General features: G+C 37.9%; 1 non-coding gene across 1 annotated transcript; it reads right to left on the bottom strand.

Annotated features, from left to right (window-relative positions):
* Positions 1–41,257: 41,257 nt before the first annotated feature.
* Positions 41,258–41,360, bottom strand: LOC111912099 (U6 spliceosomal RNA). Its single transcript, XR_002857076.1, has one exon. It is a non-coding gene; the product is annotated as a U6 spliceosomal RNA (small nuclear RNA).
* Positions 41,361–72,089: the final 30,729 nt, after the last annotated feature.

The following is a 72,089-nucleotide window of genomic DNA, read 5'->3' as shown; positions in this document are numbered from 1 at the left end:
AGCTCCCCATGGTGAGAAGCTTGGCCTAATGAATCCCTTCTTGAAAAGTTCGTTAAGCTGATAGGAAAGTTCTTGCATCTCTGCTGGTGCCAGGCGATCAGGAGATTTGGCTACCAGCATAGCCCCTGGCACTAAGTCGATTCTGAACTCGACTTGGCATTGCAGTAGTAATCCCGGTAGTTCTTCTATAAAGATGTCGGGAAAGTCGCGTACTTCTGGGATGTTCTGAATTTCCTTTACTTCTTGACTCATATCTACGATGTGTGCAAGGAATGCATGATTTTCCTTTCGTAAGCACTTTTGAGCGTGAATACTCGAAATGATGTGAAGGTTCGTACTAGATTTTTCGCCATAGATAACTAAGGTTTCGTTGTTAGGGAGGTTAAGACGAACTGCTTTCTCAAAGCACATGATGTCGGCGTGAAGACGACTTAACCAATTTATACCGATTATGACATCGAAACTTTTAATCGAGACCGGCATGAGGTCTATTTGGAAAGAATGACCATCTAAAGTTAGAGTACAACCTACGTATATGTAGATTGTACTTTTCGTTTTCCCATTAGCCATTGATACAGTGAATGATTCCTCTAATGTATGTGGTTTTTGTTTAAGGAAGTGAACAAATTTCTGGCTTACGATGCTTGTCTCTACTCCGCTATCGAATATTGTGCATGCATATGAATTATCAAGGAGAAACGTACTGGTAACTATCGTAGGATCAGCTACGACTTCCTCGTGACCCACAGCCAGAACTCGTCTGACTCCGCCGGTATTTGCTGCCTTCGGTCAGTTCCTTTTGAAGTGACCCGCCTTGCCACAACCGTAGCAAGTTTGGCCCACACCAGGATTTGGAAGTTGAGTAGTTGGCTTTGCGGGAGCTTTGCAGAAACGTGCAGTATGCCCTTTTCTGTTGCAGTTGGAGCAATGCATTTCCCGGCTAGGTCCGGTGTGGTGGAAGTTGCATTTGTTGCACTTCGGAAGGTTACCCACATAAGGCTTTGATGGGTAGGTGTTAGTAGGTACAACAACAACATTTACTGTAACTAGCTGTTGTTTCTTTAAGGATTCTTGTGAAGACCCTCCTTTCCTTTTGTTCCAACCTTTCCTCCTCTTGTTGTTGCTTCCCTTTTGTTGATCAGGTGGTGCAGTTTCTGTGTTCTGGTAGTTTCCGTGATCGATAACAGATTGTGCCAGTTCTTTAGCACTGTCAAAAGTAGCAGGCCTTGAAGCTAGCACACTTGCTTGTATCTGAGGCGACAAACCCCAAATAAATCGCTCTATTTTCTTGCTCTCCGGAGCAACAATATCTAGGCAAAGAATTGTCAGATCACCAAATCTATTAGCATAGGCTGATACATCAGAATCAACCATTTTCAGACACCAGAGTTCCTGCTCGAGCTTTTGAATTTTCCCTCGAGGACAGTACTCTCTCATCAGCATGGCTTTCAGGTTCTCCCAGTTTATTGAGTTCGTCACAACCAGATCAGTCATTTAACGTGGCCATTCCACCAAGTTAAGGCCCTGTCAGAAAAGGTGCAAGTAGCAAACTTGACTTTATTGTTCTCCGGGCAGACGCATATTTCGAAGACTGCTTCAGTCTTTTCTATCCACTGCCTCAAAACCATCACCCCTCCCATTCCATTGAAAATTCGAGGTTTGGCATTCGTAAAATCCTTGTAGGTGCACTCTAGGGGGTGCCCATGACTTTCAGCATGGTTAGAAAGAGGTGTTCCAATTCCTGATCCACTAGGGACAGGAGTATTGATGTGTGACATGGCAGCCGCTACTACCGCAGTGACTATTGCTTGGAGCATAGCAGCGTCAAATTGAGGAGATGGAGGCGGTGGTAGTGTTGTCGGTGCGTCCTCACCATTGTTACGCCTGGAATTTCTGTAACGCCTGTGTTTCCGGGCATGCCATTTTTAGCAATGTAATGGTCTAGGTTAACCTTTGTAACCCATTTTGAAATAATAAGATTGTATTATTTGAGTATTGTGTGTTTTGTGCTTAATTGCTTAATTATGTGGTTTGATTAATTAAGAATAAAAATAAGCGTCAAAATTTAAGTGTAAAATAAACTTAATATCTTTGATCTATATTGTAGTAGTTGAAACGAGGTTTCCGAATATATATAGAACGCCCAAATCTGACTTCGTATGAGGAAGTTATGATTTATCGAAGTTTCGGCTTAGCGGTATGCAGCTTGTTTTACTCGATTTGAGATCGAGGGGTTTTTAGCCGAAGCAAACTAAATGAGAATCGATGATCTCATTGTTGGTATCGAAGCGATAAAAACTTAGGCGAGAACGGACATCAAACGAAGAAGTTATGAATTAGTAACGAAAGTTTCTGTCCCGGCCTATTAAAAAATAATTAATAAAAATAAAGTCAAAATTAGCCGACGGAGTCTAAACGAAAGTCGTAGAGCGTGGTCTCATCTTTCCGTGGATATAAAGAACGTCGAAAACGGAGTTCGTATGAAGAAGATATGAATTTCCGAAATTTATTAAATATTTTGTATTTATATTTAAATGGAAATTCGGATGCATTATCCGAAGACGAGTCAGCAGTCTGATCCGAGGTACGCCCTGCGTACTCGAGTACGCCCCGTGTACTCCGAAGGTGTCGACATCGTAGCAAGTGGCTTCGGATGACGCATGTGCTTACGAACATGGAGCAGTACGCCCCGCGTAATTGAGGCTTCCAGCCTCCTATAAATAGGATGCGAGGGTTCCGGGTTCATTTGCTAATTTCCTCTCGTTTTTGTGCCGAAGGTCTGCGCGTAAACCCCCGAAGCCCCGATAATATTCCCGACCCCCGAGGCAAGTCCCGAGATCCCGAAGATCTTGAGAATTGCGGTTCCTGAGCCGAAGCTCTGCCCGCGAGAAGTTCGATTCTTGTGAAGATCTTCCAGATCTGCTGTGGATTACTACTTCTGCAAGTCGTAGTGCTGTCCGATCATCTTCTGATCAAGTGAGTGTGTAGTTATTTTCTTCTATCACATAATTATGAAGTATTTTATACGAATACGTATTATGTGTATAATTTTGTGGTTATGTGTGTGAATGTGTATTCACTTTCTTCTACCTCATAGATATGATTTATTCTCTATGAGATACGTGTTATGTGTGTGTGCCTCATCTGTTATGTGATATATGTGTTGATTAAAGCATGCTATACAGGTTTTTAAACTATGTATACAAATGTATATTTTTATCTACTAATATGTTGGGTAGAACATGGGTAGATAGTTGGTGTGTAATAAACAGATGAAAGGCCTCGTTGTTGGTTGATCTAGTCATCTAGCGGAGTTTAGATGACGACCACATACTTTTCTAGATAGTCTTGTAGAAACATTAGCAGGTTCGCCACCTGTAGGTGTTAATGAACTTGGGTGTTCATTCACTGCACTCCATCCCCCTCATGGTTGCCTTATTTGACTTATATTGCTGAGGTACCCCCGAAGCATGTGTTGTCGCCCCGATGAAATATTCTTAGACTAGGTCCCTTATGTTAGTTGTTTTAGGGACATTAAAGTGAGAAAAACGGGAATGGGTAATTGGGTTATTGTTGGTTGATGAAAATTAAATATGATATTTATTGTGGGTTGAAAACCCTATATGCTCACCAGGCTCCCAAGCCTGACCCTCTCAGTTTTAAATTGTATTACAGGAAGTGGCGGAAGGGCATGAGATGGATGATCCATCAATTTGTTTTGTTTACAAGTTTGCATTTGTTTATATTTGATAAATGACTTGTAATGTATTCGTTTATTCTTATTGGTCTGTATCGGAACATGACACCCCGAGTTTTGATTATAATGAAAATACATTTCTTTTATGAAATGCTTCGGTAAACATTGTTTTATCATGTTTTGTTTTTGGAAACAAATTCCGCAACTCTTTCAAATCAAAGGATTTACTCTGAAAATATTTAAAAGCATAAATGAAAATTGGTCTTTTCTGGCCGAGATTTTGGGGATGTCACAGTTGGTATCAGAGCATTAGTTTAAGCGAACTAGGAATTTGTAGGATTTCTAGACTTAAACTTAGAATGGTAAGTGAAGTTTTGAGATGTGTGTCCGTTGAGTTTTAGACACGAGCACTAGTATATTTTAGGAAAGTCTCCTAAAATGCTTTATGTGCTAAATGTTATATGTTGCCATATATGATATTATTTGTTCGGATCTATGGTCTGTTGCCGACCGGATCTAGAAACCTTATGGGAGTACGAGGTGCCAGTACGTCAGGCACTTACTCTGGAAGCAGCTATCTGGGCTGCCAAGTTTGTTGAGAACATGATCAAGGGGAGGACCACCGACAAGGTTGATGTTGGTGAGAAAAGAAAGTCTGAAGGAACATCTGGTTCCGGTAAGAAAGGAAAATTTTCGAAATCTGATTCGAAAAAGTTTGGGGGAAAAGGAGGCGAGGCGAAGTGGTGTGATAAGTGTAAGAAGAAGCACTTTGGGAAATGTAGCGAGGATGTAACCTGCTACAAGTGTGGAAAGGTCGGACATTTTGCCAATGAATGTCCAAACAACAAAAGAATGTGTTTTGGGTGTAATGAAGAGGGGCACATTTTGAAGGACTGTTCGAAGAAGAAGGATGCAGCAAAGCCCAACATCCCACCAAAGCCGAAGGCGAGAGCCTTCCAGATGAGACTTGAGGCTGCAAAGGATGAAGCTGATGTCGCTTCAGGTACCTTTCTCGTAAACGAATTACCTGCTCATATATTGTTTGATTCTGGAGCCAACTACTCCTTTATTTCGCATGAGTTTGGTAGAAAGCAAGCTTTAGCTTTGCCTGTTGATAGACTAGATAATGCTTTATTAGTCGAAGTAGCTAGTGGCAAGTTTGTACCTGTTAGCCATCGTATGAAAGACATCTTAATCGACCTTAATGGGAATAATTTTCACAAGGCGTTATTGCCTATCGAACTTAATGGTTTCGACATCGTCTTGGGAATGGATTGGCTTAGCGCCAATGATGCCGAAATTTTATGCAAGAAAAAGATAGTTAAAGTAAACCCGCCTGGAAAAGATTCGTTTATGGTGTATGGGGACAAATGCCGAGTGAATTCTGGGATCATTTCTCTAATGAAAGCCAGAAAGTGTTTGACCAAGGGATGTACATCATATTTAGCATTTGTGATTGATGCTAAGAAAGAAAAGAAGGTGATGCAGAGCATTCCAGTGGTGTGTGATTATCCGGAAGTATTTCCCGAAGATCTTCCTGGATTACCACCTGATAGACAAGTGGAGTTCAGAATAGACTTGTTACCAGGAACCACGCCAATAGGAAAAGCACCTTATCGATTAGCACCGACGGAGATGAAGGAGCTGATGATGCAACTTCAGGAGTTATTGGACAAAGGTTTCATTAGACCTAGTTCATCGCCCTGGGGAGCTCCGGTGTTATTCGTGAAGAAGAAAGATGGAAGTATGAGAATGTGCATCGATTACAGAGAGCTGAACAAGGCAACAATAAAGAATAGATATCCGTTGCCAAGGATTCATGACCTGTTTGATCAATTGCAAGGTTCAAGCTATTTCTCGAAGATCGATCTTAGGTCAGGATATCATCAGCTGAAAGTAAGAGAGCAAGATATCGAGAAGACTGCATTCAGAACTAGATATGGACACTACGAGTTCTTGGTTATGTCGTTTGGACTAACCAATGCTCCGGCAGCGTTCATGGATTTGATGAATAGGGTTTGTAATCCTTTCCTTGATAAATCTGTGATAGTGTTCATAGACGACATTCTGATTTACTCGAAAAGCCAGGAGGAGCATGGCAGACACTTGCGAGAAGTGTTAGAAGTTTTGAAGAAGGAGAAGCTTTATGCAAAGTTCTCCAAATGTGATTTTTGGATTCGTGAGGTCCAATTCTTGGTTCACGTGGTCAACCAAGAAGGGATAATGGTTGATCCAACGAAGATCGAAGCTGTGACGAAGTGGGAACAACCGAAAAGTCCCACGGAGATTCGAAGCTTTTTAGGATTAGCCGGATATTACCGCAAGTTTATCCAAGGCTTTTCTTCGATCGCTACTCCATTGACAGCTTTGACCCACAAAGGAGCTACTTATGCTTGGAATGATAAGCATAAAGAAGCATTCGAGAAGTTAAAGAAGGAGCTATGCGAGGCACCGATACTTTCTCTACCCGATGGAGTTCAAGACTTCGCTGTCTATAGCGATGCGTCTGGGGTTGGATTGGGTTGTGTTTTGACCCAAAGAGAAAAGGTGATAGCATATGTGTCTCGACAGCTGAAGGAGCATGAAAAGAATTACCCGACTCATGATTTGGAGTTGGCAGCGGTAGTTTTCGCTCTGAAAATATGGAGGCATTACCTCTATGGCACGAAGTGCAAACTTTTTACTGATCATAAGAGTCTCCAATACCTCTTTAATCAGAAACAATTGAATATGAGGCAACGACGTTGGCTAGAATTACTTAAAGACTACGACTGCGAGATACTTTACCACCCCGGTAAAGCTAATGTTGTTGCTGATGCTCTTAGTCGGAAGGTAAATCTTGAAAGGAAGAGGCCAAGAGCGTTGAGAATTAAAGTTGTCTCGACCATTGTGGAAAGTATAAAGAAAGCTCAAGAGGAAGCTTCTGAGAAAAATGATTGAAAGGAGGAACGTTTGGGTAAAACGTTGGTGTTTGGTACTAACGGTCATGGACTGAAGGTATTCCAAGATCGTATTTGGGTACCTAAGTCAGGAGGAATTAGGGATCTTCTAATGGAAGAAGCTCACAAAACCATGTACTCAATTCATCCAGGTAGCACTAAAATGTATAGGGACCTGAAACCCTACTACTGGTGGCCGACGATGAAGCTTGATGTTGCAAAGTATGTGGCCGAGTGTGTGACTTGTGCGAGAGTCAAGACACAACATCAGAAACCTTATGGGAGTTTAGAACCATTGCCTGTGCCTATGGGTAAGTGGGAAGACATTGCTATGGATTTTGTCACTAAACTGCCCAGAACAAAGAATGGTCACAACACGATTTGGGTGGTCGTTGATCGATTCACTAAGAGTGCGCATTTCGTAGCAGCCAAGGAGAAATGGTCTATGGATAAGCTTGCGAATTCTTACGTGAAGGAAATTGTGAGGCTTCACGGTGTTCCGTTAACGATTGTATCGGATCGTGATAGCCGTTTCACCTCAAGGTTTTGGAAATGTCTACAAGAGGAAATGGGTACCAAGTTATGTTTAAGCACAGCTTACCATCCGCAGACTGATGGTCAGAGTGAAAGAACAATACAAACACTTGAAGACATGCTGAGAGCATATACCTTGGAATTCCTAGGTAATTGGGATGAACAGTTACCTTTAGTAGAATTTTCCTATAATAATAGTTTTCACTCGAGCATTAAGATGGCACCTTATCAAGCTTTGTATGGACAGAAGTGTCGTACGCCATCTTGTTGGCTTGAGGCTGGGGAAAAGCAGTTTATGGGACCGGAGATGGTTCATCAAACTGCTGAAAAGTTGAAAATAATTAGGGAAAGAATGTTAGCAGCTCAGGATCGTCAAAAGAGCTATGTTGACAAGAAGCGAAGACCGATGACTTTTGAGGTTGGAGATTCGGTTTTGCTTAAAGTCTCGCCGTGGAAGGGACTTATAAGATTTGGTAAAAGGGGAAAGTTGAGTCCAACGTTCATTGGACCGTTTAAAGTTCTTCAAAGGGTTGGGAACCAAGCTTACAAGCTCGAATTACCCCAAGAACTGAATGGAATTCACAACACTTTTCATGTGTGTTATTTAAGGAAGTTCACGGGAGAAGTTCCCGATATAATTCCAATTTCTGAATTGAGAATTGATGAGAACAAAAGGTTGATTGAAGAACCAGAGAAAATTGTTGACCGAAAGACTAAGAAGTTGCGACGCAAAATGGTTGGGTTAGTGCTTGTCCGATGGAAACACACGAATGGGCCGAATCTCACCTGGGAGACGGAGAGTGACATGTTGAGTCGCTATCCGCATTTGTTTGTCGATGTGTGATTCCGGGGACAGAATCATTCTAAGTTGGAGAGAATTGTAACGCCTGTGTTTCCGGGCTTGCCATTTTTAGCAATGTAATGGTCTAGGTTAACTTTTGTAACCCGTTTTGAAATAATAAGATTGTATTATTTGAGTATTGTGTGTTTTGTGCTTAATTGCTTAATTATGTGGTTTGATTAATTAAGAATAAAAATAAGCGTCAAAATTTAAGTGTAAAATAAACTTAATATCTTTGATCTATGTTGTAGTAGTTGAAACGAGGTTTCCGAATATATATAGAACGCCCAAATCTGACTTCGTATGAGGAAGTTATGATTTATCGAAGTTTTGGCTTAGCGGTATGCAGCCTGTTTTACTCGATTTGAGATCGAGGGGTTTTTAGCCGAAGCAATCTAAATGAGAATCGAAGATCTCATTGTTGGTATCGAAGCGATAAAAAGTTAGGCGAGAATGGACGTCAAACGAAGAAGTTATGAATTTGTAACGAAAGTTTCTGTCCCGGCCTATTAAAAAAATAATTAATAAAAATAAAGTCAAAATTAGCCGACGGAGTCTAAACGAAAGTCGTAGAGCGTGGTCTCACCTTTTCGTGGATATAAAGAACGTCGAAAACGGAGTTCGTATGAAGAAGATATGAATTTCCGAAGTTTATTAAATATTTTGTATTTATATTTAAATGGAAATTCGGATGCATTATCCGAAGAAGAGTCAGCAGTCTGATCCGAGGTACGCCCTGCGTACTCGAGTACGCCCCGCGTACTCCGAAGGTGTCAACATCGTAGCAAGTGGCTTCGGATGACGCATGTGCTTACGAACTTGGAGCATTACGCCCCACGTAATTGAGGCTTCCAGCCTCCTATAAATAGGATGCGAGGGTTCCGGGTTCATTTGCTAATTTCCTCTCGTTTTTGTGCCGAAGCTCTGCGCGTAAACCCCCGAAGCCCCGATAATATTCCCGAGCCCCAAGGCAAGTCCCGAGATCCCGAAGATCCCGAGAATTGCGGTTCCCGAGCCGAAGCTCTGCCCGCGAGAAGTTCGATTCTTGTGAAGATCTTCCAGATCTGCTGTGGATTACTACTTCTGCAAGTCGTAGTGCTGTCCGATCATCTTCTGATCAAGTGAGTGTGTAGTTATTTTCTTCTATCACATAATTATGAAGTATTTTATACGGAATACGTATTATGTGTATAATTTTGTGGTTATGTGTGTGAATGTGTATTCACTTTCTTCTAGCTCATAGATATGATTTATTCTCTATGAGATACGTGTTATGTGTGTGTGTGCCTCATCTGTTATGTGATATATGTGTTGATTAAAGCATGCTATACAGGTTCTTAAACTATGTATACAAATGTATATTTTTATCTACTAATATGTTGGGTAGAACATGGGTAGATAGTTGGTGTGTAATAAACAGATGAAAGGCCTCGTTGTTGGTTGATCTAGTCATCTAGCGGAGTTTAGATGACGACCACATACTTTTCTAGATAGTCTTGTAGAAACATTAGCAGGTTCGCCACCTGTAGGTGTTAATGAACTTGGGTGTTCATTCACTGCACTCCATCCCCCTCATGGTTGCCTTATTTGACTTATATTACTGAGGTACCCCCGAAGCATGTGTTGTCGCCCCGATGAAATATTCTTAGACTAGGTCCCTTATGTTAGTTGTTTTAGGGACATTAAAGTGAGAAAAACGGGAATGGGTAATTGGGTTATTGTTGGTTGGTGAAAATTAAATATGATATTTATTGTGGGTTGAAAACCCTATATGCTCACCAGGCTCCCAAGCCTGACCCTCTTAGTTTTAAATTGTATTACAGGAAGTGGCGGAAGGGCATGAGATGGATGATCCATCAAGTTGTTTTGTTTACAAGTCTGCATATGTTTATATTTGATAAATGACTTGTAATGTATTCGTTAATTCTTATTGGTCTGTATCGGAACATGACACCCCGAGTTTTGATTATAATGAAAATACATTTCTTTTATGAAATGCTTCGGTAAACATTGTTTTATCATGTTTTGTTTTTGGGAACAAATTCCGCAACTCTTTCAAATCAAAGGATTTACTCTGAAAATATTTAAAAGCATAAATGAAAATGTGTCTCATGAACTAAATCGCCATAGTTCAACAACAGGTGATAGTATGAGTTTATGAATAGATTAGATAACATGCCAAAATTACTGGTATTAATGACCTAACTGAAGGTCTTACATCATACCATATGGGAAAATATTGGCAGTTTAGAAGTCTAATAAAGTATTTGAAAGATAGGAATAATTTACAGGCAAATGCTTCATAGAGCACGGATAAGAAAGGCTATTCCTTAATCAAAAGAAAAGATGTGCTAGACATCTTCTAACGACGATGGGAATTCCTCGGGCAAACCCTCAGATCTTCCATCTGACGAACCACTTCTTGAAGGTGTCGTTCATGAGCTCTCTTGCGAACTCGAATTTCTATGACTTCAGCTCGAGAGGTAGATAGCTGTTCCTGCAGAGTCTCATTGGTCCTCATGGTTCTTTGCATTGCTTCTTCGAGATGGCTAATATGGACCGTGTTGACACCAGAATTAGCATCAATTTCCACTACTCGGACGATGGTTGCCCGACCATGTTTAACATTCCGAGCAATCATGTGGACCATGATAGGTAGGGCTCAGTCAGCCGAGCCACCCTCTCTTATGTTGTAAAAGCTTCGGTCCCCATTGTAAGGTAAGGGTTGACCCTGTTCATCACTCCAACGATTCAAGTTTGTTGCCCACAAGGGTGTAGGACCTTGAAACGTAGTGCGGGGGTTGTTATTCGGGGCTTGACCTACTTGGGGTAGGTTGTTGACTTTGGGCTCGAAGTCTGATCCATCTGCGAAGCCTTCTGCGTGATGATCATCCAAAGGGATTGGATGCTCATCATCGGACTCTGCTTCAAGCCATCCAGCATTGTCGTGGGGTGGAAAGTACGGGTCGTCGTGATGATGGAATCCAACCATGTTATCTATGCGAGAAGTAGGGGTAAAAGAATCAGTTTAAAAGATGTACTAAGATATTTATAGTAACACAAAATACTCTTATAATATTTTAAGTTATGTTTTGAAGAGGCCTTTAGATCAATCGAAATATCAAACAATGACTACAAATAAGAACAAGAGAAATTCACGAAGAAAACTTTCACTAAGAATGATAATCTCACAAAGAGATTATCGTGTGCACAAAGCGACGATTAGGGTTTGTGAAAGGCGTAACCATTCACAAACCTATACAAAACAATATATACTGCTATTCTAGACGATCCCTACAATTCAGGGATACGCCGGCTAATAAATCAAGATAACTAAGGAAACAGGATAAATACAAGATTTGTTACAACGTACTGAAAAGACTAAACTATTACAAACTGAGCTGCTGACGTGCTGGCGCTGATGTTGAGCTACGTGCTTACGCTGAGTCTGTTTTAAACATTATCATATTTAAAGGCTTGACCTTTCAATCTCCCCCAATATGATGATGTTCAAAACAAACTAAATTAAGACACCCCTTGAAAGGAATTCTTCATACTCAGTTTCAGCTTCAATTTTAACTGGCCAGTAAGGATTGTCCAGCAACTCCTGTCTTCTGTTCAGCAGCTCCATGGCGATAAGAATGTGAAACTCTCCTGATAAATCTTGATGACTCATGCACATTTGCCTTAAGCCAACAAGGTGAGTGGTTGGAGCTTTTGGGATCTTAGTAGTGCGCTGAAAGCACATCCTCCTGTTTTTATCAAGGTAGTACATCCCATGTTCAGGAGCTGAGATAAATTGATGCTGAACCGGATCAACACCGAGGGGAAGAGAATTATTAATCACACCAGCACCGATGTCTAGAACCAATACATCTTCGCCATCAACATGAAACTTGGTCCTTCGAGATCTAGGAACTGAAGACCTTTGGCCTGAATGCTGAGGTCGTTCTTTAGGGACAAGATCCAGACGCTGCACCTTTTTGATCAGCAGATGAAGAGCACAAGTCAGTTCGGAAGAATGAGCTGAGGTTTGCTTGGATGCTAGATCGAGCAATTCCATCCATTCCGAATACCCATATCTGATCAGCTCATCCCTTTTGACAACTTCAATATAAGAGTGCTGAGAACCTTGACGAGTGATCAGCAACGTAAGGATTTACTCGCTTCGAGGTTTAGAAGCCTTGACTTTGATGATCTTGTCTCCACATATTCGACGATTAAGAACATCTTCAAATCTCTTTCGATCAATCCGGTCAAGAACACTATCAGCCTTAGGCTTACTAGAGCCAGAAGGAGGTTGAGAAGACTAAGCCTTAGACTGAAACTCCAGGAACTTCTGCATTTGAGCTTCAAATGATCCCTTGGCCTGAAGTTTGTGCTGAATGAGAGATTCATCAGCTTGAGCAATATTCTTTAGAAGCTGAGCTTGATTGGCTTCATCAAGAATTTGCTTGACTTGGTTAGGGGACATGTTCCATTTAGAGGCCAGGTTTCAAATGCTGACAATGGATTTGGTTTCTTCACAGTGGAAGAATTATCAGTTTGAGACTGATCCAAGTCAGTATCTGCTGCCTTCCGCTTTCGAGACAGCGGATGAGATTCTTCACTTTCAACGTCTGAATCCTCTCCTTGGACCGGGATGATTGGATCAGCAACAAAATCGGTCAAGATAGGATGCGATTCTTCAAGGTCACCTGAGCTTTCTTGTTGAACTGGAATGAGAGGATCAATAAAGTTCATGTCAAGAATTTGACATTCATCATCAGCTTCATCATGCTCGTCATCATGCTCACTGTCTTCCACATACTTTTCAGTAGCTGCTGGACTATTAGGCCCTGCAAAATCAGAGTCACGAATGACAGGTTCTGTGTTTGGTTCACCATCAGCATGAGTGCTTGGTTCATCATCAGCATGATCATTTGGTTCACCATTAGCATGATCATCAGCGTCAGCATCATCATCAGTATCTCCCCCTTTTTGAGCATCATCAGATTTGGGACTAGAGGGAGGAGAAAGTAAGAGTACCTCCTTGATTTGTTTAACATCAGCCACAATTCGAAGCAGACGCTGACTGATGTCCCGAGTCAGTGACATCAGTTCTGAAAATGTTGAAGCTGGAAGTTGAACCATTGAGGAACCTGGGGCAACTGGAGAGCTAGGAGGCATCCTTGGAGAGAAGTGATGATCTGCTGGTGACGGATGCTCCCCCTGAGACTGATGCTCCCCTTGTGAGGGATGCTCCCCCTAAGAAGGATGCTCCCCCTGAGGTATGAAATCCTATGGTGCTGAGGGGACTTTGCCAGTGTCTGAGATGACATGGTGAGAAAGTTGAGGAGAGAAATGTTGACCGTCATGATGGTCCACCTCTTGATCAGCATGATCCAAATGATTACCATCAGCACCTCCTTTATTAGTGTCAACGGTGAGAGAGGGCACAATGTATGGATTCGCAATCCATTCTCTCATCCTATCCGAGATTCCAATGACAGTATCCAGAGGATCATCCTGATACATACGAACTGACATTCGAGGGCATTGAATTGGATTCCCAGAGTGAGAAAAGTATTCAGGAGCGAAGAATTTGTCGAACACCAAAGCAAGCCAGCGTGGAAAAGGAACATGATCAGCATGCACATTTGCACGTAAAAGCTGAACAAGCTGATAAAAGAAGAGTGCCCCATAATCCAGTCTCTTGTTGAGAAGAAGAGAGCAGACAACTTGCTGCTCATAATTGCTCAATTGGTCACCACTGCGAGACTTGTGTCCCACACATTTGCATAAAGCACCAGTGAAAAACTTCCAGCCTGGGGTCATGCACTGACGAAGAATAAGAGCTGATCGAGTGCCAGCTTTTGAATGATCATAGCCCAGTTGATCAAACATCCGTTTACATCTTTCAATAGTAGGAGGTTCAGAGAAGGGTTCGAAAATTGGTAACCTTAAGGCAGCACTGAGAAGTTCTGCGGTGATGAAGACGGAGTGTCTACCATGGCCAATGGTTCCGGTGATGGCATTGTTCTCTTCATTAACTGTTGCAGTATAGTAGAATTCACAAACTTGTTCAGGGAAGAACTCGGACGGAACATCACTTATTGCATATCGAAGGCGGCAAGAGGCCAAGAAATTTATGAAATCATCGAGTCCAAGACCTCGATGCACTTTTGGAATGTCAGGGTTAAAGACGACATTGGTGGCCTTGATGTGAATGGGAAGAGGAGGAGAGTTTGGAGCAGGAATGACCCTTCGAGAGGTTGAGGAGTATGTGAACAAAGATGCCGCCATTTGAGAGTATTTTGGAGTTCTAGGGTTTTGAGAGAGGTTCAAAGATTTTGGGAGAAAAAAAAGATAAACCAAAGGAGAGAGAGGTATAAATATGGAATGAAGAGGGTTTTAAAAGGGAATGATTATCTTGATTAAAAAGATGATGATTGTCTTGATTAAAAAGATGATGATTATCTTCATTAATTAGAACGGCGCATCGTAACAACCTGTCAGAGTGTAAAGTAGCCGTTGGATAAAAGAGCCGTTGTCTGAAGGTGAAGCGACAATCAGTGTTTGCGGAAGCGCTGAGCTCAGTGTCACGAATGTTACGTGCTGAAAATATTTCTCCGTCAATTCAAAGTACAGCTTGCTTATTCAGGGCTAGCAAGGTGATTGGTGCGTGTGATAGATACTAGTTACATTATCTAACCATCGGCACAGAGTGTTGTGACTTCATCAGTAAGTGTTTTATCTTACTGAATCATTAGACACTGAATAATAGGAGGGTAAAGAATGGATTGTTGCGTGTGATAAACCTTGGTGTTTTGGTCTAACCATCGGCAAAGATTTTTAGACTCTCATCAGCGTGTGTTTTTGCACACTGAATCACAGAATCAGTGTAAGAATGGTAAGAAGGGGTAGTTCCGTGTGATAGATCTTGGTGTTTTGATCTAACCATCGGCAAAGATTTTAGATTCTCATCAGTGTGTGTTTTGGCACACTGAATCACAGAGTCAGTGTTAGATTGGTAAGAAGGGGTAGTTGCGTGTGATAGATCTTGGTGCTTTGATCTAACCATCGGCAAAGAGTTTCAAGTCGTTATCAGTGTATGGTTTAATACAGTGAATCATTCAAATTTTATTTAGAAGACTTGAAGAAGAGATAAGGATAAGAAATCAAACCAAAGTGCTCAGTAACAAATATCATCAGTATGTTATCATCAGCACAATGTACATCAACTTATAAGACAAAATCAAACATTAGCACAATTAAACATCAAAATTAATTACAAGGAAATCATTCCTAGTTCTCCAATGATGTGAGCAGTTGATTGAGAATCCAGTGCCTTTGTGAAGATATCAGCAAGTTGCTCCGAAGTCTTGACATGTTCAAGAACGACCTTCCCTTTTCAACATTATCTCTGATGAAGTGATGTCTGATCTCGATATGCTTTGTCTTTGAGTGCTGAACAGGATTTTGTGTGATCTGAATGGCACTGGTGTTGTCACAATAGATGGGAGTCTTTAAGAACTTGAACCCATAGTCGAGAAGCTGATTTTGAATCCATAAGAGCTGAGCACAACATCTTCCAGCGGCAACATACTCAGCTTCTGCAGTTGAGATGGCAACTGATGTTTGCTTCTTGCTAGACCAGCTGATGAGACGGTTGCCAAGGAAGTGACATCCACCAGATGTACTCTTTTTGTCTAAATTGCATCCTGCATAATCTGAGTCAGTGTATCCATAAAGTTCAAATGCTGAGTCAGAGGATACCACAGTGCAAGGTTTTGAGTTCCCTTTAAGTATCGAAAGATACGTTTGATAGCCATGAGGTGAGATTCTTTGGGATTAGCTTGGAATCGAGCACAGAGAATGGTTCCAAACATGATATCAGGACGACTTGCTGTGAGATACAAGAGGGATCCAATCATTCGTCGATACAGAGAGTGATTGACATCAGTTCTAGTTGGATCAGCGTGTAGCTTATCAGTCTTAGATACCGGGGTAGATGCTGGTTTGCAGTCACTGAGAGAATACTTAACAAGCAGGTCAGAGATATATTTACTTTGGCAAATGGAAATACCTGTCTTTTGTTGCTGAACCTCAAGACCTAAGAAAAAGGTCATCTTTCCCATCATGCTCATTTCGAATCTTTTAGACATGATCTCAACAAACTCCTTGCTCAGTGTCTCATTTGGGGAGCCAAAAATAATGTCATCGACATAAATTTGAACAAGAACCATATCTGAGCCTTTGCCTTTGATGAAGAGAGTGTTGTCGATTGCTCCTCGTCTGTATCCATTTTCAAGCAGATACGATGTTAGCGTCTCATACCAAGCCCTTGGGGCTTGCTTCAGTCCATAAACAGCTTTGTCTAATCGGTACACGTAATCAGGATGATCTTTGTCCACAAATCCTGGGGGCTGATTTAGAAAAACTTCTTCTTCTAACACACCATGAAGGAATGTTGTTTTCACATCCATCTGATAGACAATGAAGTTCATATAGGATGCATATGCGAGAAAAAGTCTAATAGCTTCAATGCGAGCAACTGGGGCAAAAGTTTCCCCATAGTCGATGGATTCAATTTGAGTAAACCCTTGAGCCACAAGCCTTGCCTTGTTTCGAGTAATGATTCCATCTTTATCAACCTTGTTACGATAGACCCAGCGAGTTCCAGTGATAGTCTTTCCAGATGGTCTTGGGACAAGAGTCCAAACTTTGTGCCTTTCAAACTCATTCAGTTCTTCTTGCATGGCCTTGATCCAATCAGCATCTTGAAGAGCTGTGTGTACCTTATCAGGTAATATCATTGAAACAAAGTTAACATACATGCAAAAGTTATTAAGTACACTAGATCTGGTTCGGACACCATCATGAATATTCCCTATAATTCGATCAACAGGATGATCCCGATGTACAATGACTGATGCTGATTCCGGAGGGATAGACACTGACACATTATCAGTTTCAGGAGAATCTTCAGCTTCAAGGGAGTCATCAGCATCTAATGGGTTATCTGCTGATGTGGTTGCAGTATCTTGACTCAAGGAACATGGAACCGGAATAATAGGATCAGTAGAATCGGACTTCTCCTCAGCACAAGGTGATTCATCGAATGGACAAGAGAGAAGCTCTTGAAAGATAGAAGGAGAATGAGAGACTTTTTCATCAGTGTATGATTCCTCATCAAACTTCACATGAATGGATTCTTCAACACATTGCCTGTTCACATGAAAAACACGAAAAACCTTTGAAATAGATGAGTACCCAACAAAAATACCTTTATCAGCCTTAGGTTCAAACTTGGATCTTGGGTCACGTTGATTTAGAATATAGCAAATACATCCGAACACATGAAAAAAAGGATACGTCTGGTTTTCGATCTTTCAACATTTCATATGGAGTCTTCTTGTGAATCCTGTGAATTAAAGATCGATTCTGAGTAAAACATGCTGTATTGACAGCTTTAGCCCAAAACGACATAGCAAGACCAGCATGGATCATCAAAGTCCATCCTGCCTCAATCAGTGTTCTATTTCTTCGTTCAGCAACACCATTTTGCTGAGGAGTACGAGGAGCTGAGAAGTTTTGTCCAATACCTTTATGATCACAAAATTCTTCAAGAGTTGAGTTTCGGAACTCAGTACCATGATCACTTCTCAGTTGCTTGACTTTAAGACCTGTCAGTGTCTCATTTTTACGAATCAGTGAGATGATTTCCTGTGCAGCATGACTTTTCTTCTTCAAGAAAACTAACCAAGTAAATCGAGTGAACTCATCAACGACCACTAGAGTATACTTACTTCCACCTAGTGAACGAACAGGAATAGGTCCAAACAGATCCATGTGGAGTAGATGAAGAGGGACTGATATACTGGAACATGACTTGGGTTTGAAAGAGGACTTGGTTTGCTTTCCTTGTTCACACGCTGAACACATCTTGTCTTTTACAACGCTGAATTTTGGGAGCCCTCTGACTAGGTCTTGATTGGAAATCTTAGATAGATTCTTGAAGTTTAGATGAGAAAACCTTTTGTGCCAAATCCAGCTGAGATTCGTCTGAGACTTTGTAAAGAAACATTGCATCAGTGCCTTGTCACTTGAGAACATGTCAAGAACATATATATCATCTTTTCTACTTGCTGAGAGTACGATGTTCTTGTCAGTGTTTACAACTCTTCCTTCCTTCTTTGTAAAGTGAACTTAATAGTCAGCATCACACAATTGACTGATAGAGATAAGGTTGTGTTTGAGACCCTAAACATATGAAACATTTTGAAAAAACACATTATTGCATTTGATGTTTCCATATCCCTTAGTGAACCCCTTTCCATTGTCTCCATAAGTAACTGCAGGACCAGTTTTCTTAACATAATCTTCCAGGAGAGACTTTGATCCTGTCATATGCCTTGAGCAACCACTGTCTAAGTACCAAAGATGCTCCTGACCCTGCAGTGCTGAGAAACTAGTTAGAACACACTGACCCATTCGAAGATGGGTCATTCACAAAGTTATTTGAAAATAAATTATAACACTCCTTAGGAAGACAGTTTAAAGAGTTTGACTTAAGAGTCCATTTTTCATTCCTAACTTTAATATTTTCAGCTCTTGAGGAAGATTTATCAAACGAACATTCACTTATCTTGTGAGAGGAATCCCCACATCTGTAACAAATTCTAGTTCCAAAGTTCTTCTTGGTGAGCAAGTTTTTTGATTTAACACATTTTGATATGAAAGAATCACCAATAGAGCTTTGAGTCCTTTTGTTTATCACTGAGTCACGACTGAGATCAGTGTCAGAAAGAATTTGATCAGTGTTAGGAGATGAACTATCAGTATCTGATTCAGACTCATTCACAGATGGATTGCAATCAGGGAAGTGCTTGAGTTGTTCATGAACAGCAGGAAACACTCCATTAGAGATAGGAAAAGCAATAATATTCTCAGTTAGAGGGGTTGGTCTAACAAGATGTGCAGGATAAGATGTAGGATCAATTCCGGTAATTTCAACATTACACTCAGTAATACCATCAGAATTAATAGTACAATATTCATCAATTAAACTTTGATTAATAAAAGAATTACTGACAAACTTATTTTTGAAATTGTTTTTCATCTCATTCATGGAATAGACCTCAGATTCCTTTTCTTGTGATTTAAAAACCTTTTCAGCTTCGGCAAAATTACCCCCAAGAATTTTTTTACAAGAATGAGGAATTTGAGCTGAGATAATATCATTGGCATTCTTATGAGATTTTGCCCAAGTGTGGAGCACAGTTTGTTCTTTAATCAAGAGATTTTTAACATCGTCTATTTCAGCAGACAAGGATGAATTTGACAAACTGGTGATTCTAAGATTTTCCTGAGTGGACTCAATAATACTATTTTTTTTGTATATATCAGTTTCAAGAAGATCAATTTGATTTTGCAAATTTCTTATGGTTTGATTCTTCTTAGAATTAATGACACCCAAATACTCAAACATTTTGATTTTTTCATTCATTGAATAGGAAACAAAGTTTTTAACCTGGTACATTGAAGAAGAGTCAATGTTGTGCTTTCTGGAATTTTCAGCATCAGACATATCAGTGTCAAAAGTACTCTTGTCTTTATCGAGAATATTCGGGTCCTCTATTTTGACCATGAGACACTTGACTTCATCATCTGATGACTCTTCATCAGTTTTCCATTTTTCTTCCTCAGCTACAAGCACTTTATGTTCCAGATTTTCAGCTTTCAGCTTCTCAATCAGCTTGTTGTACTTCTGCTTCCAGTATTCATCTGTGCCTTGTTTCTTTTGTTTACACTCCTTTGCAAAATGATTAGTGCTCCCACAGTTAAAGCACTGAGCCTTCTCTTTCTTATCAGCACCATGCTTTTTATCAGCTCCTGACCCTTTTGAGAACTTTCCACCAATCTTCTTTTGAAACTTTGAGAAGTTTCGACCTGATTTTTCAAAGGTCTTCACAATCAAAGCTGCACTGGCTACAACCTTTTCAAGGTCATCAGTGTCATTCTTAGATGAATCAGTGTCTGAGTCATTTTCAGTGTCTGAGTCTGCCACAAGCTTTTTGTTGGAAAACAAGGCAACAGAAGATTCACGCTGAGAATCTTTCATCAGTTCCTTTCTTTGAAGCTTGGATTCTTCATAGTATCGAAGATTTCCATAGAGACTTTGTAAGTCCATAGAGTTGATCTTCTCGCTGTTTTTCAGCACATTAACATGATTCTCCCAACCTGCACCTAGAGAATCCAAAAACTTTTGCACTAGAACAGTTCTATGCTTCAACTGATCTAGTCTCCGAAGATCGTTAACAAGAGTATTAAATCTGTTAAAGGATTGAGTCAAGGTTTCACCTTTCTTAGCAAAAAAATGTTCATACCTTCGGTTAAGATCATTTATTTGAGTAGCCTTGACTTCTTCAGTTCCTTCAAAAGATACAGTCAGCGTATCCATCATCTCTTTTGCTGAGATACAGTTTTCAACCAGCCCAAAGATGGTGTATGGCAATGAGTAGCTAATAGCGGCACGCGCACGAACATCCAAACCATGTTTTCTCTTGTCGTCTGCCGTCCAGTTTTCTCTTGGAGTTTTCTTCATAGTGCCATCAGGAACATTGTTTTTAAGAGGCTGATACATCGGAACATAAGGACCTTTTTCAACGATGTCCAGCATGTCTTCATCAACGGATTCCAAGGCATATAGAGCCTTTATTTTCCACATAGCAAAGTTGGTTTCATCGAAAGGAGGGATTTTAGCAGAAGGATGATTTGATGAGTTTGATGAAGAAGAAGATGAAGCCATTTGTTTGATAAAAGAAACCTGCTCTGATACCAATTGAAGAGGCCTTTAGATCAATCGAAATATCAAACAATGACTACAAATAAGAACAAGAGAAATTCACAAAGAAAACTTTCACTAAGAATGATAATCTCACAAAGAGATTATCGTGTGCACAAAGCGACGATTAGGGTTTGTGAAAGGCGTAACCATTCACAAACCTATACAAAACAATATATACTGCTATTCTAGACGATCCCTACAATTCAGGGATACGCCGGCTAATAAATCAAGATAACTAAGGAAATAGGATAAATACAAGATTTGTTACAACGTACTGAAAAGACTAAACTATTACAAACTGAGTTGCTGACGTGCTGGCGCTGAGGCTGAGCTACGTGCTGACGCTGAGTCTGTTTTAAACATTATCATATTTAAAGGCTTGACCTTTCATGTTTTGTTCTAAATTTCTCATTGCAGTAGTGTTGATAATTTTTTAGACTTGTTGCCACATCACAACCATTCTTGGGCATATGCTAATCACTCCTCATACCAACATAGTTGATCAGGCTATGCCACTCCCAGGACTGACCATACATCCCCAAACTTACTTGTGATATTCAACAATCATAATACTTTTGTATTTGTCATCGTGACACTGATTTTAGTATGATTGCAGGTATGTATACTTAGTTAAATATTTTATTATTTAAAAGTATAAACTCTTGGTCAAAGTGTTTTAATCCCATTGTGTTTATATTTAGTATATCTTTTATGGTTTGATATACTTAATTCACTATAAACAATGCTCTAATACCAATCTGTCACACCCCAAAACCGAGAACGGCGGAAACGTTCTGGGGTGGAGGACGTCATGTATAGTATCACAACACAGTAACAATAAATAAGTAAACAAACATCATCAATTGCATTAAATATATAATTTTAATACATGTGTGTTCTTTGTAATGTAATACACACCAAAAATGAATGATAAAAGACGAGTCTTGACTTTGCTCCGTCTTCTCAAAAACCTGTCACCGGTACCTGTCTACTGATGACCTGTGAAAATACAAGTTATTTTGAAAGTGAGTATCAGCATTTAAGCTGGTGAATTCATAAGTGTTTTAATGTCTTGATTTGTAAAAACCGTAAGGAAAATACTGATAAATGTTTGATGATACAGTTCGTATAAGTGTGAAAACCCTAGGAAATCCTATATTTCCTACTAGTATAAAATGTACTCTTCTACCAAGACCCGACTATTTTGTATGTTTGTTTCTTGTAAAAGTGTGTAATTTTCCCATGTGTAACTATTATTATCAAAATATAGTCTACTTCATTGTTTACGTGAGTGTGTCACAAAGTAAAAGTAAAAGGGAACATTATATAAACATGTAAGTATTATCCTTTGGTACTAGGATAAACACAGCAGAGTAACTTGCCGAATAGTATTAACCGTAGACATCCGTCGATGTGCATTTTCCTTATGTAGCTAAGAGTTGGGTGTAGAATGGTTACTCCCGTACGTATAACAGTATCTACTCATATAATATGTAATAGTATCTCATCATATAGTATGTAATCGTATCTCTTCCTATAGTATGCAATGGTATCTCTCCATATAATATGTAATAGTATTTCGTCATATAGTACGTAATACAGTTATATAGACTCATGAATGAACTGACTCTTGTATGTTCCATTTGTACTAGGAATAGTAGGTAGTAATTCCCAAACTATACCTATTATAGTTTGCTAGTAATGTAGTATGAAGTGTGCATGTAAGTTTATACATGTTTGCTATGCAAGGTGTTGAAGCTGAAGTCATAGCCATCCTATCAAATACATATCTTTATACTTACTACATAAGTGTATAGACATGGTTTCTATGAATACATAAGTGAAAAGAGGTTTTGTAATACATTTAAAGGGTTTGAAACAATCAAATAATCATGACTTGATGTCAGTTTATAAAACGATTTAAAAGTAGTTTGTTTGATAAAACGGTTTGATAGTATAATAATTCCATATGTTTAGTAGTTATTAATCACATGTGATTGATATATAACTACGATATTCAACTTGTATTCCCCCCACCTAAAAGTATTTAAAAGCATGCAAACGAATTTAAAAAAGGTTGTTTAAGGGGTATGAACTCACCTGTAGTGAGTGGTTTGTTCGGAAGTGTCGGACAAGGTGCTAGGTGTCATGTGAAGAGTTGATCACACACAATGATCCTAGTTATCATATAATAAACATATATGTATCTAATTAGTCATTTTACAACTAATTAATCATTTTAAGACACCCTAGGGCATGGAAACACTTTGATTCAAGTGCTATAGGTACCAAAGGGTTGCATCTAAGGGTTGTATGGCATGGCATTGGAGTTTATGGCCCACGAACCACTCTTTATGGATTTTACGGCCCATGACCATTTTTGATGGGTTTTAGCCATAAGAACGTCCTATGTGCTCATACAAACCCTAATGCTTGGATCTAGGTTTCTCTATTGTACATGCAATTCATCCAAGACTTTAAACCCTAGATCTAGCATATGATAAACAATATAATATATGAATTAGGGTTTAGATCATACCTTGATTGTTTTGTAGCAATAACAATCTCAAATCCTTCTTGTAATGACTTTAGAAAGCTTAGAGTCACAAATGTCACTCTAATGGTTCACAAACACCAAGATCAAGAGGGTGAAGAGGAGAAGAGAAGGAGGCTACCCAAAACGTGTGGAAACCCTAGAAGGAGTCTTCTCCTCGTTTTTGGGGCTTAAGGGCACTTTATATACATGTAGGCTATTAGGGTTTTGAACTAGGAAACCCTAAACTTACTGCTTAAGCCCTAAGCAGCCCATGGACCCTTCTTTAATAAGCCTTGGACGATTTCTAATGGGTTTCCCCATAGATTTCGTCCAACCTTATATTATAAGGTAATCCATAGCCCAATTGCAATTATCTTATAATTACAATTCCAGTCCCTTAAGTTTAATTAATCTCTTTTAGCCACAAAATTATTTATCAATTAATTCTTGAGTAATATTAATTAAACAATATGATTTCTCCTTTAATATATTATTCTCATAATATATTAATAAATCATAATTAATCCTTGCTCTCCATAATTCATCCTATCAAGTTGCTTTGGTGAAGGCAACCCAAAAGGACCATGCACCATCGGGTCAAGTACATACCAAAATAGTTATGGACTTAGACACTAATCCAACAGTCTCCCACTTGGATAAGTCTAATAACTATTCTGCGTATGACTTTAGATCCTGATCTGCAATCGTAGCTTTCTAAAGCCACTGTCAACTCTGATCCTATCAGATATGCATGTCCTTTAGATAAGGGATCATACATTCCTCCATTCTAGATATCGTATAGATATGAGACATGAATTTAATCATTCTCTCTGTACTATTTCCCGACTTCCGATTTATGACGACTGAAAAGAGACTACAATGAACACATCAATTTAGTCCCGGCTTCGACAAGCGCTTAGGTGCCATCACTAAATCATCGAGGGGCCCAAAGATATCGCTTTTATCCTACTTTGGATAAAAGGAATGAATAAACTTTGATTCAATGCTTGCTTGCACTCACTTACCGAATCACACACAACAACATGTTTTATGACACCAAGTTACTGGTGCATTTACATATTATCAATGTGCAACCGACTCGCAAGATACAACTCACACATCTCGGTTTCAAGAATATAAGATGTTATCGTCTCACCAATCACTCGTGATATAATTCATGAAGTGATCCAAGTGAGTGCGGGTTTAATCCAATGCTCAAATCATATTCATAAGCACTCATGAACGTTGCAGCAAACATTTGCTTATATCTAATACTCTTTAGACAATCCACACACCAATTCACGACAATCTTCATTCATACCTACTTCCAACATATGAACGACTGTGGCCCGTTTGAATAATTTGACTGTTCTGAACCAGTTAAATTATTCAGGAAGTCAAAACATACAAAGTGAAACACAAGAATAATACTAATCTCATATGGTCCCAAACTCTTGAGTATAAATAAAACACCTTTTATTTGTCACCATATCGATTACTCATTATTTGTTGTTTCGGGTAATCAACTTCTATCTTGAATTATAACTACACTCGTCCCATGCTCTTAGCATGCACACAATGCTATCCTACGGTTCTTACTTTGTGAAATAGATCAAATGAACACGTTTCCAATCATACTCATTTCACAACTCCCAATCCTTTTTACAAGTGTAAGAATATCAAATTCTTGCCACTTATAGAATATGCTAGATTTTAACATTTTATGCATTGATCCTTTCGTAATGTCATAGCACAAAAGTCACAATGACTATTGCCAATGAAATTACAAAGTTCTCTATGATTGTTACAATACAATTCCATAGACGTGATGTCTCTCACTCAAATTATATTCCTTTGAACATCCTTTTGCATAAAATTTCTAATCTAGACATAGACTTTTGTTGGGTTTTGAGCATTCTAACACTCCTAAGTGTACATGCAACCCTAAATACCTTGGATCTATGTTTTCTCTATTATACATGCAAATAAGAACTTCCAAGGTATTATCCTAATCTAGCATACAAAACAATGAGTGTAACAAGATAGAATACATACCTCTTTGATGTAGAAAGTCTTCATGAAGCTTGAGTGCCTAGTGCCCCAAGTGTGACACCTCAAATGGTTCACACAACACCAAATACAATTGGAATAACTTGAGAGAAATCTACAACTCATGAAATCGGCTACCCCTCTCTAGAATCATACTAGTGGCCGATTTTTGTCAAGAACAAGATCTTTATATAGTGTTACAATTAGGGTAAACCCTAATTGTCATGACTTTCCATTTCCTTGGATCCATGGGTTCAAATACACCATGGAGCATCCATGGACCATCCTATGGGTTTTAGCCCAACTTGATTATCCATGGAGCATTAGCCCACTATACAAGTATGGATGATTTACACAATCAACCGATATATTTAATTAGTCTTCTTTTGATCACTTAATTAATCCTAGATTAATTCTTGATCAATACTAATTAAATAATCTTATTATTCTTATTATTAATATACTAGAACTTATAATATATTAATAACCATAAGTGTCTTATTTCTCTCATTATAGTCAATCCAAGTGCATGATGCCATGCAACCCAAATGGACCATGCCGGGTCGGGTCAAGTCTTACCAATTATAGTTATGGACTTAGACATTAATCCAACAGTCTCCCACTTGGATAAGTCTAAAACTAATATTGCGTATGACTTTAGGAACCAACTGGCAATCGTAGCTCTCAAAAGCTTCTGTCGAACTCTTACCTTGTCGATGAACTCTGACCTTTGTCAATGACTTGTCCATTAGATAAGGGATCATATATTCCTCCATTCTTGATATCATATGGACTGAGACATGGATTATAATCATTCTCTCTGTCCATTTGTTGTTTCCCGATTTCCGATTTATGACGACTGACTAATTGAACAAATCAAATTAGTCCTGGCCCGACCGAGCACTTCCATTTGTCATCATCAAATCATCAAGGGGCCCACAGATATCGCTTTTATCCCGGAGGTAAAAGGAATGGATAAACTTCGACTCATATGGCTTGTTCTACTACTTGTTGAATCATACACAAAGGCACGTTTTATAGCACCGAGTTACCAAATGCGTTTTCGTGAAATCAATGTACAACCAACTCATAGTAACAACTCATATCTCTAGGTTTGAAGAATATAAGATATTATCATCTCATGATCACTCGTGATAAAATCCATGAAGTGATTCTAATGAGCGCGGGTTGAATCTAATACTCAGAACTTATGAGCACTCAGGAGTGTTGTAGCCCTTTGTCCAACACCTTAGACCTCTACAAGCCAACCCATGGCAGTCTTAATTCATATCTACTTCCAACATATGACCGAATGTGGATGGTTTGAATAACTAAGTCATTCCGAAAGAATAACCCAGTTTATTCGGGAAGTCAAAACATGCAAAGTGAAACACAATAATAATAGAATCCAATATGGTATCAAAACCTATGAACATAAATAAAACACCTTTTATTTATCACCATATGATTACACATTATTCATTGTATACTGTTTCAGCTATCAACTTTATTCTTGAATTTAAAACAATAGTTGTCCCATGCTCCAAGTATGTACACTATGTTTTCTAAACACTAGTCATGCCATACACCAAGTATGCATACTATGTTTGTCTATGATCTTTACTTTGTGAACTAGATCCATTGAACATAACTTCAATGATTCTCTTTTCACACTCCCAAATCCTTACTGCAAATACAACAATTCCAAATTCATGTCATTTACTGAAATCTGTTAGATTCTAAACTTATATGCATTGATCCTCTTGTAATGATTATGCACAAAGTCAGAAAGACTTGACAACAAACATTACAGAGTATTCCAAAGGAGATCAACTCCTTGGAAACATCCTTCTTGCATTAAGTTTCCTTGATCTTACACAGATTGAAAATTCTAACTTTGAAACATTTCCAGATTTATTTTGACTATTACTTCTGAACAAGAGTTGCCTCCATACACACTATGTCAATATTGTCCTTCCAGAATTATCACTATACTTCCAACTGTCCTTGAGCAACCAATCTTTGGTAAACCTTAGATTGTCCTCGACAATTGTTTAATCCTTTTAGTCATTTCCAGTTCTACACCTTTTCCCTTCTTAATGCCCCAGGCATTTGGAAAATTTTAGAAAGGATGAATATAGCACATGTAATCGATCCTATATCCGAAGCATATGGGACACGATTCATGATGTCTCACATAAAGACTAAACCGGTCTTTTGCTATAACATTTCCATTTCAATTTGCCAAGTTCTCATAATTCAGATTATGAAAAGGGATGCCGTAATCATAATCGAATTTTAGAACGCAAATAATGGACCCATGTACAGATTTCCTTATGTTGAGTCATTCCAACATGAAATTCATATATATTTCCTTGACTAAATGATTAAAACCTCACGATCTAAGCTTATAGATTTGAGATGAAGTATAATTTTCTCTCCCTTAATTATAGCAAAACAACTATTTCCCAGTTGAAACTCTTGTTTTCTATAATTAACATTGCTAGCTTGCAACCTTTATCATAATTATCATGCTCCCACTAACATGATGATTACTCGCATAACACTTATGCTCCCACTAGCTTTGACATGTACTCAGAAATCAGCTGATTTTCTTACCAAAGTTCAGATTTCTGATACTAGATTGTTTTGATAAACTTTATCAAAATCATACACCTTCCCTTGGATAGCACACTTGTGTGTCTAAACAATTATGAAGAGGGATGCCGTAATCATAATGGTTAGACCTTTTTGCCACTTCTCACAAGTCTAGGTTAGTGTGCCGGTAAACCACACACGCTCCACTAACGACTTTGAGAATGCAAATATCACAATTGCTATCTAGCTAAAATCTACTTAGTGAAAGTGTTTCCTCACCGTCATTTTCATGAATCGGAGAGAAACCTTATGACACTTAGATTTAATGGTGTATGTGTTCTTATCCATGTGAATTATCAAAATCATAGTCACGAGACAAGGATAATGACAAATCCAAACTAATATGGACTGAACACAATCTTAATTTCTTGCCACCTGGCAGCTCAAGGCCTTCCATTGCTTCCAAGTTGTTATGCAACCAATTGAGAACTCTAAGAACTCATATGCAAAGCCAACTTTAACTGTAATGCGCACAGAATATGTCAATACGATAGGTTATAAACCTCAAGTCGTGTGCTAGTGATGAACTTCAGGTTTTATTCTTGATTAGTTCTTGAGACTTTCAAGACCTTTAAGACTCCCACTGTCTTCTTGACATATCAGACTCCCTTGTCAAACATCCAAGAGATAGTGTGGATTCTAATCAAGACAAACACTTCACACAATTGGCCTTAGTTGGTCTTTCTTTTATCCAAAACACAACTTACCAATTTCAAATGTACAAGAGTAGGAAACTTTTACTCTTACATTTGACAAGTGTTTTAAACCTTCTTTAAGACATGTCACTCAAGTTATAATCTTGGAGTATGACTCTAAGACTTGTATTGGAATGAAGTATGACTCATCTTCTTGATTTAACCATTTCAACAATTCAAGTTCCTCTTCTTAGTCATAAGAAAGCACTTAGAGGATGAACTGTGATAAGGTCTCTAAATCATTAAGATGATCATAAAAAACTGATACGAAAGTACTCTCCCATCTTTTCAGATTTGAGAAACTTCTATCCTTCTGCCTAATTTGATTCTTCTTATTCGCTCTGCCATATATTGGAACCTTTTCCAATGTCTCAGAGTTACACTTAAGCTTGTAAGTATAATCATGTTTACTAAGCTTTAGTAAACTATGACGAATAGTCTTATCAATCTTTTGTGGTGGACTTAATTAGTGCACAAGAATGTGTACTCGATCCCTTAGTCCTTTACTTGACTCACACATCCATGTAAACGAGTAATTAGTCTTAATTTTCCAATACTTGAAAATTCTCATTCATCATGCTATACAACTTGCATGATTCCAAGTTCCGGTCCAATTGAAACTTGGGTGATGAGAATCTTTCCTTATTTGGTAAATTTAGACATTACCACAAATGAAAGAATCAATTTAATACTTCCACTCTTGCTATTAATGGAATCTTATAAGCAACAATTTTTGCTCAAATGCCATTGTAAGGATATTTTAAATAAAATCAAAAATTTTTCCTTTTATTTTAAACTTTGCGGAAAACTTATCCTTACAATCCATATGAAAACTTGTTGTTATCTATTCCTAAGCAATATCTCATAACTCCTAAGAAGTAGATCAAGAATCTGATCTTCAAGCTACGCGATAGAAATCCATCTACGCAATCAGATTCAGCATATTCTTTCTTTAAGTTTCTTTACTTTTCTTTGATTCTTAAAACATCAACATGTGACCCAGTCACATCATGTATCAAGAATCTCAGATTAGAAACTAAGCAGAGTTAGATAGTGGACTTTACGTGAAGTAGAGTCAAACTTATTGACTTCAACATCCTTAGGTAAATTTGGTAGATTCGTAACCAATGTCCCTTCGTTTGGCAATATAAACATATGGACCCTTTGATAATGGTACACGGGACTATCACAGACTAGAAGAGAATGCTTTTCTGGATTTCCTGTGTCACTATTGTCAATGTCCATCAAGTTTTAAGGAAGTTGATCTTAACAAATAGATAAGATCATTAAGGGTCTTGTCATAGTCTGTTTCATAGGTATCCCAAAGGAACTCACTATGTGACTTAGAAAGTGATTGAACCACCAACTTTCTCAAGACTTTGACACCCAACTCTCCCGGCTTGTCAATATGTGACTACATCTCCAAGATGTGATCACACCTAGACCTTGCCTTGCCAATAGGGATTGAGTGACCTTGAACTTGTGGGTTAGGGAGAATACTTGGAGGAGGTGAAAGAACTATGATTTCCATGGGACATCATCTTCATTAGGAAAGCTTGTTTCAAGAGATTTGGGAAGATCATAAATGTCTAAACCAGACATCTTTTGGGAGACATTCAAGATAGTTGATCTTAAGTCCTTAATATAACACCCAATATGAAATATTAAGGCTAGGACCCAACAAACAATTTTATAACTTAGAAGAGGTATGCCGTAATCCAAGCTATAAAATATTTGAAGGTAGGTGAATGACGATTCACCAATTTCCACCAAGATAAACGAAAGGTATTATTAGGTTATAATTGGTTTTGAAACTCCTAGATCTTTGAGATTCATTGAACTGTTCAATGGCATGTTTCAATCTCGAGTGTGCCCTTCAGGTTTTGTGACTAGGATGCCGAGGATCACAAAACAATGTGTGAAGTAACCATGCAAATTACTCGGTACCCTTAAGTGTTTACCCCTCAATCGATGTGCCGGTTAACCACACACGCTCCATCGATACTATGATAAACATTAAGTTACCCTTTGCCTACCTTGTTAAATACGAGTTAGTGTGCCGGTTAACCACACACGCTCCACTAACCGACTTAAACAAAGTGCAAAGTGTAATTTCATGGATTAGCACCTTATTCACATTTTCCTAAGTAACTAAGATTGGGTATTATTAAGGGTTTAGTTACTTAGTATTTATCATTAATACTTTTAATGAAGGGAGAATTCTAGTCCTGTCAAACCCGTTCGGCTAACGACCCTCCACCAGTCAAGCAAGCGGTGGGTGAGAGTGGACACCCATTAAGTTTCCATTTTATAGGCAACAACCTTATACGCACCTTATAGACCGGCTTCGTGAATGAGGCGTACTAGCGGTAAGACTGACTTTACTCTTATACATATATATATATATATATATATATATATATATATATATATATATATATATATATATATATATTATTAACTTATAATATTATAAAGTATAAGGTTTGAATTTTAACTCTTTAAAATTCTAAGGGCTAACTTGGAATTAAAGTATTCATAAGAGAAAACTTTACAAATTCCAAAACTTGAGGGCAAGTTTTGAAACTATTCAAAACTAATTAATTCCATAACTTATGTGTTTAAAGTAGTTTTAATCCAAAAACTCTTCGAGTTCCATAACTTGAGGACAAGTTATGGAAGACTTTAAGCTAATAAAAGGATTAACTTTTCTTTATTTTATAACTTATGAAATTAATTAAGGTTACACTTTATTTATTTATTTATTCATGAAGTGACTCTTGAACCTCCATAACTTAAGGACAAGACTCTTCATCTTTTGTAACCATTGCCAACTTTTATGAGTTTTATGAAACTTAAATGTGACTTTTCATATAACTTGAGGACAAGTTACAAAAACACATTTTAGAATCACCTCTTAGATTAATTTGGATTGAAAACAACTATTTCATTCAACTTTCTATTAATCTAAGCAACTCATAAGAACAAGATAATTCAAATCAAACTTTTTCATGTAATTAGTCTAAACCTTAAACTAATACAAAACATGAATCTATTGACAATTATCTTTGAAATTGGATTAGCATGAACATTACCACATCAAAAACAAGTTTATAAGTTCAAAAACAACTTAGGGTAATGTTCCTAGTCCATTTCTAGCCAAAAACCTCGAAAATATGCTGTCTGGGGCTCCTACTCGTCGAGTGCATGAACCTACTCGACGAGTAGGATGATTTTACTCATGGACTCGGCGAGTTCATCAGTGGACTCGGCGAGTCCAGTGCCCAGAAAGTCAGAAAATCGCATTTTTCAGCATTTTTCAGCAATTTTACATATGAAAACTCATTCTTAATAGAATCTTTTCTATTCATAATAATGTCGATATGGTCCATCCAATATCTTACTTCCAACTACTCACAAGCGACCAATCCTCAGCATGCTTTGGATCGTCCTTTGATAGTTGTTTAATTATCTTAGTCAAAAACGATTCTTGTCCTTCTTCCCTCTAAATGCGCTAGACATTTGGAAAATTTTAAAATGGTCAAATATTATAGCATTTTCAATCGATCCTATACCCGAAGTGTATGGGACACAACACATAATGTCTTACATAAAGATTTGATACTCTATCAATCTTCTGCCATAATATTTTATGTGCTACGTTCTCACAATTCGAACTATGAAGAGGAATGTTGTAATGATAATCGAGATTTAAGAACACACTATGTATCCTTGACTAAATTTATTAACATTCCACAACCTAAGCCTTTAGATTAGAAATGAAGCATAATATTCTCTCCCTTAATTATAGAAAAACAACTATTCAACCCTTACGACTTTGCAAAGTATGACTCTTGTTTTCTATAATTAATATTGCTAACTTGCAATACTTGCCTTAATAATCATACAAGCATAACATTTATGCTCCCACTATCACGATGATTATTATAAACATAACACTTATGCTCCCACTAGCTTTGACATGTATTCAGAAACAACTTAACTTTCAAAAAAACAATGCCTATTGAATTTCTTTAAGTTCATATTTTTAATACCCAATGCTTTGATAATCTTTTATCAAGGCTTCTTAAACTTATACACGTTTGCCTTAGATAGCTTATATGTGTGTCTAAACAATTCAGACTAATTGCCAAATCTCACTATTCGAATCATGGAAAGGGATATCGTAACCATAATCGAATTCGAGAATACAATTTCCCAATCACTATCTTCTTAAAATCTTTCTTAGTGAAAGCATTTTCTCACAGTCATTTTCATGAAGGAGGGAATCTTATGACACTTAGATTTTAACGGTGTATGCATTCCTATCCATGCAAATTTGTCAAAACAAAAGTTTGCGACAAATCCAAACTCATATGGACCGAACTTCTAAATCTTGATTTCTTGCCTTATGGTAACACAAGTGCCCACCATGTCTTCCAAGTAGTTAAGAAGCTCACCCTTTCCTATCAATGTACTTTCATTGATCAAGGTGCTTGCCTTTTATGCATTCAAATGAGAACTCACAGAACTCACATGCATAATTAACTCAATTGAAATGGCACAGAAACATGATAGTGTCAGAACTCAAGTCGTGTGCTAGTGATGATCGATAAGGTTTATTCTTGATTTGTTCTTGAAACCATACAAGAAAATTGAGACTCCCACTGACTCCTTGACATATAAGATTCTTTTGTTAATAACATTTCTTGACAAAAAAATAGTCAAGAGTTAGTGTAGTTTTTATCAAGACAAACATCACATAAAATTGGTCCTAGTTGGTCTTTGTCTTATCCAAGACATCACAACTTTCCAATTTCAAATGTACGAAAATAAGAAAATCATTTTTCCAAGTTCTACATTTGATGAATGTTATAAACCTTCTTTAGACTTGTCACTCAATGTCACAATCTTAACACTAAGACTTGTTATTAGAACGAAGTATGATTATCTTCTTGATTTAACCATTTCTTCAATTCTTGATTCCTCTTCTCAGACAAACAATTGTACTAAGACTCACACAGATGATCAATTGAGATATGGTTGTTAATCATTAAGACCTATCATAAAACATAATAAAAGGTACTCTCCCTTCTTCTTAGAATAGAGAAACTTTTATCTTTCTGCCTACTTGATTCTTCATATTCGTTTTGCTATTGATTTAAACTTTTTCAATCAATTCAGAATTACACTTAATCTTATAAGTTAAACCTTTAGTAAATCATGACGAATATCTTTGTTACTCTTGTGGTGGATTTGATCAACACACAACTCTTCGTACTCGATCTCCTTGTCTTTCACTTGACACTTTGTCAACTAATTAGTCTAATTTTTCGAATATGAAATTTCTCATTCATCGTGCAACCAAGTTGCATGATTCCAAGTTTCTGTCCAATTGAAACTTGGGTGATGAGAAACTCTCCTTATTTGGTAAATTCTTGACATTTCCACAAACAACATAATTAAGAATCACATCCACTCGTTGTAGAAATATACGAACATCAATTTTTTCATAACGATTTCATTGGAAGGAAATAAATAAATAAATAAATGAGTCAAACCAAAATTTATTTTATTCATAAAAGCAGCGAAAAACATTTTTCCTTACAATGAAAATCAACTGAAAAACTATGTAGTCAAATATTCCTAACAACTCTATCATAACTCTCTACGCTTAAAATCTAATCTTCAAGTCCATGCGATCGAGATCAATTTCTTTGTGATAAGAATCATCTTGCTTTTTCATCAAACTTCCTCTCTTTTCACTGATCCTGCAAAACATTCAAATGCAATCTTATAACATTATGTATTAAGAATCAACGAATAGGAACTTAATGGAGTTAGATAGTGGATTTTACCTGAAGCACAACCATACTCTTTGACTCTCCCATCTTCTGGACTCTTGAGGCTCTTAGGGCAGAGTTGTATCCAATGCCCTTTCACTTGGCAGCAAATGCAGGTCGGTTCTCCTAGAACGTCCTCAGAAGCATGGTTGGTTGACTTTCCCAACAAATATGCTCCATTGCCTTGCCAAATCATTTCTGATTCAGCAGCAATGAGCATGTAAGTTAAGTCAATAAGGTTTGCGTCATGATCCATCATATGATACTTTCTTTTGAACTCATTATATGATTCAGGGAGTGACTGCAGAACCCAGTCCATAGCCAACTTATCAGGGAATTACGCACCTAACATTATCAACCTATCGATGTGTGATTTCATTCCTAGAACGTGGGCACACACGAGTTTACTATCTTCATGTTTCATTTCCAACAGGGCTTTAGTGACATTGAACCTTTCAATTCTTCGATCTTGTGGGTTAGGGTGAATAATTGGAGGAGGTGGAGGAAGTGAAGCATGATCTCTTGTTCCTCGATCGAATCGTGAAATATCATCTTCATGTGGAATGCTTGTTCCACGGGATTTGGGAAGACCATAGTTGTTGTACTTTGACATCTACAAAATGGGAGAAAACAAATTCAAGTTAGTTGATTGATTGAGTCCTTAATAAATCACCCAAATGAAATATTAAGGCTAGGACCCAACACAATACGCTACAACCTAGAAAAGGGATGTCGTAATCTAGTTGCAGAATATTTGAAGGTAAGTGAATGACGATTCACTAATTTTCCACCATAAAAAAACGAAATACCGATTAAGTTTTAAATGTATTGAAAACTCCTAGATCCTTTGAGATTCATCGAACTTTTCAATGGCATGTTTAAATCTCGATATGCCCCTCTAGTTTGTGACTGGGATGCCGAGGATCACAAAGCGGGTGTAAATAACCATGTAAATCTGCATGGTGCCCCACATGTTACAGTCACCTATTCGATGTGCCGGTTAACCACACACACTCCACCGAACTATGACAAACATTGAGTCACCCTTTTCTACCTTTGCTTAGAACCATTTAGTGTGTCGGTTAACCACACACGCTCCACTAATGTCTTCGCAAGGGAACAAAGTGTAATTTCATTGAATTCCATCAATTCACTTTTGCCTAAAGTAACTAAGATTGGGAATTTTGTAAAGCATTTATTTACCTTTTATACTTCATTATACTTTTAATGGAAGGATTATGTCCTATCCTACCCGTTTGGCTAACGACCCTCCACTAGTCAAGAGTGCGGTAGGTAAGAGTGGATACCTATTCAATCGCCATTTTATAGGCAATTTCCTTAAACACCCCTTATAGACCAGCTTCGTGAATGAGGCCTACTAACGGTAAGACTGACTTTTACTCATACATATATATAATGTTAGACTTTTAATGTTATATATAGTATAGGGTGTATTTTACATTTTTAAAATACTAGTTGGTCTAATTTAAAAAAAGTATACCTTTAATTAAATGTAAACCAAAACTTCTATGGATTTATTAAACCTCTTTTAATTACAGACTTTAATTAATTAATGAAACCATAAGGGTGTGATATGAACTTTTCAAAAGAATACTAGGGTTTTAGAATTTAACATTCCTAAATTAAACTTTTAATCAACTTTTAAATTCAAAAACTTGAGGGTAAGTTTTGAAACATTTCAAAACATTAGGGTTTAGAATTTAAATATTTCAAAATCAAACCTTTTAATCAAAATTTAAATTCCAAAACTTGAGGGCAAGTTTTGAAACTTTTCAAAACACAAGGATCAAATAGAAAATAACTTAAATTAAACAACTAATCTAATTATTATCTAATTTGACCTAAAATCAATTTCTTGCCAGATAAGTTACCCAATTAATACAAATAATCAAACTTTAATCAAATAACGAAATTATTATCTAAACAATTGGTAATTATCTTTTGTTTAATCAAGGATATACTCAAAATATGATTAAAAATTCGAATTTTAATGACCTAAAACAGTTAAGGAAAGTATCTTTGTGTAAAAAAGCAAGAAATCCCGAAACTGCCTCCTTCTGACACTCGAACTCGCCGAGTACCTCTACGGACTCGCCGAGTCCACATTGGAACTCGCCGAGTTCAGCAGTCAGAAAGCCAAAATTTCGATTTTGCAACAAGAATGAACATGCAAGGCATCAATACAATAGAAACCAATCAAGGCTCTGATACCACTGATGGGTTTTAGCCATAAGAACATCCTATGTGCTCACACAAACCCTAATGTTTGGATCTAGGTTTCTCTATTGTACATGCAATTCATCCAAGACTTTAAACCCTAGATCTATCATATGAGAAACAATATAATATATGAATTAGGGTTTAGATCATACCTTGATTGTTATGTAGCAATAACAATCTTAAATCCTTCTTGTAATGACTTTAGAAACCTTAGAGTCACAAATGTCACTCCTCTAATGGTTCACAAACACCAAGAGCAAGAGGATGAAGAGGAGAAGAGAAGGAGGCTGCCCAAAACGTGTGGAAACCCTAGAAGGAGTCTTCTCCTCATTTTTGGGGCTTAAGGGCACTTTATATACATGTAGGCTATTAGGGTTTTGAACTAGGAAACCTTAAACTGACTGCTTAAGCCCTAAACAGCCCATGGACCCTTCTTTAATAAGCCTCGGATGATTTCTAATGGGTTTCCCCACATAATTCGTCCAACCTTATATTATAAGGTAATCCATAGCCCAATTGCAATTATCTTATAATTACAATTCCAGTCCCTTAAGTTTAATAAATCTCTTTTAGCCACAAAATTAATTATCAATTAATTCTTGACTAATATTAAATAAACAATATAATTTCTCCTTTAATATATTATTCACATAATATATTAATAAATCATAATTAATCCTTGCTCTCCATAATTCATCCTATCAAGTTGCTTTGGTGAAGGCAACCCAAAAGGACAATGCACCATCGGGTCAAGTACATACCAAAATAGTTATGGACTTAGACACTGATCTAACAATTTCCCCATGCGTTTATGGCCGTAAACTCATGGTACTAAGTGCCATTTTGTGTTTTGAGGTCTTATAAGTCATGATTGCACATCCAATGATCAAGTCCAAGCCTTAGGAAAGCATTAGGGGCACATTAAGACTACTTTGTAGAGTTTATGGCCTACAGACCACTTTTTTAGGTGTTTACGGCCGTAAACACTTATGGGGACTTGTGTTGATTGTTGTTTAGGGTCTTAAACACTTCTAGGAAGGATCAAGATTGGCATCCAAGGCTTAGGAAGGGACTAAGGTCCAAATAACAACCTTAAGAGGTCTTTACGGCACAAGAACATCCTTGGCCGTAAACCCCTTTGCTCTTAGGATTCTTGATGATTTTGAAGTGTTATCAAGTTCATATTAAGCACACAAGAAGCTAGGGAAAGTGTACTTACAAGATAGAAGCTTGATTTGGTGTTTAAAGTGCAAGAACACTAGTGTGTGTTCTTGGAGACTTGAAGAACACTTGAAGATCTAGTTAAAAAGCAAGAATGAATGGATGAAATGATGTATAACTACTAGATGTTAGGTTATATCAACAAATCAAGTCAAGAAAAACTTACGTTTTCAGGAGATCGGGTGAAGAACGGGATGCTAGTTGAGAGAGAATGGGGAGTAAACTTGAGAGTGGAAGTGAGAAATAAGGGATTTGGGGAGTAAACTCATGCCTAAGGCATGAGTTCATGGCCATGTAGGAGTTCATGGCCCAAACTCCCTCTTGTTTGGCCGTGAACACCAATCCAAGGTGTTGTTTGTTCCTTTGCTATCCCGGTATTCTAGAAATCATTCCCTTTTATACGTTTGTTTCATGAATAATTATTAAAAATACTCATACAAACTTTAAACTGGCTAAAATTTAGCAGAAAAGTATTGAACTTTTAATTGTAGTGTTGGATTGTAGAGTTTATACGAATGAAAATTTCAGGTTGTCACATATATAATTTCCAAAATTCATATTTAGGGTTAGACAAACATACCTTTGATTGTTATATAGCAATAACAATTCAAATCCTTAGTGTTGTTGAAGCTCTAAGAGCAAGCACCACAAATGTCGTGCCTCTAATCGTTCACACTCAACACTAGCAAGAGCATGAGAGAGGAGAGAGGAGAAGAAGACATGAGAATTTTGGCTATCCTTATTAGGGTTAGAGTAGTCGAAAATCACAAGTTGTAGAGGTCTATTTATAGTGCAGATAGGATGCCCTGGATAATCCTAATTTGAATATAATATTATTAATTCAAATTTGATAATTATCCACCTCCTTAATTATCTTAGAGGATATTCTAGGAATCCTAAAAAAACCCTCTAAAACCGTCCACCACCTTCGGTGAAGGTTCTGGAGCCATTTGTTCAACTTTTGAACAATTGCACTTTAGCCCCTACACTTTTAATAAATTATTTTAATCCCAAAATTAATTCCAATTAATTTATGATTAAAAATTAATTAAATATTTATATTTATAATTAATATATTAATTCCAAATATCATCCTGAGTTGATACTCTTGAGGGCAACCCAAAAAGGATTGTCCTATTATCAGTTTAAGTATATACCAATTATAGTAATGGGCTTAGACACCTAATCCAACAGTCTCCCACTTGGATAAGTTTAATAACTATAGTTGCTAGTATATTATTCTAAATATGATTAGCAAATTGTAACACTCAAAAGTCGCTATTGAACTCTGGCCCAGTCAGTTATGTGTCCTAAGATAAGTGATCAAATATTCCTCCATTCTACAAGATATCTTACTGTTACGTCCCAATTTTCAACACAATTTTTTTTTATTTAAACATATAGAACATACATCTAAAAGACCATTTTTATTCAAAGATTGTTGTCATACATTTATTAAATATAAAAGAGAGTTTTAACGGAAGTCTTAAAACATTAGTAATTTCTTCGATACGAGTACAGTCATGTTGGAGCCTTTCCACGATCAGAAGAACATCTTGAAAAATAGTTAATTAACAACTGTAAGTCGAGGCTTAATGAGTTTTCCCAAGATATCGTATATCACAAATACATATACATGCATACAATCAATGGCTCACGACTTTTCACCAATCCACCAATAAAATGTGTATCTAGACTTACGACCTGCTTGCCATTTTGTCGTCAACACATGGGTCTATAGGCTCCCAACCTGTCGATGTTCCACCGTCAACCCCTAACTTAACCGTAATAACTTAAATATAATCACATTTAAACACATAAGGATTACACTTTCGACACTATTCTATTAGTTCAAGTACAATAATAAAAGGCACATAGAGACTATACTTTCGGCATTACTCAATAACTCAGGTATAATAACATAAAGCATATAAAGACTATACTTTTACTCTACTAGCTCTCTATCCTAACATACATGAATATATATTATAGTACATAGTATAGTGAGATAACTCACCTGATACAATAAGCACCACTCCTTATTGTCTCTTGACTATTTGGTGATATCATAGGAATGATTACGAATGAAACCATGTATTTTAATGCCACATCAAAGCTAGCCGACAAAAACCTTTCCTTAGCAACTAAGGAAATTTACCTACTTGAAAAGATAATAACCGATTCATAGTTATCTTATAGATATAAGTTTGATCATTCATTTTTTTAATTTTAATCCAATAATCATATATATGTAACCATTAAGGGGTAATGACTTAGGAGGGTAATAAGGTTTCCAGTTTGTCCGTATTAGGTCACTAAGGTTTTTTTTGTGCGTATTAGACCAATATGGTTGTTATTACCGTTTAGAAATAGTCATTTTTACCAGTTTAACCGGTAAAAAGGACTATTTCTAAACGGTAATAACAACCATATTGGTCTAATACGCACAAAAAAAACCTTAGTGACCTAATACGGACAAACTGGAAACCTTATTACCCTCCTAAGTCATTAACCTAATTATTTAGAAAACATGCTTACTAATCAATGTGACTGAAAATAGTTGCTTCTATTTAAACTTATCTCACAACCCTTCCAGAACTTCTAAGTCCAAAAACTCATATGATTGATGATCTTCATTACATAAATATGCAACATTTTATCAATAACTTCTTTTTTGTCATTTAAATGTTTACATGAACACATCCATGTGTACGAAAACAATCTCACTTTGATACCTCCCATCAATGTCTACATTTGATAACGAATGGAAATGTAAAACCAACGCAGATGATGTCTATTATCAATTATTTTATAAAAAGCAAAGCCACAACATGAACTAAGAAACTGAAGTTTCAAAATGAATAAAAAAATCAGCACATAAACAAACACATACAGACTATATACAACACATAAACGGAAGTTTATAAAGCATGAAACTTAATGACAGGAAAAGTAAAAAACTTAAAGGAGACTTTATAGAAAGAAATATCACCCTTACATGCCATAAATGGTTGAAGACATTAACAAGAAGATCAACATAACCACAGAATCCACATGTTGTCTGATCATGACTTCAGTAGATAAACTACTGAAACATAAGAATTGCAATTGAACTCTATTAGCATTTGAAAAGGGAACTAGGGTTCCAGAGAAGGTGATGAATGGTTAAAAAAAATTTAGGACCATTTCTCGATTTGTGTGTGTCATCCTTGCGCAGGGACCATGCTAATCTTCTATGTATCGTTCCAATTTTATCGGATGTCCCCAAAGAGACGACTATAGATGAAGAGCTTCGCCATATAGAGGAGTAGCAGGTTATATGGGACGACGCGAGTTATAAACGAAGTAGTTTACTGTTGATGGTCATATATTCTCAATGTCTTTAAAATTAGGGTTAATGACTTAGGAGGGTAATAATGTTTCTAGTTTGTCCGTATTAGGTCACTAAGGTTTTTTTGTGCATATTAGACCAATATGGTTGTTATTACCGTTTAAAATAGTCATTTTTACCGGTTAAAACCGGTAAAAGGACTATTTCTAAACGGTCATAGTAACCATATTGGTCTAATACGCACAAAAAAAACCTTAGTGACCTAATACGGATAAACTGGAAACCTTATTACCCTCCTAAGTCACTATCCCAACCATTAATTACCATAACTTGAAGTCCAAATATCAATACTTACGTCTTGTTTAATTTGTTTCTATACAAAATTGATAAGAATCAAAAATTTTAATATATATTTTTTATTATATACATATAATATTTTTCTTTTTTTGTTAAAAACAAAACCTACATGAATTAAATTATATAATACGATTAATTCATTTAGTTTGATACACCATATGTATTTTTTTTCAAATGTATGTAACGATTACTTATACATGTATACATATTTTGGTAAAAATAATATAAACGTAAGTTATGAAATATGCATTGATAAATTTCAAAGCAATATAACATTGGAATGCGACATATCATCCAATATAATGGGTGTTATTTTACGACCTATTTAAATTTTATAATTTATAATCAACGCTGTAAAATATAACACGTTAGTTGTTGTCGAAAATAAGGGTGTTACAACTCTCCCCCACTTACTAGGATTTCGTCCCCGAAATCTAACTAAATAACTTTGGGTAGTTGTTTCTCATATCTTCTTCTAGTTCCCACGTCTATTCTGATCATTTCTGGTGTTGCCACTATACTTTTACCAATTCAATCACCTAGTTGCATAAGGTCTTTGTCTTTCTATCTAAGATTGCAATTGGTTTTTCTATGCAGTATAGATGCTCGTCCACATGAATATCATCTAGAGGTACAACTGCAGATTCATCTGCAATGCACTTTCTTAATAGAGAAACATGGAAAGTGTTGTGGATCTGGCTAAGTTCTTCTGGAGATCTAAACGGTAAGCAACTTTTCCTACTCGAGCAGTAACTCGAAAAGGTCCGATATATCTAGGGACTAACATGCCCCGCTTCCGAACTCTGATGACGCCTTTCCATGGTGAAACCTTATGTAGTACAAGATCTCCAACTAGGAACTCAAGATCCGACCTCTGTCGATCTGCATAACTCTTTTGTCGACTCTAAGCAGTTTGTAGTCTCTCTCGTACCTGTTGAATAAGCTCGGTAGTCTTGATCACAACGTCAGTGCTTCCCATAACTTGCTGACCAACTTCTCCCCAACATATTGGAGTCCAACATTTCCTTCCATAAAGCATCTCAAATGGGGCCTACCAATACTAGAGTGAAAGTTGTTATTGTATGGGAATTCCGCTAATGGTAGATATGTATCCCAGCTTCCACCAAAGTCAAGTACATATGTCCGGAACATATCCTCAAGAGTTTGTATCGTCCTTTCACTATGTCCATCGGTCTGAGAATGATAGGCTGTGCTTATATGTAATCATGTGCCTAGCTCATCATGGAACTTCCTCCAAAATCTAGAAGTGAAACGGACATCTCTATCAGAGATTATAGATACTGGTTCTCCATGCCGAGAGACCACTTCCTTAACATATATATCTGCAAGCTTCTCAGCCCAGGAGCTCTCCTGGATAGGCAAAAAGTGAGCACTTTTAGTTAACATATCTACTATCACCCATATAGTATCTACACCATGAGAAGTCTTTGGTAACTTAGTGATGAAATCCATTGTTATTTTCTCCCATTTCCACATCGGAATATCAAGAGGCTGGAATTTTCCATGGGGTTTCTGATGTTCAGCCTTGACCTTTCGACAAGTGAAACGCCTCTTGACGTACCATGCCACATCCCTTTTCATACAAGGCCACCAATAATTATGTTTGAGGTCTCTATACAATTTTGTAGCTCTTGGACGAATCAAGAACTTGGACTTGTGTTCTTCGGCCATTAGTGTTTGTCGATTCCCACCAGAGTATGGAACCCAAACTCTACCATGCAGAGTTAACAAACCATGACTATACGCCAAATGCTGAAATATGCCCCACAATTCTTTCACTTTTGCGATTCTCTTATTTTACTGCTTTATTCTGACCTTGCTTGATCATTTCTAGGATGGGAGTAATCACAGTCATTCTTAAAAACATGCCCTTTATTGGCGTACTAGTTGTCATTCGACTTAATGCATTAAGTCACCACGTTGGCCTTACCTGGATGGTAAAGGATTTCACAGTCGTAGTCTTTCCATACGTCCAACCATCGGCACTACCGCATATTCAAATTTGGCCGATCCATTAGGTATCTCAGGCTTTTTTGATCTCTGTAGATGATACACCAAACTCCATACAAGTAATGTCTCCAAATCTTGAGAGCAAAGACTACTGCTCCCAGCTCCAGATCATGTGTTGTATAGTTAGCCTCATGAGGCTTCAACTGTCTAGAGGCATATGCAATTACCCGACCTCGTTGCATGAGTACGGCTCTAAAACCCATGATTGATGCATCACAATAAACTACCATGTCATCAATACCCTCAGGAAGGGCCAACACTGGAGATTTGCATAACTTCTACCTCAAAGTCTCAAATGCTAACTGTTGCTCCGGACCCCAACAAAAACTACACCCTTCTTCGTTAAACGAATCATTGGTACCACAATCTCGATGAAGTTTGAATAAATCTCCTGTAATATCCAGCAAATACCAGAATACATCGAATTTCAGAGGGAGTAGTCGGGACTGGCCACTGCATGAATGCCTCAATCTTGGATGGATCGACCAAAATACCATCCTCGTTGACAAGATGCCCAAGGAACTGGACCTCTCGCAACCAGAACTCGCACTTCGAGAGCTTTGCATACAACTTCTCCCATCTTAGATTTTTGAGTATCTCTCTTAGGTGCTCTTAATGCAGCTCGTGGTTCTTTGAAAATACCAAGATATCATGGATACACATGATTACCAACCGATGAAGCATAAATCTACACACATGATTCATTAAATCCATGAATGCGGTGGGTGCATTAGTAAGACCGAAAGGCATCACTACAAACTCATATTGCCATATCGAGTTCTGAAGGCCATTTTTGGTATATCCTCCTCCTTTACTCGCATCTGTATGTATCTTGAATGTAGGTCAATCGTGGAAAACCATGACGCTCCTTGAAGTTGATAAAACAAGTCGTCAATCCTAGTTAGTTGATATTGATTCTTTACTATGAGTTTGTTAAGTTCTATGTAGTCGATACAGATTCTATTAGATCCATCTTTCTTTTTGACGAACAAAATTGGTGCTCCCCATGGTGAAATACTTGGTCGAATGACCCTTTGTCCATCAACTCTTAGAGTTGATTGGACAAATCTTGCATCTCTGGGGGTGCAAGACGATAGGGTACTTTGGCTATTGGTGCCACACCAGGCATTAAAACAATTTTAAATTATACCTGTCTCTCTGAAGGCACGCCAGGTAAGTCCACAGGAAAAACATCAGGAAACTCATAAACTACTGGTATTTCTGCAACATTTTCCTTCTTCTTCTCCCGGGTGTCGATCACATAGGCCAAAAATCCCTCGCAACCATGTGGTAGGTATTTTCTGGCCCTTTCAGCCGAACAAAATGTCGAATTACTTTTGGAATCCTCGTCTTGGGTGGTTAGTTCTCCCTACTTGGAGTCCGAACTTGTACTATCTTCTTCCTACAATTAATCATGGACGCAAACTGGCCAAGCCAGTCCATACCTACTATTATATTCACCTCTCGCATAGGAAGGGGAATGAGATTTATCAGAATACAAGCATTGTGAATCTTTAGGATACAATTACGATAAACTTTTGATGCTTTAACTATTCGATCGTCAGTTATGTCGACCTTTAGAGGGTAATACAAATTTCCTAAGGTGATATCAATGCTCTTGCTAAATTTAAGTGATACGAAGGAATAACTTGCTCCATAATCAGATAATACTAAGGCAGGCATAGACTTGAGTAGAAACATACCAGTTACAATGTCTGCTACCACCCTGGGCTCCTCTACCGTGAGCTGAAAAGGTCGCTCCTTGGCCTTTGGAGCTTCAGCCCTGCCCTGATGCCCATCGGTTATCCTCAAAGTTGTCGGTGTTGGAACTTGTTTTGCACTTGTTGATTTAAAAAGGGGACATTCAGACTTTATATGACCCATATAGTTGTCGTGGAAAAAAATGTGCATCCCTTGCATCCCCTGTTTACAGTCTCGGCTATAATGTCTCTCCTTTCCACACTTGTAGCAAACCAAGGGACGACAGAATCCTTCATGTGGTTTCCCACACTTATTACAATTAGGACCCTTCTGTCCTACAGACCTTGAATTAGCGTGCTTGAACCTTTTGGCTGCGGGATGGGACAGAGCTCGAGTGTGCCTCTTTTACTTTGTTTGGGTCTCCAATTCAATTTCTCTTCTTCTGGCATGCTCTTTCATCTCTGCTAAGGTCTTGTATTGATTGTTTGATACAAAATCCCTAATCTCAGTGTTGAGCATAATTAAGTATCGAGACATTTGCATTTTTTCTGAGGATCCATACCCCGGGAAAAACAAAGCTCTCTCGGTGAATATCTTAGTTAACTCAGTTACCGATTATGTGGTCTATTTGAGAGATAGATATTCTTGAATGAGTCGATCCTTTTCAACCTGTGGGACATACTCTGCCCTGAACTTTTCAACAAATTGCTCCCAGGTCACCGCATTCTTCTCATTAGGTGAGTAGTTTTTAGTGACAAAGTTCCAGTAGACTTTCACTCCCATACAAAGAAGATTTTGTGTTGTAACTCCCCGAACATCGCAGGTATATTTCAATCCCTCCTCTTTTATAAGTTTCCAATTATAGTCCCTAGAGTGTTTAAGTTGGGTCATGAGGAGTATAAGGACTAAAGTTTCCACTTTGAGTCAGGAAGGAGTACACTGAGCATACATAAGGGTACGCTGAGCGTACTAGGCCCCCCTAGTACAGTGGGCGTACACTCATGTACGCTGGGCATACCAATGTCTGGAGCAGACCCTAATATTCAGGGTTTGGGGACTATATAAACACCCTTATGGATAATTTCCTCTGATTATCCTCAGCCTCCACAGCCTACATTCGACCTCCCGAAACCCTAGCTCTTCTTTGTGGGTGTAAGCTTGATTGGTGTGTGTTTTGGAGTGTCTCAAGAGAAGAACATTGCATCCAAGTGTTGGAGAAGAAGATCAAGTCCATAGATCTGAAGTTACTTTGCGCTCAAGAAACTCCTAAAGGTATAAAGTTCTAAACTTTATGCATATATGCTTAGATCTAATCATTTTACTTTATTATAAGCATCTCTAGTCCCCAAAAGCCATAGAGTGGTGTATTTTGTGTTATGGATGTAAAGAGTTGTCCTTCCATGATCTTGAAGGGACTTTGAGAGTTAAAAATTAGGTCCCAATGGCTTATAAGGTCCCATGCAAGTTGTAGAAAGGTCTTAATGGATTAGGACCTTGGATTAAGGCTATTCTGGATGCCCAAAATGATAAAGTCTGAGACTTTATAAGTCCCATGCATATTTGGTCGATGGATCTGAAACTTAGGCTTAAGAGCTTAAGCCATTAAGCACTTAAGAGGATTTTTGTTCAGTTCACGTACGCCCCACGTAAGAAGCTATACACCCAGCGTACATGGTCAACAACCCCGTCTTCTAGCCAACATGTGTCGAGGTATGCCCTGCATACCAGAGGAGTATCCTAGCGTACGCCCTCAGTTGGGCTTTTGACTTTGCCCTTTGAGATTTGGTCTGATTATGGGCTAGCTAGACTTGGGCGTTGGCTGGACATTATGGATATGGTGGTTTTGGGTAAGTCTTGTTAATGGACCCAATTAGGTAGTTGGGCCCAATTTTGAAAGTTGGGCCAATGATGGGCCTTATTATATGGACTTATGGATCATGGGTTTGGTATTGGGCCATGACCCAAAGTAGAGGGAAGGCAAATTGGGATATTGTTATAAGAGATTCTTGGTCAAAATTTATATTCCCGTTTACTGACTTGTTATTCGCTATTTTGCATAGTTCGGGATTGTCGATGAAACGGTGGTTTGAGAATCTGCTTCTCCGGTTCAGATCAGGCATTCCGAGGTGAGTTATTCTCACTATATCAATAGGGTCTAAGGCACCAAGGCTAGCCCTTTAGTTTATTATCCTGATTATAGAATGTTATTATGCTAGTATGATCTGTTAGATCAGTATCCTGATAGATAGGATAATGCTATGTTTAGTGATCTGTATGATCTGTGCATGTTATTGTTTTATTATGTGTTATTGTATATGTCGACATATATGGTTATGGTAGGGTTTAGGAGGTACTGCTTCGTGCTGTAGGCCAACATACCCAGGGTGGTCCGGATAGGTTGTAGGCCCTGAGGAGGTGGTACAGTCATGTCGAAGGCCCGACGAGCGGTCCTGATAGGCTGTAGGCCCTGAGGAGGCGGTCCAGTCATGCCGAAGGCTCGAGAGCGGTCCAGATAGACTATACATGATGTGTGTGGAATGCACTAGTTTTAATCCTACTAACTTAGACACAGAAACAAACACACGAAAGGCAATGTACCTATCGATTAGCAGCTTAGTTCAGGTAAGTAGGGTATCGAACACAGGGAACGGTAAATAGTTAAAATAAATGCTAATATTATCTAAATAAAACAAGTAATAGAAAAGTGGGTTTCTCTAGTTTTGCAAGACTAGAAAATTAAACAATTAACTAAAACTTAAACTAAGAAACTAAGAGCTAAGCAAATAAAAATCAACTAAATTCAATATTTAATGAGACTTCTGTTTAGGTTTGAATCATTTATTTCTATGGTTAATTTTATGAAAGTGCAATGGATTAATTGGCATTGACTACCAATTAGTGTGACTAGGTACATGTTCGCTATTACTAATCCTTAGAAAACAAATTAATTCAAGCAGTGATCAAGTTATTAAACTAATAAATTCCCTAGTTTAATTATTCTGGTTAAATAAGACTTATAATTAGCTAATTAAATTGGTGATTCAATTAACCTCTTGTTGATGGTGTATCACACAAGCTCACACATTAATTTACCCATTCTCTAGTTCATCCTAGTGTCATATTCACTATTCCTAGGAATATAGCAATGTGTTCACATAAATCATATGAGATAAGAAATTAAGAGATGTTCATGCAACTTAATTACTTAGTTATTAATAGAAAATATTTATGGTTAATACATAAGGTTCTTTAACAAGCTTAATAAAACAAATATCACCAAATTAAATTAATCCAACCACAAAATCAAACCATAATCACAAAATCATCTATCCTAAACAGAACGTATGAGTTTTAGCTAATAATTATAGCAGAAAAAAGCTCAAAAACGAAATCAATTGGTAGAAAAATAGTTCAAACAAGAGATTAGGTAAAGAGTAAACTTCATTTTGCCCTGATTCTCCTTAAAATTGAATGTAGGGTTGATTCCTTTGCTTCCCACGCTCCAGCAACACCTTTAGTCGACAATTGGCCTCCAAGGGTTCATCTATATGCTAGGGTATTGGGCAGGAATTCCCTTAACATAGATTTTCACAAAACAGGGGTGACTCGTCAAGTCCAGTGACCTACTCGGCGAGTCCGTCACTTAAAACCCGTGTACGGCAAGTCAGAACTCCAGAATCGTGAATGTTCGACATGACTAGTCGAGTTGAGGACCAACTCGTCAAGTATATTTGGAATCAGTATTTTATTAAAAGACGCAAGTCGTCCGAAATTGTGTCTAGTTTTTAGAACATTTTGAATCTCATCAATCGGAGTTACGGTTCATGAAATATGATCAAAACACTGACGAGGGGTCAAGCTGTCCAGCAACATCATTCTTTTTTTTATCAAAATCCAAGATCCAAGCCTCCAATCGCTTGTTCCGTTTCTTTTTCCATCCGAGCATGTCATTGTTGCTGAAAAACGAAATTATAAACCAATTAAGCACCTTTTGTTCATTAAATGAGATAAAGTCAACATAAAGTATTAAGATAATGCATGAAATTTATAACTAAATATGCCCTTATCAAAATACCCCACACTTGACTTTTGCTTGCCCCCAAGCAAAATTGAAATTTCGCACACGAATATCACATAAGACAATCCCAATAAAACCCAGCCACTATGTCAAGACCGCAACGCATGCATATCTGTCTAAAATTTTTCCTAAGGACCCCCTCAATTCTAAATACTTACAATGCTCATAAACACTCGCCCACTTCTTTAAACAACGCTCATTTTATGCATTCCTCCAAATCCATCCCCAGAAAATTTTCTTAACCTCAAGGTATTTTAGTTCAAGCAACCCAAATATACATAATCTAAAAAAATTACATTTTTTTTCGATACCACTATAGAGCGCTTTTGGAATTCTTCACTTCTTTGATATTTCACCATATTTTTAATTTTTGGTATCCTCACTTTTTTTTTCAGAACTTTGATCTTTTGATCTTCACTTTTGACTGCTCCAAAATTCTTACAACTTTTTCTTGTAATTATCTCTTTTTTTCACATGTATCTCACTTTTTTCCACTCAAAACCCTACATGCTTAAGCAGGGGCGCTCAACTTCAACCTTTATTGGTCAAAGATAAAATTTTCCTGGATACATTTCTGGTACACAATGCTAAACATATTGCATCCCTCAAACTAAGCGTGGTTGTGTTTTTTTCCCATGATTTCACTAGAATAAGGGAGGCCACAAATGCATTATAACGTATATTGGCTCAATTAAACATTTGGGTCGTCATAAAATCATCAAACATAATACTAGCATGAACCCCAATTACTTTTACCAAAATTTTCTAATTTAGCCCTAGTAATGTTTATGCAAAATTTTCAAAATTTTCCAAATTTAACTAATGTAACCAACCCCTACCCCACACTTAATTTATTCAATGTCCTCATTGCATATTATGCATGATAAAGAATAATAAAATAAAGAGGGAATTGGAACAAACTTCCCTGAGATAGTAGTTGCGAGGTTTATCTTCTTCATTTAAAGCTCCATCTTCAGCTGACTTTAGACATGGGAACAGCTCATCCATGCTTTGGGTATCATTCGTCTTGTGTGGTTGACGGCTCCAAAATATCGAGGAAAAAGTTATTGGAAATGATCTTCAAAAATATAGACAATGCCCATGTCGAATGGAATCAAATCGCCAATCTTGAAGGTAAGAGAAAGAGTAACTCGTCGAGTTAATAGTAAACTCGCCGAGTTAAGTCGATAAAAGTGGTAACAGTCGGATTTTTTCGCATGGACTCGTTGAGTATCTGAATGGAACTCGACCAGTTTTCTGCACTGAGCAAATAAAATTAGCTCCTTCTTCGGGTTTTTTTCTGGGGTTTTAGGAGATTGTTATAGAAATATTCCCTCTCATTTTTCTTCAGTAAAAGCCCATCCCTTCAGCTGCGTAATTACCGGAATCGTAATTAGACTCAATTCTCCCATTCTTCTCATTTTAGACTCGATCCCACATTTTATTCCTCACGCTTTATTTGTTCATTCTATCTAGAACCCTATATTCTGAAAAGATAAAAAACAAATACCAAGTAATAATAAAAAAAATCCTAATTTATCCCTAAATACTAGAAGTTAAATAGAAAAAGAAAAGCAAACTCTAATGACGGGTTGCCTCCCGCAAGCGCTTCTTTTTGTGCGAGTCTTTAGTTGGACTTCCAACTTAATAAACTTCCAATAAACTCAATGGCAATCCATCTGTTGCATTAAATATTTTTTGGGCCAATTTGTAAAATTTGGCTCTTTTCTTCTAAAATTGGCCAAACAAGCTTGAATACATAAAACCCAAGAATCTTGACAAGGGTTGGAACCGGTTGGCTACTGATCAGAAAAGGATCGTGCTTTTGAACTTTCTCCAAAGTTTGAATCGTCACCCTATTCTTCGAAACACAAACCGGAAATACAGGAGGTCATGTCGTGGAAATGGTCAAACCACAGCTTGGTTCCTGCAATTCAGCTTGTTCTTGTTCTTCGTCTGACCTTTCTGCTAGCAACCCTTCCAGCTCCTCCAGATCTCTTTCTAGATTAAATTCTTCATCTTGTAAATTTACCTCTTGTAACTCAAATTTTTCTTGTTTATTATGCAAGATATTATCTAACCATCTTCTGAATTTCATCAAATCTTCATCTGAGTCATACTCCTCATCTTCTTGCTCAATTTCGTGCACTACTTCCTCAAGAAAAACATCAAAAGCATCGAGATTTGGAAAATACATAATAAAATTAAAAAAAACTTAAACTATATAAAAAATAATCAATAAAATAAAAATGATAACAATTAGCAAATAAAATTAACTATTTGAGTCGTTCCCCGACAACGGCACCAAAAACTTGATGTGTGTGGAATGCACTAGTTTTAATCCTACTAACTTAGACACAGAAACAAACACACGAAAGGCGGTGTACCTATCGATTAACAGGTTAGTTCAGGTAAGTATGGTATCGAACACAGGGAATGGTAAAGAATTAAAATAAATGCTAATATTATCTAAATAAAACAAGTAATAGAAGGGGGGTTTTCTCTAGTTTTGCAAGACTAGAAACTTAAACAATTAACTAAAACTTAAACTAAGAAACTAAGAGCAAAGCAAATAAAAATCAACTAAATTCAATAATTAAGGAGACTTCTGTTTAGGTTCGAATCATTTATTCCTATGGTTGATTTTATGACAAGTGCAATGGATTAATTTGTATTGGCTACCAATTAGTGTGATTAGGTACACGTTCGCTATTAGTAATCCTTAGAAAACAAATTAATTCAAGAAGTGATCAAGTGATTAAACTAATAAATTACCTAGTTTAGTTATTCGGGTTAAAATAAGACTTGTAATTAACGAATTAAATTGGTGATTCAATTAACCTCTTGTTTATGGTATATCACACAAGCTTACACTTTAATTTACCCATTCTCTAGTTAATCCTAGTTTCATACTAACTATTCCTAGGCATATAGCAATGTGTTCACATAAATCATATGAGATAAGCAATTAAGAGATGTTCATGCAACTTAATTACTTAGCTATTAACAGAAAATAGTTATTGTTAATGCATAAGGTTTTTTAATAAGATTAATAAAACAAAGTTCACCAAATTAAATTAATCCAACCACAAAATCAAACCATAATCACAAAATCATCTATCCTAAACAGAAGGTATGAGTTTTAGCTAATGATTATAGCAGAAACAAGCTCAAAAACGAACTCAATTGGTAAAAAAAAGTTCAAACAAGAGATTAGGTAAAGAGTCAACTTCATTTTGCCCTGATTCTCCTTAAAATTGAATGTAGGGTTGATTCCTTTTGGTTCCCACGCTCCAGCAGCACCTTTAATCGACAATTGGCCTCTAAGGGTTCATCATATGCTAGGGTATCAGGCAGGAATTCCCTTTATATAGATTTTCATAAAATAGAGGTGACTCATCGAGTCCAATGACCTACTCGGCGAGTCCGTCACTTAAAACCCGTGTACGGCAAGTCAGCGACTCCAGAATCGCGAAAGATCGATGTGACTAGTTGAGTTGAGGACCAACTTGTCGAGTATGTTTGGAATCAGCATTTTCTCAAAACACGAAAGTCGTCCAAAATTGTGTTTAGGTTTTATAACATTTTGAATCTCGTCAATCGGAGTTACGGTTCATAAAATATGGTCAAAACACCGACGAGGGGTCAAGCTGTCCAACAACATCCTTCTTTCTTAAAAATCCAAGATCCAAACCTCCAATCGCTAGTTCCGTTTCCTTTTCCATCCGAGCATGTCATTGTTGCTGAAAAATGAAATTATAAACTAGTTAAGCACCTTTTTTCATTAAATAAGATAAAATCAACATAAAATATTAAGATAATGCATGAAATTTATAACAAAATATGCCCATATCAGTAGGCGCTAAGGAGGTGGTCCAGTCATGCTGAAGGCTCAATATACATGTTGTTTGTTATTATTTCGATGTGTTGTTTATGTAGGTATTTTAGGGGTAACTCACTAAGCCTTTGAGCTTACGATTACTGATTTTTGTTTCATGTACTTCAGGTGACCATGGCAAGGCGAAGGCGTGACGCACACATCCTCACATTTTTTTTTATGATTTTGGATTTTTGGGAACTCTGATATGAAATCATTTTGAAAGAATTTGTGAACTATGTTGATGTTGGAACAAATTTTGATTACTCGGATTGGTTTTGAAAAGTTTAAAGTTTTAGTAAAATTTTGTGTCGTTACATGTGTACATCTGAACTTTAAGTTACCTAGACAAGCACAAGAATAGAAACATCCTTCCACATCTGAAATCCACCTCATGGTAACAATTAGATCTTTGACACCGGCAAACTCTGGGGGTTTGGCGTTGTTGAATTCTCGATAAGTCATTTCCTTGTCTCCACACGATGTCGTAGCAGAAACAGCAGCAGTGGCTGTGGCAACAGCCGTACTAGCTACTACAGCATACCATTCATCAATCAGGGCTATTAATTCATTTTTTATGGATCCAAACATTTCTGGAATCATCTCCCTTACAACTGTTGATACTGCCACCTCTATCCAAATGTGTCTATCGGTCTCGCTTTGTCACAACTAGAATTTTTTGTTCCTTGTAACTACAACACTTAAGTCAAATTATGAATCAAAGACATAAGAGCATGTATGATGCATACTCTATGACAACAAAATTTCAATCAAACACCCCATGCAAACAATTCAAGTAGTCAATAAGCAATTGGAAACCCTAGAAGTTCCTGTTTAAGTCCATTTTGGACTAGTACTTCCTTATTGGGACCAATGGACCAATAAGCTTCTAATTTGACTATCTTGGGCTTATAACTCTTAAATGGGCTCTAATTGGACCCACTTTCAATTATTTTAACATTTTGGGCCATATTGGGTCTAGAATGAAATAAAATACCTAAATGGACCTTATTGGGCCATAACTAGCCTAAGTTAGCCCTAATAGGTCATAAAAATTATATTTTTTTTTATTTGGGCCAAAAATCACATAACTTAACTACAAAATGGGCTTAAGCATTCAAGGCCCAAATATTCTTTCCTCCCTCTCCATTTTCGGCCCAAGCCCAACCCAAGAAGAGGAGTTGACTTTTGGATGCCACCTCACAATTATTCAAGGGATTTCCATGCAAGATGACTCATACTTCCATGCACCATCCAATCACTCACTCTCTTCTCCCCGCTCTTTCTTTCTCTTGGCCGAAAGAACACCCACACACACACTTCATACAAAAATCTCTCAAACAAACTCTCTCCATTCCTCTCCAAAACTTTCGAGATCTAAGGAGCTTTCAAGAAGATATTTCCACAAATTCTTCATCTAAGGTAAGATCATGCTTGGATCTATGATCTAGGTTCTTTGTTTTATAAAATCTCCTTCTAATCCATGTAAAATCATGATCACTCTCTTAGAAACCCTCTAAGTTCGAAATCAACAAAGGAAGGCTTGTTAGGGCCGCAAACAACATCAAACTCTTTCCAATCTTCTTCAAAACCGAAACTACAACTCAAGGTGAGCTTCATACCCCCTATTTTTCGGTTTTTATGAGTTTTTATGGGGGAGAATACAAGCAAATTTGTAGATCTATGAGTAAATGTATGCCTTGTTTGATTTTTATGCTTGTATGTATGCTTTTATGTGTTTTGTGATGAATATGTTAGACAAAAAGTACCTAAAAACCGAGATCTATAACATGAGGAATGAAATAAACATAACTTACACCATTTCACACTAATCAAGTCAAGAAAAATAGTTCATTTGGTTAGGAATAACATATTTGGCCATAAAACCCATTTTTGGGCTCAAATTGTCAAAAATACAAAACAAAGGGCCCAAAACAACAAATGATAATTTTTGGAGGTTGAAAAGGGTCCAAACAGTTTCTAATATAATTTTTCTGAATATCAACATTTTTGAGGGGCTTAAAATGTAAATTTTGAACATAATGGGCTAAAATGGGCTTTTCGGCCCAATAAGCCCCAAATTGCGAGATTTTTGAAATTGACGGGCTGGAAAAGCAACTTGCTGTAAAACAGAGGATTACAAGTGTATTAAAACCATTTCAAAGGTCAAAAATGTTTTTCAAAGTCAAAAGGGATCAAAAATGCAAAAAATTTCCATTTTGGGCCAAAATTGTAACGTTTGCGAAAATGGGTGTTCCAACCGAGAAACTTCATTTTGAAGGACTTAAGCTGTTTATCAAGTAAATCTGGGCTGAAAATGTCTTTTCAATAAGTTTTGATACTAAAGTGTCAAGAAAAATGGTTTGAGGACTAAAATGGAAATTCTTTTATATAAAGGACTGAAAGTGTAAATTTTATCCAAGAAGGGTCATAAGAAGGTAAACTCTTACTTTTAAACAAATAAATCAGTTAAGATAAAATACGAGCACCACGACTACCGGCAAACGTAATAACAAATACACTTTCAACACCAATATCGTTACCAAACGAATTGATTCGGTCTCGAATCAATAACGAATCAAAAATCAATAAACAATAGTACTTCAATAAACACACAAAATTTACGAGAAGTCAATATTCAATCTTTGGGCTTGAAAGTTTCAAATCGTGCTTGTTGGGCCTAGCTAGCCCAATAACATGATCTTTAGGCCCGAAGGGAACGCGCTTACATGTTATTGGGCCTTCTATGACCTAATTCCATGTAAAAGGACTTTTAATAGTTTTATTGTGCTGTTGGGCCCCAAGGGTCCATTGGTACTGCTAGCAAAGTCGAGAAGTCAAATGCGAGTCGGGCCAAGTGCCTTTCGCATTCCCGATAGCCTTGAACAACTTATGGAAATAACGGGGGCTTCGTACCTTCCTTTCTCCTCGGTTGTGGGGCTATGAGAAGTCAGGGTGGTTGGATTAAGTGAGTAGTACGAACGATGCCTCAGGGATTGTTTGTATTTGGTAGTTGTAAAGTAGTCATTTTCATTAATGCCTGATTATAACGACTCACAACCCATAATTAATCCAATGTCACCTGGGTAATCATAAACAATCGTCGTATCGGTATAACAATAAATAAGACATGTAATTTTATGTATTGGGAAAACATCGGGTTTTCCCGGGAAGTTCAACACTTTTACCTATGTGATGTATACAAAGTTTAACAATTATACACGTTTACAAAAATCGACAAGCATACTACGGATCTTCACACTTTTTCTTATATAAAATACTCGTTTAAGAAAATATCGGATTTTCTGGGTTTTCAAACTTCACAAAAATCATTTTTTTTCAAACATTACTTATGAACTCACCAACATTTCATATGTTGACGTTTTTCCAAAATACTTGTATTCTTATGTAACAGGTAAATCGAAGAATATGTATCCAGTGATGTCATGGTGTTTTATTTAAATTAGTATCGAACGGTTTATGTTATGGAAATGTAATGTTTAAAGTAATGTACTGTATGTAAACAATATCAGTTGTAATATTTCAATGCATGGTGATGAATGATGTTATGATTCATGTATAATCATTGTGATGGTATTCAATTGAGTCACAATAGCCTTCTGACGTTTCCGCCGTCTGGTTCGGGGGTGTAACATGCTTGGACCTAACACGTTTGTTCCCATTCTAGAACAAGAACTGTTTGCTCTAGTGATCATTACCATTCTTATGATATTAAATGTGAATAAATTAATATGAATGTATAATTCAGAATAACATTCAGACCCTTTCTAGCTCCTTAGTAACTTTATGGATTTTCTTGATTCATGTATGGATCATGTGCTTCCGGTAGTACGGGCCCATACTACTTTCCACACCTATCCATACTAGATGCAAGAATTGTCCTAATGTTTTCCAAGTCAGTAAACTTCTCTATTGATAGGCCTTTTCACACACCTATTGTTACAAGGGCCTAATCATTAATTTCCTTAGACTTTCTTCTAGGATTCCTACTAATCATACAATTAGAAATCTCTACTGACATTAATAGTCGCCTTGTGTAGGCAAATCGTACATAATCCAGGATTGGATAGACAGTCGAATAAATGATTCTACCCTAAATCCAAAACCAAACAAGGAACAACAAGTAAGGCTAAATTAAGCATTCTAAGGCTATAAAATCCTAGTTAGGTACCATTGAAAGCATACACTTAGTGACTATTGATATCAGTATAGGTTTCAACTAGCACATAAAAGCAATCCTTAGTGCTACAATGCATACTAAATATCAGACAATCTGAAAAGATCCATAGCCTTTATACTAGCATGCATTTCTAATAATTAATATATCAACAAATATAACAATATGGATATATTGAGAATCACTTTCCTTTCTGAGCTCCGGCTGACTGTATGCATTATATCTTTTCCTTTTGAAAAAATATCTTTCAAAAGATTTTTAAAAATACTTAAATCATTAGTTTGAATCTGGAATCACACGAGTGTTCATCCAATTCTCTCAAACCAGGGCACTGATACCAACTTGTTACGTCCCAATTTTCAACACAATTTTTTTATTTAAACATATAGAACATACATCTAAAAGCCCGTTTTTATTGAAAGATCATTGTTATATGTTTATTAAACATAAAGGAGAGTTTTAGTGGAAGTCTAAAATCATTATTAATTTCTTCGATACGAGTACAGTCATGCTGGAGCCTTTCCACGATTAGAAGAACATCCTGAAAAATAGTTAATTAACAACTGTAAGTTGAGGCTTAGTGAGTTTTCCCAATATATCATATATCACAAATACATACACATGTATACAATCAATGGCTCACGACCTTTCGCTGATCCACCAATAAAATGTGTATCTAGACTTACGGCTTGCTTGCAATTTCGTCATCAACACACGGGTCTGCCGGCTCCCGACCTGTCGTCGTTCTATCGGCAACCCCTAACTTAACCGTAATAACTTAAATATAATAACATTTAAACATATAGGGATTACACTTTCGACACTATTCTATTTGTTCAAGTACAGTAATAATAAGCACATAGAGACTATAGTTTCGGCTGTACTCAATAACTCGGACATAATAACATAAAGCATATAAAGACTATACTTTTACTATACTAGCTTCTCTATCCTAACATACATGATATAACTCACCTAATAAGCACCACAAGCATATACCAAAGGGCTTCTAGCCCAGCGGTATAGCGGTATCAGGTGGTGTCCTCCCTCTTTGAGGTCGAGGGTTCAAGTCCCGTCGTGGACCTAGGTAAAATAGTTGTTGTTAGCTTAGGAGTAGATTAGATTTGCCGGTTCAAAAAAAAAAAAAAAAAACTAGCCGACAAAAAACTTTCCTTAGTAAGTAAGGAAATTTACCGACTTGAAAAGATAATAACCGATTCAAAGTTATCTTATAGATATATGTTTGACCATTCATTTTTTTGTTAATCCAATCAACTATAATAAATGAAGATCCATTTTGCCACATGTCAAACTTTCATTAGTTTTGACACTTGTCATTTTATTATAATTTTTAAATTAAATATTATCCACATGGCAATTTCTAGGTTTTTCTAATATTTAAAATAAAAAAAAATTACATAATACTTATATATGCAAAGTATTAAATGTAATAAATATGATAGTAATTGTAATTAATTCGTTTTTGTTACCTTATTTCAAAATTTTATTTAAAAAAACACTTAATATTTAATTTTAATATTTAATTCTTTTAATCAACCCGTGTAATACACGGGTTTTATACATAGTAATCCTATATAGATGTAACCATTAATTACCATAATTTGAAGTCCAAATATCAAAACTTACGTCTTGTTTAATTTGTTTCTATACAAAAATTATAAAAATCATAAATTCTAATATATCTTTTTTATTATATTCAGATACTATTTTTCTTTATTGTAAAAAACAAAACCTAAATGAATTAAATTATATAATACAATTAATTCATTTAGTTTGATACATTGATACACATGTATGAATTTTTTTTTTTCAAATGTCTGTAACGGTTACTTTTATATATATATATATATATATATATATATATATATATATATATATATATATATATATATATATATATATATATATATATATATTGGTAAAAATAATATAAACGGTAAGTTATGAAATATGTGTTGATAAATTTCAAAGCAATAGAACATTGGAATGCGAAATATTATCGGATATAATGGGTGTTATTTTACGACCTATTTAAATTTTATAATTTATAATTAACACTGTAAAATATAACACGTTAGTTGTTGTCGAAAATATGGGTGTTACACACACATACATGAGGCATTAATTATAATCAATCTCATTGTCCAAGTTTTGTTTCCCAAAAATATGGGTGATGTGAAATATGCTTGCACTATTCACTCATCAGATCATACACAACAATACGTTTTATAACATCAAGTTACTGATGCGTTTACGTATTATCAATGCACAACTAACTTGTAATCAACAACTCATATATCTTGGTTTTAAGATTATAAGATAATATTGTCTCCAAATTACTCGTGATAAAATCCATGAAATAATTTTCTGATCGTGGGTTTATCTAATACTTAAAATCCCCATTTTCCAAGTACTTATGAACATTGCAACAAAACTATTGCTATGTCTAATCCCCATAGACAATCTACAATTCAATTTATGACAGTCTTAATTCGCTACTTACTTCCAAAAGTATGATCGACTGTGGATTTTTGAATAATCCAATTATTTGGGAAGTAAAACATTCAAAGTCAAACACAATAATAACCTAACTAACTATGGTCTCAAAACTATTGAATATAAATAAAACTATTATTGTTTAAGCACCATATTAACTAGACTTTATTGATTGTATAATATTTCAAATAATCAACTAAACACTTGAATTAAACATCAGTCATGCCATGTAATAAACATGCATACTATCTTTGTCGACGGTCCTTCCTTTGTGAACATATCAAATGGACATTATTCCAATGATGTTTATTTCACAATTCCAAATTCTTATTAGAACTTGTGAGAATTTCAAATTCTTGTCACTTCTAAATGTTTTAGAATTCAACCTTTCATGAAACATCATTTGGTGACGTCGAGGCTTCAAAGTCACAGAGACTTTCCCAACGATATTACAACATGTTTCATTGAAACTTTGTTACTTAAAAAAATTTCATGGTAACGAAGTCTCAAATTCAAGATGCAATTCTTGAAGACCTATTTGCATTAAGGTTCCTAACTCACATGTAGATTCAATTCATCAACTCCCATTATGGAAAAATTTCCATATTACCAAATGATCATCAATTTTGATCAAGAATGTAAAAACGTAAATTTTCAAAACAATTTTTCATTTCTTTAAAACATAATTTCATTCAATACAAACCATAAAATCCAATGTCACATAGTCATAATACAAAACATGTCAATCCCAAGATCAATCATATCCTAATCCGCCTGTGTGTGTATGTGTACGAGTCATGCCGGCGCCTTCCCACGGTCCTCACTAGTACCTGAAACACATTACACATAAACACTGTAAGCAAGAAGCTTAGTGAGTTCCCCAATATACCACTTACACACATACGCCTTTCCAGGCCATACTCCACACGGCCTTCTAGTCCATGTGACTCAGGGACTTCCGTCCCAACTCGGTAAACCTTCCAGTCCTACCTGTGTGGACCTTCCGGTCCATAACTCCCTGACCTTCCGGTCCACATCAAAATGCCTTCCGGCCCATATCAAAATGCCTTCCGGCCCATATCAAACATAGAATACATATCACATACATAGCGCATACGAAACAGACAACTCATGGCATACAACATAGATATCTCATAGCATACCAGACCTTCCGGTCACACACAGGTACGCTTCCAGGTACAGTATAGTGAGAAGACTCACCTCGTATGATGTATAGAATCTCACGTGCTCGATATCTCTGAATCTCAAAACGACGACCTAGCCTCGCCTAATCACAACAAATAATCATTCCAACTCATTAACGGCTCTCAAGGCTATGCTACACCCCTTTCCACAATCCCATAGAAGGGTCAAAGACCATTTTACCCCTCCCTGACTGAAAAGTCCACATGTTGACCAAAACCCTAAAAGTCAACAAAAGGCAACAGCAAGCAGTACGCGGGGCGTACCAGCTCCTATACACGGGGCGTACCCTTGCATTCCAGAAACGGCGAACTCGACCCTCTATGCGGCCCGTACTGGGATTACGCACAGCGTAAATCCCAGTTTCTTACTTCCTCGTTTTAATGTCTTAAACAGTTAAGACATAATCCCATATTCGAAATCTGGCCATTCTAATACCTCTTAATCCATAAAGTCGAAACCTTTAAGCCTTTGCATGGCTATAAAGGTTCCCCACACCTTCTAACACCTTTCCTTTCTCCTCCAAAAGTCTAGATCTCATGCATGGTTCAACATTCACGTCCAAGATTGCATTTTTATGAACATACAACTCATATAGACCTGGAATATGATAGATCTAGGCCAATGGAGACTATTTGCTAATAAAGTCTCCATCTTGGGACCAAAAACCCTAGAAATTGGTCCAAGAAGCACACCACATAAACAACAAGGCAAGATCTGAACTTTTTACCTCAGGAAGAAGCTCCAACCTTTGTAGTCCTCAGACCTACACTTGTCCACCAACTTCTAGCTTCCACAATGGCCTCCTCTTCTCTTTCACCACCTTGAAATGGCACTTTGAAGCTTAGAACACTCACACCCAAGCTAAAAACGAAGGGAATACTCTCTTAGGTTTTCTTTTTGTAAGATGGTGGCTGAGGGACAAGACCATCTCATTCCTTTTATAGCCCTCAAGTCATATTAGGGTTTTGAATCTGGGTTGGTTACGCCCGGCGTAACCTTAGGTACGCCCAGCATACCCAGATGAATATGCGTACAAAATAAGCGCGCGAGTACGCGCAGCGTACTCCTTAGTACGCCCAGTGTACTTACAAGCTTAGCACTTATCACAAAGGAAACTAATATGACAACTTGGAAAAGAAGTAGGGTTAAATGGTTGAACCTGAATTCCAGGATGTTACAATTCTCCCCCACTAGAACCAGACATCACCCTCGAAGTCTTATACCGAAAACAACTCCGGATACTACTCCCGCATCTCTGACTCTGACTCCCACGTCAGCTCAGACCCCTTCCGATGCTGCCATTGAACCTGCACCAATGGCACCTCCTTGCTCCTCAGAACCTTGATCTTCCGATCCCGAATCGTAATTGGTCTCTCGGCATAATTCAGGCCCGCATCCACCTGAATATCCTCCTGTGGCACTACTGCCGACTTGTCGGCTATACACTTCCTCAACTGAGACACGTGGAAGGTATTATGAATCTGGCTCAACTCCGTTGGTAGCTCCAATTGATATGCTACTCTACCTACCCACGCAATCACTCTAAACGGCCCAATATATCGGGGCCCTAGCTTGCCCCTTTTCCTGAATCGAATCACTCCTTTCCAAGGAGACACCTTCAGGAGTAGTAGATCCCCAATCTGAAACTCGAGCTCGGATCGTCGCCTATCTGCATAACTTTTCTGGCGACTCTGAGCGATCAACAACCTCTGTCAGACCTGTTGTATCTGCTCCGTCATCCGAAGCACTGTCTCCGTACTACCCATCACACGTTGCCCTACTTCACCCTAGCAAATGGGGTCCGACACCTCCTCTCACACAACAGCTCAAAGGGTGGCATATCAATGCTCGAGTGATGGCTGTTGTTATAGGAAAACTCAGCCAAGGGAAATTATGTGTCCCAACTCCCTCCGAAATCCAATACACATGCTCGAAGAATATCCTCGAGCGTCTGAATCATCTGCTCACTCTGTCCATCCGTTTGTGGGTGGTATGCGGTACTAAAATGCAGCCTCATACCCAACTCCTCATGAAACTTCTTCCTAAATCTGTAAGTAAATCATACATCTCGATCTGAAACAATCGAGATCGGAACACCATGCCGCGAGACCACCTCCCTCACATACAACTCTGCCATCCTCTCAGCAGAAGAGCTCTCACTGATAGCAAGAAAGTGAGCGCTCTTCATCAACCTGTCCACAATCACCCAAATTACATCGACACCTCTAACAGTCCTTGGCAATTTGGTTAAAAAAACCATGGTAACCTGCTCCCACTTCCGTTCAAGAATCTCCAATGGCTACAACTTACCATGTGGACGCTGGTGCTCGGCCTTAACCCTGCGACAGGTCAAGCACCTCTCCACGAACCATGCGACATCTCTCTTCATACAGGGCCACCAATAATCCTTTTTCGGTCAAAAAACATCTTGGTGGCCCCGGGATGGATCGAGAACCTCGACTTATGGGCCTCCTCCAACAAGATGGTACGCGCTCCGCCCACAAACGATACCCAAATCCGGTCCTAAAAAGTCATAAGTCCTAGACTATCGGTAGCGAACTCCGATAACTACCCGATCACCCACTCCCTTTTGCGGTTCTCCGGTCTCACGGCCTCCATATGGGCCCCTCAAATGGTGTCCAACACCGGAGTCATCACTGTCAACCTCATACAAATGTCTCGTATCGGGGTGCTCTCCGCCCTACGGCTCAAAGCATCGGCTACAACATTAGCCTTTCCCGGGTGGTACAGGATCTCATAATCATAATCCTTTATCACATCCAACCATCTCCTCTGGCGCATATTCAGGTTGGGCTGATCCATCTAGTACTTCAGACTCTTGTGGTCCATGTATATGGTACACCGAACCCCATACAGATAGTGACGCCAGATCTTGAGGGCGAACACCACACCCCGAGCTCCAGGTCGTGGGTGGGATACCTCGACTCATGAGGCTTCAGCAGCCTCGATGCATATGCTATCACATGCCCCCTCTTCATAAGCACTGCTCCCAAACCGGATATCGATGCATCACAGTATACCACAAAATACTCCATCCCTTTCGGGAGTGCAAGCACCGTGGCTTCGCACAACTTCTGGCGAAGTGTCTCAAATGAGGTCTGTTGCTCCGGACCCCAGGAAAAAGCGACACCCTATCGGGTCATCTTGGTAAGTGGCACGGCGATCTTGGAGAAATCCTTTAATAAATCTCCGATAATAGCCGGCCAATCCCAAAAGGCTCCTGATCTCGGTGGGCGATCTCGACACCTCCCACCTCATGACTGCCTCAATCATGACCGAATTGACCAATATCCCATTCTGGTTGACGAGATATCCCAAGAACTGAACCTCTCGTAACCAGAACCCACACTTGGAGAATTTGGCATAAAGCCTCTCCGATCTCAGACCTCGAATACACCAAAATATCATCAATGAATACGATCACCGACCGATCCAACATCAGCCTGCACACCCTGTTCATGAGATCCATGATCCCAGCTGGTGCATTGGTGAGCCCAAAAGGCATCACCACGAACTCGTAATGCCCATAACGAGTTCTGAACGTTGTCTTTTGGATATCTTCATCTCGAACCCTCATCTGATGATAACCCAACCTTAAGTGTATCTTGGAGAACCAAGACGCCCCCTCCAACTGATCGAACAGATCATCGATCCTCAGCAACGGATAACGGTTCTTCACCGTCAACTTGTTCAACTCCCGGTAATCAATGTACATCCGGTGTGAACCATCCTTTTACTTGACAAAAAGGATCGGTGCTCCCCAAGGCAAGCTACTCGATCGAATAAACCCCTTCCCTAGCAGCTCCTAAAGCTGCGAGGATAACTCCTGCATCTCTGGCGACACGAGATGATAAGGCGCCTTGGCGATAGGTGCTGCTCCCGGAACCAAATCGATACGGAACTCCACTTGCCTCTCGGGAGGCACACCCGAAAATTCCTTGGAAAAAACATTTGGGAACTCGCACACTATTGGAACCTCATCAATCGAACCTGGCCTCCCAGCGGCCATTCGCGTGTCCATCACATAGCCTACGAATCCACTACAGCCTTGCTGCAAACTCTATCTCGCCCTTGCAGCCGAGCAAAACGCTGGCCCACATCGGGTTCCCTCGCCATACACCATAAGCACTCCCCCACTGGGGTCTCGTTTCGTCACCAACTGACGCTTGCAGTCTATAACAGCTCCAAATCAGCTCAACCAATCCATGCCCACTATAACACACACGTCCCCCATCGCAATTGGGACCAGATCTATGATTAACTCTACACCGAAGATCTTAAGGATACATCCTCGAATCACATCCGTAGCATACATTGCTCGTTCATCAGCTATGGTAACTCGCAGAGGTAGACTCAACGCCTCTCGACGAATACTAATGTGCTGACTAAATGCCAAGGAAACAAATGATTGACTCGCACCCGAGTCAAATAACACCAAAGAAGGTATAGAACTCACAAGAAAAGTACCTACGCATATCATCATATAAGCACAATATCTCAAAAAAAAAAAGATAAATACATAATACATACCAGCCACAACATCGGGCGCTGCGTGGACCTCCTCCGTAGTTAACTGGAAAGCTCTTCCACAAGCCTTCGAAGCCTCGGCCTTCACCGGTCGAACCTCGGTAACCCTAGCAGCAGGTGTAGATCCCTGTGCTGACCCCTGATGTAATTGTGGACACTCGGCCTTCCGATGGCCAGTCTGGTTGCAATGAAAGAAAACCATAAATCTCTTGGGCAATCCTTGGCGATATGCCCCTCCTTGCCACATTTGTAGCAAGCACACGATCGACAGGCCCCCTCATGACCCTTGTCGCACTTCCCGCAAGTGCGGCCCTTCTGGCCTCCAGTCCTCGAATCATCGGATTTGGTCTGCTTCGCTGCCGGCTGAGACTAAGCCGGCCGCCGATCCATCCTCTGAGACTCGGCCTCCTCCTTGGCCTGAGTCTCCAACTCAATCTCCCACTTACGGGCATTTTCCTGGAGCTCAGCACATGTCCGGTATGTCTAGTTTGACACGAACTCCCGAATGTCCCTCCTCAGAATGCTCAAATACCGGCTCATCCGTGCCTGCTCAGTAAACACCTGCTCAGGACAGAACATCGCCCTCTCATGAAACTTCCGGATGACCACAGTAACCGAATCATTACCCTGCTTGAGGGTCAAGAACTCTTGTACCAACCGTTCCCTCTCCACCAGGGGAACATACTCGTCTCTGAACATAGTAATGAACCTCTCCCAGGTCACCGCTGAAATCTCTGCAAGAGTGAAGCTCGTTGTCATGAACTTCCACTAATCCTTCGCTCCCAAGCGAAGCTGGTTCAAAGCGAAGAGTACCCTCAGATGCTCCAGACATGAACACGTATAAAAGCATCCCTCAATACCAACAATCCATCTTATCGCAGCGATCGAATCCTGCGTTCCATCAAACTCGGGTAGCTTTTTGTTGCTGAACTCCCGGAATAAGAACGAGTCACCTCCCTGAGGCCTGGCAGCAGCCACAACTGCTGTAGCTGCAACGGCTGCAGCCTCAGTCATCGCGGTGTACCGCTCATCAAAAGTCTCAATCAGTGTGGTCTCGATAGACCCAAACATCTCCGGAATCTCGGCCCTGATCGTCGCAGCCACCTCATCGTGGATCATCTGACGAAGCTCCTCGTCACTCACACCGCTCGCCTTAGGTCTGTGGCGTGTCCCAACCATGATGTCTTTGAAATATAACAAAATAATATCAAAGACTTGTGCGATCATGCTCGCACTCGATAACTCGACCCTACTTGTTCCTTAGTACCCAAAGGATTCTTACTTAGAGTGCGCACTGCTCCGGTGTCTTCGGTAATACGGGCATAGGCTACCCTTCGGTAGACCTCTTATCAGCCCCTCACTGCTACCTACTCGCTCTCAAGCATCACATAGCAGCACAATCCTTCCTAGGCTAACGCATCACAAAATCAGGGCACTCTAGTCCTAATATGAATACCTAGCCAGCTCTAGCATGCATAATATAACATATCATATCTCATAACACATAATGTAAGGGCATGTTGGAGGGGGGGGGGGTCACCGTTCGGGCGCTGGCTGACCGTACACATTGCTCCGCTCTGGTTGTCTCAAAATCTCTTGCTTTTTAGAAAAATTAGATTTTGTCGATTGAAAATTTTCCTCAAATCCTCAGTTTGAGTTCAGTTACGCCCGAAGGTGCATCCGGATCCCTCAAACCAAGACTCTAATACCAACTTGTAACAACGTAAATTTTCAAAACAATTTTTCATTCTTTAAAACATAATTTCATTCAAGACAAACCATAAAATCCAATGTGACATAGTCATAATACAAAACATGTTAATCCCAAGATCAATCATATTCAAATCCGCCTGTGTGTGTGTGTACGAGTCATGTCGGCGCCTTCCCATGGTCCTCACTAGTACCTGAAACATATTACACATAAACACTATAAGCAAGAAGCTTAGTGAGTTCCCCAATATACCACTTACACACATACGCCTTTCCAGGCCATACTCCACACGACCTTCTGGTCCATGTGTCTCAGGGGACTTCCGTCCCAACCCGGTAAACCTTCTAGTCCTACCTGTGTTGACCTTCCGGTCCATTACTCCCTTACCTTCTGGTCCACATCATAATGCCTTTCGGCCCATATCATAATGCCTTCCAGCCCATATCAAACATAGCATACATATCACGTATATAGCACATACGAAACAGACAACTCATAGCGTACAACGCAGATATCTCATAGCATACAAGACCTTCCAGTCACACACAGGTACCCTTCCACATACAGTATAGTGAGAAGACTCACCTTGTATGATGTCTAGAATCTCATGTGCATGATATCTCTGAATCTCGAAACGACGACCTAGCCTCGCCTAATCACAACAAATAATCATTCCAACTCATTAATGGTTTTCAAGGCTATGCTACACCCCTTTCTACAATCCCACAGAAGGGTAAAAGACCATTTTACCCCTCCCTGACTCAAAAGTCCACATGTTAACCAAAGCCGTAAAAGTCAACAGCAAGCAGTACGCGGGGCGTACCAGCTCCTGTACGCGGGGCGTACCCTTGCATTCCAGAAACAAGGAACGCGACCCTCTACGCGGCGTGTATTGGGATTACGCCCAACTTAAATCCCAGTTTCTTACTTCCTCATTTTAATGTCTTAAACAGTTAAGACATAATCCCATATTCCAGATCTGGCCATTCTAATACCTCTTAATCCATAAATTCGAAACCTTTAAGCCTTTGCATGGCTACAAAGGTTCCCCACACCTTCTAACACCCTTCCATTCTCATCCAAAAGTCTAGATCTCATGCATGGCTCAACATTCACGTCCAAGATTGCATTTTTATGAACATACAACTCATATAGTCCTGGAATATAATAGATCTAGGCCAATGGAGACTATTTGCTCATAAAGTCTCCATCTTGGGACCAAAAACCCTAGAAATTGGTCCAAGAAGCACACCACGTAAACAACAAGGCAAGATCTGAAATTTTTACCTCAGGAAGAAGGTGCAACCTTTGTAGTCCTTAGATCTACACTTGTCCACCAACTTCTAGCTTCCACAATGGCCTCCTCTTCTCTTTCACTACCTTGAAATGGCACTTTGAAGCTTAAAACACTCACACCCAAGCTAAAAACGAAGGGAATACTCTCTTAGGGTTTCTTTCTATAAGATGGTGGCTGAGGGACAAGACCATCTCATTCATTTTATATCCCTCAAGTCATATTAGGGTTTTGAATCTAGGCCGGTTACGCCCGGATTAATCTTAGGTACGTCCAGTGTACCCGAATGAATCAGCGTACAAAATAAGCATGCGAATACGCACAACGTACTCCTTAGTACACCCAGCATACTCACAAGCATAACACTTATCACAAAGGGACCTAATATGACAACATGGAAAAGAAGAAGTGTTAAATGGTTGAACCTGAATTCCGGGATGTTACAAAGAATCATCCCAATATAAACCTTGTCACTATGGTCCTTCCAACCAATACTATACTATGAATTGTCCGTAAGCAACCAATCCTTTGGCATAACCTCAGAATATTCTTGGGAGTTGTTTAATGACTTTAGTCACACCAAGTTCTAGTCCTTTTTCCTCGCATTGTCGTAAGCATTTGAAAAAATATGAACAAGTGAATATTATAGCATATGTAATCAATACTATATCCAAAGCATATGGGACTTAATACATAATGTCTGATATCTGATTAGCCTCTTGCTAAAATATTTCTATATATCGAATTTCCTATGTTGAATCATTTCAACATGATATTCATATATTTCAAAGACAAAGTTTTATTAAAACTTCAATCTAAACTTTAGATTTGAAATGAAGTATGAGTTCCCTCTCCCCTAAGCTTATTATAGTGAAACAATTCCAAACTTTGCAACTTTGCAAATTTGAGAACTTTGTTTCCTACGAATAATATCGCCAACTTGCAACACTTAGCATGACAGTTACGTTTCTACTAGCATAACAATTATGCTTCTATATGCATAACAATTATGTTCCCACTAGCTTTGACATGTACCTAGATATCAACTGGACTTCCAGAAATCAATACTTTTTGACTTTCTTATTAATGTGCGGATTTCTGATACTTAATGCTTTGATATTTCTCCAACTAGACTTCTCGTGCTCATACACCTTCATTAGATAGAATATAATTGTTTTTAAACCATTTCAGAGCTGATAGTTGTAAGTCCTGAACGTTCAAACCATTTCTTGACATTTCTCACAATTCAGGCTATGAAAAGGGATGTTGTAATCATATTGCGACTTTGAGAACGTAATTATCACACCCGCTAACCTTAATGATATTAATCAGATTTAAAATCTACTAGTGAAAGTGTTTCCTCATAATCATTTTCATGAATTAGAGAAAAACCTTTTACTACCTAGATTTTATTGTGTATGCATTCCTATCTATGTGAATTTATCAATTCCAGTCTACAATCATAAGATAAGGTTGAGGAAAAAACAAAAATCAATTTTAGATTTTCCTTTCTGTGTTGTTTAGCAGCTCGCCCATATTAACCATTGTACTATCACTAACCAACGTGTTCTGCCTTTTGCAGTCGAATGAGAACAATAGAACTCATAAGTAGTGCCAACACAATAGGAATGTGCACAAAAAACAAGAATGTGTCAACTGAACACGATAGGTTATCAACCTCAGGTCATGTGCTAGTGATATCTAAAAGGTTTATTCATGACTGACTCTTGAAACTCTTCAATATCAATAAGACTCCTACTGACATCTAGACATATTAGTTTCTCTCTCAAGGAGCATTCCTTGGTGAGCAAAACAAATATTCAAAAGTTAGTGTGGATTCTTGTCAAGCAAACACTTGATCGAATTAGTCTTAGCTCATCCTTTGTTTTTAAATCCCAAAACATCATTATTACTAATTCAAAATATGCCAGAGTAATAAAACATTATTACTCAACATTTTATGAGGTGCTATAAACCTATTAGTACGAAACAAGCTTCAAGATATGATTTATAGTTACTAGAGTATGACTCTAAAACTTGATTGGAAATGAAGTATGACTTATCTATTTACTAAACCATTTCACCAATATTCGATTCATCTTGTTATTCAAACAATTGCACTAAGATATTCTTCAAGGATCCATTTGTGACATGGTTCCATAATCATTAATATGATCATAAAACATGATACTAAAGTACTCTCCTTTCCTTTCAGATTTGAGAAACCTTTATCTTTCTTCCTGACAGATTTTTCTTATTCGTTCTATTACACTTTGAAAACTTTTCACAGTGTTAGAATTTTGCTTAATCTTATAAACACAACCATATTTACATAACCATCAATAAACCATGACGAATAGACTTATCGTCCTTTGTGGTGGATCTAAATAGTACACATCAATGTGTACTAGATCCTTTAGTGCTTCACTTTATTTACATAAACATGTGATCAATGAATAAGTCATAATCTTCCAACAATCAAGATTCTCATACACCACACTATTGAAATTGCATGACTCGAAGTTTCAATCCAATTGAAACTTGGGTGATGAGAATTCCTTTTCACTTGGTCAATCATGACACTACCACAAACGATATAATTAAGAATGAAATCCACATTTAACATTGCTAATAATAGAAATGTGACCACCATTTTTCATACATACCATTGCAAGTAAATATAAAGTAAACTAGATAAATAAAAAAATTCACTTTTATTGATAATAAGCGGAAAGATTTTGTCCTTACAATGCAAAATATGAAAACAATGTTTCTAGACATTTTCCAGGCAATCTATTAAGTCATCATAACTCCTAAGAGTAGCTTCCAAAATCTGATCATCGAACCATCCGACCGAAATCCATCTCTCTCGGTCAGATTCAACTCACTCTTCTTAAGCTTCCTTCTTTCTCTTAAATCCTACAAAACATCAAAATGTGATCATCACATCATGTATTAAGAATATATGAATAGGAACTTATTAAAATAATTGAGTTAGATAATGGATGTACCTGGAATGGAGTCATACGACTTCAATTTACCATCTCTAAGATATTTCAAGTAGTCAGGGTAGCTTCGTAAACAATTCCCCTCCAATTGGCAGTAGAAACATATGGACCTTTTAGGATTAGCATATCGAACTATCTCAGAACTA

The sequence above is a fragment of the Lactuca sativa genome, chromosome 5 (assembly GCF_002870075.4).
Source record: "Lactuca sativa cultivar Salinas chromosome 5, Lsat_Salinas_v11, whole genome shotgun sequence".
Classification (NCBI taxonomy): domain Eukaryota; kingdom Viridiplantae; phylum Streptophyta; class Magnoliopsida; order Asterales; family Asteraceae; genus Lactuca; species Lactuca sativa.
Note: the sequence above shows the minus strand (reverse complement) of the source record. Positions and strands in the feature narration are given on the sequence as shown.